General features: G+C 39.8%; 3 protein-coding genes across 4 annotated transcripts; all 3 read right to left on the bottom strand.

The window, feature by feature from the left end:
• Positions 1 to 13,582: 13,582 nt before the first annotated feature.
• On the bottom strand, positions 13,583 to 42,913 carry LOC142109422 (tyrosinase-like). The gene is made up of 5 exons (XM_075193611.1): positions 42,855 to 42,913; positions 17,796 to 18,609; positions 16,106 to 16,319; positions 14,416 to 14,557; positions 13,583 to 13,878 (listed from the first exon to the last, which is right to left on the bottom strand). Exons 2-5 carry the CDS (start codon positions 18,588 to 18,590, stop codon positions 13,698 to 13,700), a joined length of 1,332 nt encoding a protein of 443 aa, XP_075049712.1. The 5' UTR covers positions 18,591 to 18,609; positions 42,855 to 42,913; the 3' UTR covers positions 13,583 to 13,697.
• Positions 34,521 to 42,944, bottom strand: LOC142109423 (tyrosinase-like). 2 transcript variants are annotated; one of them, XM_075193612.1, is made up of 5 exons: positions 42,859 to 42,944; positions 41,590 to 42,403; positions 39,600 to 39,813; positions 36,470 to 36,611; positions 34,521 to 35,929 (listed from the first exon to the last, which is right to left on the bottom strand). In XM_075193612.1, the coding sequence occupies exons 2-5, from the start codon at positions 42,382 to 42,384 to the stop codon at positions 35,749 to 35,751; spliced, it is 1,332 nt and encodes a 443-aa protein (XP_075049713.1). In that variant the 5' UTR covers positions 42,385 to 42,403; positions 42,859 to 42,944; the 3' UTR covers positions 34,521 to 35,748. The 2 variants fall into 2 exon arrangements, with proteins under 2 accessions (XP_075049713.1, XP_075049714.1); XM_075193613.1 differs by having other exon boundaries at positions 42,863 to 42,929.
• Positions 42,945 to 55,119: 12,175 nt separating this feature from the next.
• Positions 55,120 to 65,463, bottom strand: LOC142108723 (tyrosinase-like). The gene is made up of 5 exons (XM_075192561.1): positions 65,389 to 65,463; positions 62,295 to 63,108; positions 60,345 to 60,558; positions 56,148 to 56,289; positions 55,120 to 55,616 (listed from the first exon to the last, which is right to left on the bottom strand). Exons 2-5 carry the CDS (start codon positions 63,087 to 63,089, stop codon positions 55,436 to 55,438), a joined length of 1,332 nt encoding a protein of 443 aa, XP_075048662.1. The 5' UTR covers positions 63,090 to 63,108; positions 65,389 to 65,463; the 3' UTR covers positions 55,120 to 55,435.
• Between the last annotated feature and the right edge of the window lie 6,626 nt (positions 65,464 to 72,089).

The following is a 72,089-nucleotide window of genomic DNA, read 5'->3' as shown; positions in this document are numbered from 1 at the left end:
ATTGTTTCATATAGTCAGCTCTATGCTCAAGCTGCTGTACTCACAGAAGGATTTAAAGTAAGCTGGATGCGAAAAAGCTGAGTTTAAAAAATAATCTGAGAGAGAGCAGGCTGTCCAGCAGTTTAGAGTAATTTCTACCACTGACAAAGATTGACCACAGGGACTTAAACTAGACCCCTGGCAGGTGCATACTATATGCCGGAAACCACACTACTACCTACATTTGTCTGACCCTGACTTGGACGCCACTGAACGGAAACGCCTTATTGACTACGGTACCACGCCCTTTTACCTCCTTGTTCACGCCTCAAATCCGTAGCCCACAGTAAGTGCCCGTTGCATTTACCGTACATACCTAGTGGACATGCGTTTACTAACGGCTGAGTGTCCCTGTTGTGAGCAGGCGCAGACTGGATTTGCATTCGAACGCACAAAAACCGGAGATGCGCGCCTTAAAGACTCAGGTCCAGAGAGTCCAGGAGCAATGGAATCAGATTATCCAAAGTCCAGGGGCAGGCAGCAAACAACACAACCAGGAATGGAATCCATAGTCAAGAAGAAGTCGAGAAATTGATGTAGTCGCAGACCAACGTCAGGTCAGTGCCCAAAGAATAGATAAAACAGGTAAACTGGTGAAATGCTGGAAACACAGACACAAGTAAAGACATTGGCAATGTCTCACTGACAGGCAAAGGTTTATTGTCAAATCTATATACAATCCTGACAACAGGGCTCCTAATTTATAAGCTTACTAAGCAGGTTGTGTCAGCGCATCTAAGCTCACAAAAGGAGCTTGTGTTTAAAGCAGCCCTAAACAAAGAAGAGTGTAGTTTGGCTGAGAAATGAGACCCTAGGGCAAACGTGCATTTGGTGACAGTGCTACAACTATTGCTACACCGCTGGTATCAGGTGACCTGTTGAGTAAGATTTCTTTAATCCTCTCTTTAAGCAATAATAGAGATGAGCAGCTCTCCAATATAATATTTATTTTCTTTATTATAAGATACATGGATACAGCCCTTACTAAGCAAAACAACTTGCTTAGGGTCTCAAATGCCAAATTGAACACATATATTTAGTTTTCACATCTTTTATAGAAACATGATACTCCTTATTGCCAAAAGCATGAATTATCATTGCCAAAACCAATACCGGACTTACGTCAAGTCTGACTTAATTATCATTATTATTGCCAAAATCAAAACCGGACTTACGTCAAGTCTGACTTAATTATCATTATCATTGCCAAAACCAAAACCAGACTTACGTCAAGTCTGACTTAATTATCACTATTATTGCCAAAACCAAAACCAGACTTACGTCAAGTCTGACTTAATTATCATTATCATTGCCAAAACCAAAACCAAAACCGGACTTACGTCAAGTCTGAACTAATTATCATTATCATTGCCAAAACCACAACTAGAACTGGACTTACATCAAGTCTGACTTAATTATCATTATCATTGCCAAAACCAAAACCAAAACCGGACTTACGTCATGTCTGAACTAATTATCATTATCATTGCCAAAACCAAAACTAGAACTGGACTTACATCAAGTCTGACTTAATTATCATTATCATTGCCAAAACCAAAACCAAAACTGGACTTACGTCAAGTCTGACTTAATTATCATTAGAATTGCCAAAACCAAAACCAAAACCGGACTTACGTCAAGTCTGACATTTAAGTCCTTTATCATAAATCTTCATTAAGTTGACATGTTCTTGGCCCTTATTTTTGGATTATTATTTTTTTAGTTGTTATGTCCTTGGACGTTGTCCTGTTATTGTAAAATAAGACATGTCATGGAACATGTGTTCCTTATCTGTGTTATATTACTTGTTTTCTCTCTCTATTGTGTAATATGTTTTTCTCTAAGAATGCCATGTACTCATTTCTCTTAAAAATAAAGGCACATAAGATAATATAGTAATATATGGTAGGTTTTGGTAATGGGTAATATAGATTTTTGTTAATTATTATTTCCACAATTCTGACCCTTTTCATCTACACATAAAAAGGTACTTTTTCAGGTGAGTATACTTAGCTAAATGGGAGTGTATATATCTGTCAGCTTTCGCAAGTCTTTGTATACAACACAAACCACATTTGAAACATGCCTGAAAAACAACATTGCCACAATTTTTACCAGAATAAATTTCATGCAAAAATACAATAGGTTAGATAACTACTTTCCATGTCCATACTATATAACATCATACTTACCAACCTTTGGCAACTTAATTCCGGGAGATCCCAGGCAGGGGGGCATGGTTGGAGGGTGGGAGGGGCGGGGCACGGTAATTTGCGGCATTTTGGCTCTGCCCCTTGCGTTAAAATGCCGTTTTTGTTGCGGGGGGGCGGGGCCAAGATTACGCGATTCACCGCTAATTGCGTCATTTGGAGGAGCTAGATGCCATATGCGGGATATTTGCCTGCTCTCCCGGGAGCCAGGGATACCTACCCGAATTTTGGGAGTCTCCCGGACATTCCGGGAGAGTTGGCAAGTATGTATAACATAATGCTTTACTGTCAGTAGTCTGCAGTTAAATGAGAGCTAGTGCTGGGAGAAGGAGACATTTATGGATTTCAACTGCAATATGACATTTCCTTTTCTTTTAACGTCTTTTTAACACTAGACTTATCACATCTTTTGGAGATGTGCAAACTTGTTCATTGACCCGAACAGGTAAGAAGCTCCCACTCCAAAGCCATGACAAATCTACCTTTCCTTCCACTGTCTGTACATGTCTGTCTCTGCTGCTCTTTACACTGAGGAACTCGTTTCCAAATTAAATAAAAAATTACTTTATTTTTTTTTGCATTTGCCATGTCACCGTCAGTGGGTTTGTTTTCCTACTCCTAATGAGATCTTCTCTTCACGATGCTGAAAGCTCCTGTAACTCTTCGAAGATTAAATGCAGTGATTTCAGTCCGCTGTGATGACTGGCTTTCTGCTGCCCTTAGAACATAAAAAAATATGAGAGCGGAATTTTTCAGCCTTCCCACAGGATTGAAGTGCAGGAGCAGAGACGTCTGTTTAAAAGCCTGTGGCAGAGCGTGAAGCGCACAGCCCGTCCGCAGGGAACTTAATTCTGTACTACTCTGATTTATTAGGCACTGAAGCTCGGAAGAAAATAGAAGACAATTCTTCTAGTGAACAATAAAAAGTAAAAAAAAAAACAATACATTGATTATATAAAATATGGGAGCTGAATGCTGCACTGTGGCTGCAACAATATCTAAAACACAGAGGACCTTAAATACTAATTGATCTAATATAAAAAGGCAAATAGTAACATTTAAAATACATAAGCAAATATTGCAAAAATTAAAAACATTTAGATTTAGATACTCTTGTTAAGCAGCAATTTCATTTTGTTTTCTTCCAAATGTGAAGTGTTGCAGAGTTTTTCATATATAATTTATTTTGGGGGTCTTTTTTATACGACATATCATTTATTTCCTGGGATACAAGATGTGTTCTAGGGAACCGGGGTGTGAATTGGTGGTTCAGATTGTGTATTGGAGAATCAGTTGTGGCCTAATGTTCTCAGTTTAAAGACTGAGAATGTTGGGGAGATATAAAAGACTTTATATAAAATCTTCCTGTTGTGTTCTTTTTTTTTGAAACGATATCATGTGTTTGCGCTTTTGAATTGCACCTCGTTATTAAACCGCTATCTGTGAAATGTTTAAATTGTTGGCGTATATATCAATAGAAAAATAATGCTGATTAGATAACCTTAATTGTTAGTTGAAGGTTGAAAAGAGACAAACGTTCTTCAAGTTTAAAAATTCTAGAAGGTAAAATTATCAAGCTGCGGGTTTGAAAAAGTGGAGCTGTTGCCTATAGCAACCAGTCAGATTCTAGATATCATTTATTTAGTACATTCTACAAAATGACAACTAGAATCTGATTGGACGCTATAGGCAACATCTCCACTTTTTCAAACCCACAGCTTGAGAAATTTTCCCCCTAGATATGTTGATCCAGAGGAAAGAGAAACATATTTCTCTGAAGCATCTGTCAATTTCAAATGGGGAGAATTTAATTCCTGGACCCAAACATGGCAAATTATGGGTGTGGTCGATTGCTGCAATTATACAAACAGTGTTTGAAATTACTCTAAAATACCTTGTTGAGTATCAGTCATTAGTTTATTTTCAATAATATATTTCTGAATGTTCTAGAATTCTGTTAAACATTTGACCCACCACTAATTTCAGACTCACTGAGCTGTAATTCCCTGTGTATGATTTAGCTCCATTTTCAATATTGCCTTCCACCAGTCTTAAGGTACTTTTTCTGTTATGGCCATAAGAAATAAGGATTAATCTATAACTGAACAAAGCTTTTTTAGCACGTGTGGGTGGATACATCTGTGTCAGGTGATTAATCAAACCTTCTAAACAGCAAAAATGAAGGTGTTGCCCATAGCAGCTAATCAGATCCTAGCTGTCATTTATCTAGTACATTCTAGAACATGATAGCTAGTTTCTGATTGGTCGCTATGGGCAACACCTCCACTTTTCCCTTTTAGAAGTCTTGATAAATCTATCCCTAGCTTTTGCTTAGATGTAAATGTACTTTCTCCTGGGTTAGACCAATAATATCTAATAGTTTGCAGAGTTTATTGCGGAACAGCATGCGAGTTTAAAAAAAGAGGTAATTTCCAATTTATAATTACCAGATGCCAGTCAAACCATCACAGGAGATCAACATAAACAATCTGAGGCAATTGATATCATTAAAATATGAAAAGTGCAATCAGATAGCATTGTCTTAACTCCCTTATCTAAATATTTAATCAAAATATTCTGTATTTTAGACCAGTGTTTCTCAAACCCAGTCCTCAGGGACCCCTAACAGTGCAGGTTTGCCAGGTCACAAGTGAAATAATTGCACCACCTGTGGATCTGTTACAATGTGTCAGTCAGTAATGATTACACCTGTGCTAAAGCAGGGAGATATGGAAAACATGCTACCAACAGGTCATGTTTTCAGGATTCCTTTACTCATACACAGGTGAGTTAATCTATTTGGCTGCGTCAGTAATTATCCCACCTCTTTCTACAGACAGAAATCCTGAAAACATGTCTTGTTGGTAGCCCTTCAGGACTGAACTTGGACACCTCTGCCCTAAATAAATCTGGTCTGCAGAAAGAAAGATCCAAACTTCGGAAGAGTGTAAGACCTACCTCCCGCAGTATCATTCAGCTACTTCATATACAGTAATCCATAGCAATTAATAACATGTTTGTTTTTATTGTCTAACTTGTACAAGAACAAGGCTAAATGCTGACAGGTTACTACAGGTGTAGCATTTATTCTTATATTGCCCATTATTAGTGAATAATCCTCAATAACATTTGCAAAGTTGAACTAAAGGGTTAAAATCGCTTGTACTTTTGCTGTATTCTAAGTATTTGCTGCGGTTTCCCTTTGCAGTTTTTTCCCTGCTTAGTACTGCCCCAAAATCATTGAATTAGGGAAATAGAAATCAAATCAGTAACAAACTATTTAAAACCACATTATCACAAACCCCAGCATAACAAAATAATCAGGAATTAAACAACCAAACAGCTCAGAAGAACTCCCAGCTCAGGAAAATAAGAATTCAGAGATAGTCTGAGTAAATAAAAGAGACATCAAAATTATCATCCCCTGGGGAATTCATAGATTTAATATAATCACAGATTTTAATATCATTCTGGCTTTTGCAATGTCATATTGGTTTTAATTCTGATCAGTGCCTTATTAAGAAAAATAGGAAGTCATGTTAAAATTATAGTTATCCCTATTTAGGAAACCTAAAACACAAATAGTTTTCACAAGTATATCTGTAAACTTTTTGGGAACTTGTCAGAACTAAAGACTGTTGAGCTACAGTTGTCATCACAGGGAAGATTTCTTTCTCTCTATGGGTGTCAGACACGACTAAACCTTGGGGTATATTTACTAAACTATGGGTTTGAAAAAGTGGAGATGTTACCTATAACAACCAATCAGATTCCAGTTATCATTTATTTAGTGCATTCTACAAAATGACAGCTAGAATCTGATTGGATACACTCTTTACTAGAGAATATCCACTAACGGACTACAATAGGGGCCAGAGCCGTAACTAGGGTGGTGCGGGCGGTGCCGTCGCCCAGGGCGCAAGCCCATGGGGACGCAGCAGCCGCCCGCTACCTTCCCCTCCCCGCCGGCATACTAAAAAAAAAATTGCGGCAGTGTTAATAAAGAAAGAAGAAAAAAAAAAAAGAAAAAAAAAAAGGTCACCTGATCTCACGCGGCTCCCGGCAGTCACCTCGCTCCCACGGAATGTTGGGCGTGACGTCATCACGCCTGACGTCATTTTCAGCGAGGAACACTGCTGGGGCAGATAGGTCCTGCTCAATTCAACAGATGTTCTGAAGCCAGTTGAAATGTTTCCTCCCTCATTAGATATCTCTCAAATCCATGTGAAATATTAATTTCCTTTTCTCGTTGGGTTCAGGTAAGATGACAGTTTCTATGTTTCATTACCCATTCAAGGGTGAAAGTTCAGCTCCTCTCAAGGGGAGGATGTGAAGTCACTAGATAAAAAGCACCTACACCAATTAGGTCAGCTGGCACTGATTTAATTCCTGGCACTGTTAATTGTTCTCATCTTTATTAGGTGCCTAATCAGGCATTAAGCAGTACTAAAAGAAAAACAAAAACCTTAAGACAAGTAAAGAAATTACACGGAAGAGCATTACAATATGATGACAGGTATGAAGTGAATAAATAACTTTAGCAACTAAGGAAGTATTTAGAATGTGTTGAGGCTAAGTGCTGCATGTGTTTCTTGCAGCACCAACTTGGAATGGAATTAGACAAACATTTCATATGCAGAAATCTTTCAGACCAGTCAGATGGTGTCGAAATCTTGGGGATTTTCTGGACGCATTGAACAACGATTCCCGGCATGCAGTTTCCTAAAGACCGCTAACTTGCAGACATTTACTTGGGTTTAGGCTTAAAATTGTCCTTACAAGGCAACACAGCAATAGATAGTCCTTCTGTCATAGCAACCTACCTGGAGAAACCCAAGAAATGACAATAAAAAGAACACCGTACTAATGGGGCAGATAGTTTTGGTCAATAGATGCACATAGTCCCTGGTACCTTAAAAAGTTCATGCTGGTTCCTGGATTTTAGTGACATGCTCCGGAATTCTATGTTGTGTCCAGAGCCATAGCAAGGGGGCGCAGCAGCCGCCCGCTACCTTCCCCTCCCCGCTGGCATAGTAAAAAAAAAAAATTGCGGCAGTGTTAATAAAGAAAAAAAAAAAGTCACCTGATATCGCACGGCTCCCGGCAGTCTCCTCACTCCCACTGAATGTCAGGCGTGACGTCTCATGCCCGACGTAATTTTCAGTGAGGATTCAGCGAGGAGCACTGCTGGGGCAGATAGGAGCACCGGCAGCGCAACATAGAAGAAAGAAGAACAGAAGAGATAAAGGCGATGGAAAGATAAGTAAAATTGTATTTATATTATGTGTGTGTGGGCAGGCATTGTATTATGTGTGTGGGCAGGCTTTATATTATGTGCTATGTATTTGTAGTGTGTGTGGGTGCAGGCATTGTATTGTATTGTGTGTGTGTGTGTGTGTGAGGGGCCAGCGTATTTGTATTGTGGGTGTGTGGGTAACACAGGCAGACAGAGAGGTAAACCTGTGGTTTGTATTATATAGCATACAATGATTGGTGGTTTTGAAAGACCCAAAACACGTGCTGTTTTGAGCAATGCGCATTTCAATTGGCTCATTAAAAAGCGAGATTGTGCCTTAAGATCATATGTAAATAAATGGTACTTTTTCAATATCGTTGACAGGGGCCAGAAAAGAATTGACATAGAAGAGGAGCGTTAAAGCAAGAACCAGGTAGTAAGTAGTTTAAAAATAGTGATTTCTGAGAGTTGTTTGTATTTCATTTTATAATATGGGATATACTGAGCACAGGCTTAATTCTTCTCTGTTTTTGCCTCAAAGTATTGTCTTATGTTGTCTTAGCAGCTGTTAAATTAACCGGTTGTTAATTTATTTGCATCCCACCACTGTGTGTGTATATTTATGTATATATATATATATATATATATATATATATATATATATATATATATATATGAGAGAGAGAGAGGGCTATATATATATCATGCATTTGCAAATATGTGTAGCAGAATTCTTTCAGTAAAGTGCTAGCCACACCCCCACATTAGGTTGACCACACCCACTTGGCAAATGTCACTCCCACTTAGATGGGGGGCGCCGGTGCCCTGGCTCGCCCAGGGCACTGAAATGTCTAGTTACAGCACTGATAGGGGCCTAAGGGGGTGAGAGTCTCAGCGGTGAGAGCTGCTTTGAAGAAGTCCAGAGACCTATAGTGGACAGCAGGTAGGAACTTGGGGGAGGTGGGCAAAAGGGGCTTGGGGACATATCTGAAATGAGGAGAATGGTGCGGGAGCATATGTGAAAAGGAAGATTGGGGATTGTATATGTCGTATACTTTCCCCCAACAATCTCCACTTGCTAGATATGACCCCCACCCTCCCTCCCATTGTATGTTATGTGACAATGGGAAGGTGGGGGCTATGCGTGAGCATGGGAGTTAAGCTGGGGGCTGTATGTTACAATAGGACAGTGTGGTTGTCATAAGCAGGGCCGCTAAGAGGAATTTCGGGCCCCGGTACAGCAACCTCTTGGGGCTCATTGCATAGCCGCCAAATAGGGCATGGCCGCACCAGATTGGTGGCTCCTCCCACTGTGCAGGCTGGCTTGGGCCCCATTACTTTGTACCTGCCCCCCACCCAGCCTTGGTGTCCCTGGTCTTAAGTAACATTGGGTGATCAAGTACATATGTGACATAGGGAGGGGGTATTGGGGGCCTAATGTGTGACACAGAACAAGAACAGAATTCCGTGTGGCACGACCAAGTGAGATAAGGGTGTCATGCCACATGATGTTTCTTTTACATGTAATTGGGACCGGCATGTTGGGTAGGGACCCATGGGGCCCATCCAAGGGTCTTATTCCACCACTGTGTTTATCTAACAGAATATGCTGATATTTAAGAACCTACTGCCTTCAGGTGGTTCCCTATACTCTTGGGCAATCTTCTCTCCAATAACATGGTGCCAGCACCCACATTGCAGTGAGATATGAATGTGATCACTGGGTTACTGGCTCCAGGCACCTTGTCCTTCACACAAAATAAGGTGTCAGTTATTCACCCCGGGGTCATTTACGAGCCACAAAATCAGCCGACCACCATGTTTCTTTATGTGTACAAATTTACCGGATTGTCAGCCAAACGCATTTCATGGATCGCGCACATACAACAGTCTTTGGAAAATTCCCCCGGGAAAATCGATCTATGTCTCATTTTGCAGGTTGACGGCGAATGGTGGTAACAGGAAAAACGCCACATCAAGTTCTGACCTACAACCTACTAGACCCTCTTTATTTATTTTAACCTTTCTGTTTTTCTCCAGCAGCAAAACCTTTGTTTAAAAAGAAAACATTGACATATTTCACCTTTATGCAATCATTTGTATCTCCTGCGTATCTGTGTGTATTCTGTCTTGAAGTGGGAGGCGACAGATCAGCCTGTAGCCAATCAGGTCATTGGGAGTACAACATATTTCCATCGATGAGTGTGCTGGCCTTTCGTAAACATTAATATTATTATTACCATCATTATTTATTTATAGGTCCCCACAGATTCTGTAGCGCTGGATACAGTGAGCAAATCACAAATAAATGAGGTAATACATGTTGGTAGCACAGATGAGTGTGAGTAATGCCATGGGGACTCACACAGAGTGCAGCAGAAGACATGACAGGACGTACGAGGGAGACGGACGGAAGACAGAAATGAGACAACAGGTAAACGGGGCCCTGCCCACGAGAGCTTACATTCTAGAGGGAGGGGTGGTGAGAGACAGTAGGACTAACTGGAATAAAATAGAGATGGTGGGCTAATGAAGGGGAGGTGATGGATAAGATGGTCGGGAGGTGGTAGGATAGGTGAGCATGAAAAGGTGAGTTTAGAGTGAGCTTTTGAAGGACTGAAGGTTGGGGGAGACTCGAGTCAGACGGGGTTAGGGAGTTCCAAAAAATGGGGGCAGCACGGCAGAAGTCTTGGAGGAGAGCATGGGAGGAGGTATTGAGAGGTGAATTGAGGTGGAGATCAGAGGCGGAGCGGAGTGGTCAGGTAGGTATGTACCTCGAGACAAGATCAGAGATGTTAGGGGGAGAAGTGCTGGTAAGGGCTTTGTAAGTGAGGGTAAGGAGCTTGAACTGAATTCTGAAATGGATAGGGAGCCAATGAAGGGATGTACGCAGAGGAGAAGTGGAAGAGGAGCGACGGGAGAGGAAGATGAGCTTAGCCGCCGCATTCTGGATGGATTGACATATCCACTTGTGTGATTATATTAGAGAGGACAGGGCTGCATGTGACAGGAACATTGTCATGATATCAGGAGGGGGATGCAGGCAAACAGGAGCCCATAGACTGAGAGTGAGTTAGTAGAAGGAACAGGGTACCCTAAAAGCACAGAGGTTTCTGTCCTACTGATGCAGGGAACTTGTAGCCTCAAATACACCTCTATATAAAATTATTTGTCCAACTTTTAAAAATGGGTGGAGGGAAATCACAGTTTATATATGAGGCACAGTTATAATTTTCATAACTTGTGTTCTTTAAACAGCAATCATTACACAGGGTACATTTGGGTGGTACCAGACGACAACATAATGATTCTCTGTGAAATAATAACAGACAAACGATATTCTTATCACTTTAATGAGTAGAATGTAGAACACACGTACAAGTTATCTAACAACAATAAGATACATTAAATATGAATACATTTAGGATTTTGTTTTTACAACATAATTACAGTACTGAATCAGGACATATATAATTCTAGAAAGAAAACGAGCACTATATTATCAAGTACATCAGTAATATCATGTTTTTTTTTCATTAAGACAGGTTGATTAAGGATAACATTGGTTGTTCTATGTCTATCTTCAGAAGATAATATGCTGCATATTTAGAAATTGTTAAACAAGGAACAATACATTTCCATCAGAACTTCCCAGGTTCCACTTAAATCAAAAGAACATTATGCACTAAATATTAACGAGGTTATCCACATTCAGATGAATGAGTCATTGACTTTTACATGCACTCCAGGGGGTAAATGTATCAAGCTGAAAAATTCCCGGCGGGTTTGAAAAGTGGAGATGTTGCCTATAGCAACCAATCAGATTCTAGCTATCATTTAGTAGAATGTACTAAATAAATGATAGCTAGAATCTGATTGGCTTTTCAAACCCGCCGGAAAACTTTCAGCTTGAAACATTTACCCCCAGATGCCTGTGCTAAAGGGCACCTTCTGTGCTTGTCAGGCATGTCTTTATATCATTAGGAGACTCTACTTGTGCCTTATCCCAGGGAAACAAAAAACAACTATGTCTCAAGATTTAAAACATGGCTGAAAAACACAGGAGGCAAATGAAAAAGCTATTTATTTAGTAGAAGTTGCAGGGGGTACATATAAGTCTCTAATTAAAGTCAAATGAAGGTGAAAATCTCCTTACTAACATGTTTTTGAAATGTTAATGTAAAAAATAATGATACTGTACTTAAACTGTCTAATATATTATACTGGAGAAAACACAGTTTTTATTACTGTTTTGTTGGCATGCTCAAACTATTTTATATTATGGTTCCACTTGTTTTGTTTTTTATTAATAACCTGTGGGTGTCACTGTTACTACCTCCTGACAAGGTTTAGCCTGGGACTGGCTCTCTACACAAAGTATCAAACTAACTATATTAGATAAGGTTAATTAATTTAAAAAACAGTATGTGCACCTACAATTAACTTTTAATTATAGTCTGCTTTTTAAAATGTAAATCGTTATCATTTGCAAATTTAAAAAATAAAATGTTAGGGAATTGGAATTGTCTGCACCAGGCAAAAACAAAACCAGTATTTTATTATAACTTGTAAGCAAATGCAACTAAAATTACGATTGTAATCTCTGATGTATGCACTGGATATTAAACAAACAAAAAGAAATGTTTCTGCAAGTTAATTTCTGAAATGATTACAATTAATACCACTGTACTCGATCTGTTTAATCTACCTTCTAAAGCTAAGTGCACTTGTGTGAGAGTAGAAGGTTGGATAAAATGGATTATTACGGCCATCTGTGGCCTGAACGGAGAGTCATTGTCACAGTAAGAGTTAGTGAGTCAGTGTAGACTCATTACCTTTCCGTGCAAGCCAAATCAGTTTACTGATTCTCTGCACAATCCATTAATGCATTTTAAATTCTCTTTTCTTTGCATTGTTTACATGGGGAAGTATCACTTTTGAATTCTTCTTTGTAATATTTATCTAAAAAAAACATATTTGTTTCAAAACACATCTGCTCTCTGGTCACTGAGTTGTGGTAGCAAGAAAAATAAATGGTTCAAATGCATGATTATTATTATTATTATCGTTTATTTGTTAGGCGCCACAAGATTTCCACGGCGCCGTACACAGTACAAACAGTAGACTATACAGGGTGAAACAGTACAGAACAATCAACAAAAAATACCAATACTTCAGAAACTCCGGGCAGGCTAATGCAGTAAAGACGGAGCAGACAAACAGGTGTGGAGACAAGAGGGAAGAGGGCCCTGCTCATACGAGCTTACATCCTAAGGGAGGGTGAACAAACAGGCACAAAGGGAGCCAGTTGAAGCATGGGGGAGAGAAGAGGGGGGCAGGGAGGAGAGAGGGGAGAACGAGCAGAGGAGATGAGGGGTTAGGTGGATGGTTGATAGGCTTTAAGGAACAGGTGAGTTTTAAGTGCCACAGAGCACAGATTAGGAGAGCGACGGATGAAGCGAGGGAGGTTATTCCAGTGAAGGGGGGCAGCACGGGAGAAGTCTTAGGTACATGATGGAAAGAAAGATAAAAAATTTAGTTTTCATTTAAATTGACTCTGATGGGAGTGCCCCCACAAGCTCGATAAAGGCTAGGTTACACACCAGAGGCAAGTATGTAGGATAGATTTTCTAAGCTTATAATTATATCAGGGGCCAGTCCATGTCTCACTAAAAACAACACAAAAGTAACAATCTGATTTAAAAGTACATCTACGTTTATAATACAAGTTGTTATATGTAAAATAACTAATAATAACATCCACAAATCAACATGTGACAGATTTAGGAAGCATGCTAGGGTGTGTCCATGGGAGAGGCATGTTCACCTGTGTCAGAGGTGTCTGCAAGTGAATTTAAGGACAATTTAGGAAACATTTAAAAGCCCAAAACACTTGACATCACAGAAGAAACACTTGCCGTGAGCTACATAAAAGCCCTTAAAGAGGTTCTTAATATCACTCAGGCACAGTTGTTTGTTTTCGCTGTCTTTGGAGATGACCTAGATTAGCTGTGCTCCAGGCATTGGCTAGAATTTGTATACACAGAGATATTTTGTCCTCGGTACAAGGCCATAGAAAATAAACAGTTGTGCCTGGTTGATATAAAGGTATTGATGAAACAGTAAGTTGATAAAGATAAAGCATTACATTCACTGAAGCGGGATGTACAAACCAAAAATATTTAAGTCGTGTGAAATTAGAAGAAGTGCCTTTACATTCCCTTATATTTTGAGTATGTGTACCCAAGGGTACTGGAGCTTGATATGAAGTCTTTGTTTCTGTAACAGGGGAAGTAGGGTGTTGCACACTCATCGGGTCCTTGTCCTGGTTCATCGTTGTCAGGGTATACATCTGTTGTTGCGTTATGTCTGAGCATCCAGACTTCAAATATCCTGCAAATAAACATATAGGGACGATATATATTATTCTGTCTTCAAATATCGTTCTGACATTACTAAGCTGCAATTGTATATGATCCCCACTTCATAATATCCTTAACTTAATTAAAGTTCCACTGCATATTGGCCTCGTTGCAAAGATTTGCTTGTTTAAGGATTTTTTCCAGCCCTACCTCAACCACACCACAAAGCAGAATTGAATTCATTCTTCAAAGTACGAATTTACAATGACTGCATGGAATGGCATTTCACGTAAAGGAGAACAATGGAACAAAATTGTAAGGACGGAACTTCAGAACTCTGCAGAACAGACTTTCCCACTCAATACACGCGACATTTCCCAGCAGATAAGATCATCTCTAGACTGGTGCAAACCAGAATTGTAAAAGCCGATATCTGTGGTGCCTGATACAATTCAATATTTGCTTTATGTTACTAAACAGATTGCAAGTGGAATTTTGCGGATAGTGATATTTATTTCATGGAACGATGCAGCTGAAACATAAGTGGCCCTTGGTTCGGTCAACTTACTTGTCGACAAATCCGTGGTGCAACGTGAACATTGGGTCATTGCTGGAGATGGCAACTTGGGACATCGTTCCCCCAAAGTAAATATGGATCAAATTATGCATGTTCCGTTCCAATGTTATCCCATCCGATGGTCTCAGGAAACCTGCAAAAATAGGGAACAGAATAGGAATCACCTATATATGTAAGGTTCCTGCAATGCGTGAAAGCATTGGCTCTACAGTTCCTAATTTGCATAACAAGAGAACTTATGACCACAAAATAATTATATTAAAGATCTTGTTTCCCAGCATTAAGTATCATCATCATCACCATTTATTTATATAGCGCCACTGATTCCGCAGCGCTGTACAGAGAACTCACTCACATCAGTCCCTGCCCCATTAGAGCTTACAGTCTAAATTGCCTAACATACACACATACACACAGACTAGAGTCAAATTTGATAGCAGCCAATTAACCTACCAGTATGTTTTTGGAGTGTGGGAGGAAACCGGAGCACCCGGAGGAAACCCACGTAAACACGGGGAGAACATACAGACACCACACAGATAAGGCCATGGTCGGGAATTGAACTCATGACCCCAGTGCTGTGAGCCAGAAGTGCTAACCACTAAGCCACCGTGCTGCCCATTACTATTGTCACAATATGTTAGGTAATCAGTTTGTATAGTAGTTTGTTGAAATATACATTTTATATTGGAATATGTTCTTCCTGCAGTTCCCATAACAGCTGCTTCTTGCTGCTGTTTCCTCACTTCTTTGTTAGATAAACAGATAAGCCTGTCGATCATCTTTTGGGGGTTATTTGAAATCATCAGGACAGTTAACTGAATGGAGTAGAAAAATCTACAGGGAAAAGGTTCAAGCATCTGTTGCTTTGCATTAAAAGGTTTGCAGAGTAACAAAACTGAAAAAAACTCAGCAGCCATTGCAGTGTTTTCAGAGAAGTGAGAATTGAATTTTAGCCCTTTTTCCTATCTTTACTGCAGTTTAGTGACTTGCTGATTTGTGGGACAATGAGAACAGTAGATGTCCTTATCTTTACTGTGATGGTAAATCAAGGAAACAAGGAAGGGGGGACAGTGTGTCGTTTCAATATCTCTTAGAATCCTGCTATTGCATGTACTATATAAACAGATATACATATTTTGGCATTGAATGAATGATGTCTGTGACTGACATTTCAGTTATAGCCAACAGAAAAATATGGTAGGGAATTTGTATAATCTCCTATTTCGGATGGGTCACTGTTATGAAAATATATTTTTTAATCATTCAGTTTATATTACTTGCTGTTTTGTCCTATGCTCACAGTATGTACGTGAGTATGTTTTATTTTCTTGCTTCCAACCTTATTATTTTATAGTTTATATTTATCTAGTCGTGATTAGCCAAAGAAATCTAGTTTGAAAGCCGTCACATTAAATCTACAACAGGTATGGGATGTCTTAATATTCAATATATAGAAAGTTCTAAAAACCAAAAAGATACAAAAAGTAAATTAATGTTCCTGCTCGATAATAATGTCATACACAAAATTATTATAAACTGCCTCCTGTTGTTGTCACTGCGAGGAGCACTGCTAAACAATTTAAAGAGGAGAATATCAATGGGGCATATAGAGGAAACACTTTGAATATTGAATCAGTTAGTTATTATAGTGATAAGATAATAGGAAAAATCCGCCCACCTTCCAAGGCATTCCGGAAGTTTCTCTGTGACTTTCTGTTGTATGGAGGATTGTCAAAGTCTTTCCATTGGAGTGTGTCTTCCACGTCTTGGAAGGAGGGGAGCCAGTTGGCGGTGGGATTGGTGCCGGGCTTCCTGTGCAATGTCTCCATCTGACAATGATCGTCCGCAGCCGGGCAATAGACATCTATGTAATTATACCCACTGCAAATAGACTGAAGAAGAAAAGCAAATGAGACTCTTTCCTTACTGAAGATGGAGACATTTAACGCATCACTATATTAATTGGTTGGGGGACACAAAAGCAGAGGAGGTGATTGGTTGAAGACAGTGACCCATGATTGCATATAAGCATCACATACTCAGCTGGCAGCCTATCACAGACCACTGTCAGACCTGGCCAATGACAGCTGTATCTAAAATCTGGCCGTTCTCCCATACACCCTTGCAGTTTAGAACTTGCAAATACTGAGCATCCTGTTCATATCCCCAAATCATGTTAGGAAAAATACCCTGCTACTTATTTTATCAATGCATTGCATTATGTTGTACATTTTTTCTGTTCTTTATAGTCATCCATTTATGTTATCAGAAAGTATAGTTTATTTTACTTGCAAATAGATACAACACAAAGTTTCTCTCTGGATACAATCGTAGCCAATGTAAAGACTACAGATTTGTGTTCTATCTCAAGTGATGACAGCAGATTCTGCTTAATGATATAAATGGATGTAATAAACATACATAGAATCGGTGAGGAAACTAAGTGGGGGGGGGGGTGCATCGGAGGTGTTGGTGAGCACAAGTGCTGGGTTGCCCCTTGTTCTTTACTGAGCTGAAACAGGCAAAGTGGGCACAAGAGCTGAGACTCCGCAGTGCCCTTTGACAGCAGAGTAGGGGGCCCTGGGGGGTTAGAGCGCATTGCCAGGTCTCTACCTAATTCTGCTAAAGTGCCCGTTGGTGCCTGTTCCGCACCTGCTTAGAATGTTTGAAACATAAATCAATGTATGTACAAAAAGTTACAGGATCATGCTCAAGCCATTAAATGCAAGTATACTGATGGTAGGAAACCCTTTAACCCTGCTAATAAATGTTCCATAGTAATAATGAATTTTTAGCAAATATAATTATATTTACCCGCACATATAATTCTACTTACCCAGGAATATAATTTTATTTTATCTTTTTTATGCTCCCAAACTGCTTTTGGCCCCTCTGGGCAAATAATGAGGAAACATAGTAGACAATTCAGCAAATCATACACATACACTTTTAAAAGTAATATTTCAGTTACATATTTCTATATATGGGTTATCCACCTGCAGTCACCATTAATATATAGGCTCCTACATGCCATTGTTAAACATTTAGTAAATACAGTGCTTTGTATTCTTTCTGTGTGTCTCAGCAAGGCCTTCATTGCATCTACTCAATGTTGATTATCTTTGTTGGACATGTCTGAAAGCAGCTCTGTGAATACAGCACATGCAGTGGACAGAGCAGAGCTGATCTGTGTCCTATCCAAGGGCAATGAACATAAACCATGGTGCCTGGTTGAGCTACAAAGCTTGAAAAACACAGAAGGAAGATAGAAATCTATGGCAAAGTAAAGTTAGAGGAGGGCAGGAAAAAGCCAACAATATTTACATTTTCAAAGGCTGACTAAGCCCATTTAAAAAGAAGATACTCACTTTCCAAGAAGCGAAGTGAGAGAATTTATCTAGAATTCCCTGGATGTCGTTGTCACCAAGAAAATCTTTAGTACAGATTGAACAGTTCTTCTCTCCTCGCCAGTCGTAATAAGGGATAGCAAAGTCTTCATCTCCCGTCAAGAGCTGAATTTGTCTCTCCAAGAACAGCAGCCCCAGTCGATGCCAACCGGGAAAAGCTGGTCCCGCATGAGCGTAGTTTTTAGAATCGTCAAAAGTACCATTTTCCATAATGGGCTTCATAGCGTAGTAATGGATCCAAGCAAAAACATCATAGACTGAGGCATCCACAAAACGGTACGTGTCTCGGTGGTGCCTATCTCCAGTGGACAGGACAACAAAGTCTCTGCTTTTCGTGGTTTTGGCCAAAGACAAATAGCTAAAGAATCGTTTCCTTTCAGGAAGCGTAAGCTGCCGAATCTCTTTCCGAACGTTAAACTTTTGACGATAACATTTGTCTCCGAAGTAGCCAAACTTGCACTCACCGCAGTTATAGCCTCTATAGTTTCCAAAGCACTCGCATGTTTTGTTGTAATAATGCCTTGGCCAGTCCAAGCGATCGTCATCGTGTTGGGGAACTTGTCCAGCCGCCAGGGGAGTAAACACTACCAAGTCGCGGCACTGGCCACGACCGGAGAGCGAGCCGCAGGAGCTGCCATCTTTCCAAAGTGGGCAGCAAGTTTTAGTATTAAATGCTGCTTTCGTGGCGCAGGTCCTGGGAAACTGGCTATGAACCACGCCGAGACAAAGAGCGAGGATGGCACAGGGTACAAGCATGGCTTCTAGCGGCAACAAGCTGAAAAATATTGAAAAATACCATAAAACTAGGGGTGTGCACCGGGCACTTTTCGTGTTTTGGGTTCTGATTAGTTTCAGGTTTTGGGTTCTGATTGGTTTTGCCAAAACACCCCACTCAAGGTTCTGGTTCTGATTTAAGGTTTTGGGTTCTGATTTTTTTTTTAAAAAAAGCATAAAAAGTGCTAAAATCCATATTTATTTATTTTTTTTACTCCTACACTATTATTAACCTCAATAACATTCATTTCCACTCATTTCCAGTCTATTCTGAACACCTCACACCTCACAATATTATTTTTAGGCCAAAAGGTTGCACCGAGGTAGCTGGATGACTAAGCTAAGCGACACAAGTGGGCGGCACTCTAGTTATGCCCGAGGATGCGTGATATGCCTTCTCCAAGCATCATCATCATTTATATAGCGCCACTAATTCCGCAGCACTGTACAGAGAACTCATTCACATCAGTCCCTGCCCCATTGGAGCTTACAGTCTCAATTCCCTTCTATAGACACACACACACAGACAGACAGAGAGGGAGACAGACAGACAAAGAGAGAGAGACTAGGGTCAATTTCTGATTGCAGCCAATTAACGTACAATATGTTTTTGGAGTGTGGGAGGAAACCGGAGCACCTGGAGGAAACCCACACAAACACGGGGAGAACATACAAACTCCACACAGATAAGGCCATGGTCGGGAATTGAACTCATGACCCCAGTGCTGTGAGGCAGACGTGCTAACCACTAGGCCACTGTGCTGCAGAATCCTCTCAAAGGTCACTGCTTTTGCTCTGCACATTATAATTTCAAAATTTCAATATAATTTATAATTTCATTTTATTTAAAAGGAAACTGTTCTATTTCTCTGTTAGTAGTATATTCCAAGTTTAGCTGTACTGCAAACAATAATTGCTATTGTTATATTTAAGCAGTCTGATGTTATTTTTTTAAACGACCATTTACTTGCAACCACCAATTTTTGCTATGGAGCCACAGGGACAAGGGGAGTCCAAAAACTGGAATTAAAAAGGGTTCTCCAGTCGAATCATAACGTAAATAATACTAAAACCACATTTTATGACTCCTAGACTTACAATAATTCGTAATGCTCATATTTGATTTGCACTCACCTTTCTGGGGATTTCTATACTGACTGATTGGTGTGCAGTCAATGTACATTGATAATTTGTCTGCTTCCAGACATAATGGAGGAATTTGATGAGTGCAGACCCATACTTCCATGCAGCGCTCCTGTCTGTTGAGCACATTATAGCGGGGAATATAAAAAATCCGAATCTCGCGAGATCCGACGGTGGGATTATGACGAAATGCCTCGCTTTGAGTTTTGAGATCGGCGGGAATACCCGAACAGTGCTCGGATCGGGCTCTGATCCGCACTGTTCGGGGCTGTTCGTATTTAGCAAATCCGAGCCCGCTCAACCTTACATAAAACGTCTTCAAAATTACAGTCCTAGTGGTAACATCGTAGCAAGCATTTGAATCAAATCTGCAGGGATATGTTGTAGCTGGGCAAATGAGGAGTTGTGTCTGATAATATCACGCATGGTCCAGTATAGAAATTACAGAAGCTCAATAATCTCCCAAGATGACATGGTAATAGTGTTATTAAAATAAGTGAATAAATACCTTACTGAGCATATAGAATAAAAACAAGCACTGACAATTACCCACGCAGGGATTTGTTATATATATTAATACATTAATATAATACAATTCAGAGTAATTGGTGGTATTAAAGTAATTTCATTGTTTTCCAATAAGCATTGTCTATGCGATTCGTGGTTCCAAAGCACAAGCAATTTATTTAGCAAAAGCAAAAATTTAGCAGTTCAATAAATAAATAGGTAAAGTACAGCCAATATATTATACATACATACATACACTTGCGCCCGCTGCGCTCCACTGGTACCAGCTACAGTCCTTCAGTCCAGAAGACTTTAGTCAGAGAGTGACTCTTTTAGCTGATCCCAGGGAGCTGTGTATATATCATCATCATCATCACCATTTATTTATATAGCGCCACTGATTCCGCAGCGCTGTACAGAGAACTCACTCACATCAGTCCCTGCCCCATTGGAGCTTACAGTCTAAATTCCCTAACACACACACACACACACACACACACACACACACACACACAGAGACAGAGACAGAGACAGAGAGACTAGGGTCAATTTTGATAGCAGCCAGTTAACCTACCAGTATGCTTTTGGAGTGTGGGAGGAAACCGGAGCACCCGGAGGAAACCCACGCAAACACGGGGAGAACATACAAACTCCACACAGATAAGGCCATGGTCGGGAATTGAACTCATGACCCCAGCGCTGTGAGGCAGAAGTGCTACCCACTTAGCCACCGTGCTGCCCACATATATATATATATATATATATATATATACTTAGTGATATAGTGAAAACAATACAGATGATGTGGCTTGCTTCTATAGGTCCAGGCTTCAGGAGGATCCAGTTTAAAGCAGTCCAGAGGTCAGTTCAAACCACCCCCTCCAAGGGTGGGGATCTGCATTCCAAGGGTGGGGGTCTGCTCTTCAGGTGATGCATATTTAGTTTTTCCAGTGGTTCAAACTGGTCTATTAGCACTACACAGACAATATCATTCTAATGAATTATTCCCTATCATCGATAACTAGCGCACGCAATGTGCAATCCTTTTGGCGAATGAATCGGACAACTGCGGATAAATAGGGGATTAGAATGTTACTAAACATGACATGCTTCCCGTGACCTAACTTAAAATATCACTAAAGAGTACATATAACCTTATAATATATAAATATAAACCAAATAACATCTGCTCATAAACGACTGTGGAATGGAACCATTATAAATATGAAATATATAAATAAATGAATGTGAAAGTGCGAGTGTATGCGTGCGTGTATTATCGTGCGATCGCGCCATGACATGTAACACGTGGCCAGGGGCGGATCTAGAAAAGCCCCCTTTTTTACTTCAAGGCTGCCGGCGGCTGCACAATATGTGCAGGTCCGCTCGGCAGTGACAATGTGCTGCCCAGCTGCTCTGATTGTGTTTTAAACACAATCAGAGCAGCCGGGCAGCACACTGTCATTGCCGAGCGGACCTGCACATATTGTGCAGCCGCCGGCAGCAAGCCTCGCAATTGCACGGTAAAACAATATTAATCAATATACTTTCTGTTATCCAATTATACGACTTTGACAGTGGAGATGTGAAACATTTTGCTATAAGAAGGTCCTTTTCAATGCTTATATATGTTTTTTACTTTATTTTAACCATAACTTGTCATTTCCATGAAATTATAAAGTGTTGCTTGTTTACAAGGGCATTTTCCACTATAGTGACATCCTTGCCAATTCGCTAATACACATGGAACAAAAACACAGAGGACTGCATGTCATGAAAATTTGTCTCTATGGAAGGTCTCTGTTATCACATATATTTGGGAAATATAAGCCATGGGGGTATATTTACTAAACTGCAGGTTTGAAAAAGTGGAGATGTTGCCTATAGCAACCAATCAGATTCTAGTTATCATTTATTTAGTACATTCTACAAAATGACAGCTAGAATCTAATTGCTTGCTATAGGCAACATCTCCACTTTTTCAAACCCACAGTTTATTAAATATACCCTATGGTGTAAATGACACCTGTCTGTGTAAATACATACCTTAGATCTGTATCTTCTTTTATTGTATTGTGGCTGAAATATACCAATTAAACTTATTATCTTCTCTACAGGACTTATGGTAACTGTTTTGTAAAGTTCAGCAACATTGTTGCAACAAAGTAAAACATTACCATGGCTGCATTCCGAGCTCTTCTGTAGGGATCAGGGAAATACAGAGGTGAGTGCTCAGACTACTAGTTTTTCAAAATGATCTGACACATGTGAGTCAGTGTAGACTCATTAACTTGCTGTGTAAGCCTAGTCAGTTTACTGATTCTCCGCACAATCCATTAATGCATTTTAAATTCTCTCTTCTTTGCATTATTTACATGGGGAAGTATCACTTTTGAATTATTTTTTTTACAATATTTTCCTAAAAAAAATGTTTGTTTCAAAACACATTTGCTCTTTGGTCATTGAGTTGTGGTAGCAAGAAAAATAAATAGTTCAAATGCATGATTATTATTGGTATTATCGTTTATTTATTAGGCGCCACAAGATTTCCGCAGCGCCGCACACAGTACAAACAGCAGACTATACAGGGTGAGACAGTTCAGAACAATCAACAAAAATAGCAATACTTCAGAAACTCCAGGCAGGCTAATGCAATAAAGACGGAGCAGAAGAACTGGTATGGAGACAGGATGGAAGAGGGCCCTGCTCATATGAGCTTAAATACTAAGGGAGGGTGAACAAACAGGCACAAGAGGTGGCAGTTGAAGCATGGGGGAGAGAAGAGGGGGGCCGGAAGGAGAGAGGGGAGAACGAGTGGAGGAGATGAGGGGGTTAAGTGGATGATTAGTAGGCTTTAAGGAAGAGGGGGGTTTTAAGTGCCCATTTGAAGGAGCACAGATTAGGAGAGCGACGGATGGAGTGAGGGAGGTTATTCCAGTGGAGGGGGGCTGCACGGGAGAAGTCTTGGATTCATGATGGACAGAAAGGAAAAAAAACTTAAAACTTAAAAACTAAAGGCTAGGTTACACATGCATTAGGGCAGTGCAATTGTGTCGGATTGCACCAGAGTATGTATGAAAGATTTTCTAAGCTTATAATTATATCAGGGGCCAGTCCGTGTCTCACTACAACACAACACATAAGTAACAATCTGATTTAATATCCTAATATTAAAATTCCAAACTAAAGGACGCAGGACCTAGCCAAACTGCTAGTCTGGAAAGTGGAAAGGGAGTTCTGAAAATATTTTAAAATGCGATATATCATTTAAAGATACAGTACATCATACAGCAAAGTATAATAATAAGGATAATGATAATTACTATTGCATAAATAATTACTGAATAAATTAAAAGTACATCTACGTTTATAATACAAGTTGTTATATGTAAAATAACTAATAATAACACCCACAAATCAACATGTGACAGATTTAGGAAGTATGCTAGGGTGTGTCCATGGGAGAGGCATGTTCACCTGTGTCAGAGGTGTCTGCAAGTGAATTTAAGGACAATTTAGGAAACATTTAAATGCCCAAAACACTTGACATGACCAAGGAAACACTTGCCGTGAGCTACATAAAAGCCCTTAAAGAGGTTTTTGACATTTAGACAAGAATATTTTTTTATTTTGTACACGGTTTTGTGCATCTTCTATTATTAAATACTTCGCATTATGTTTCTGGCTTCCATCTGGGTTTTTCAACAATGCTTTGATATCACTCAGGCACAGTTGTTTGTTTTTCGGCTGTCTTTGGAGATGACCCAGATCAGCTGTGCTCTAGGCATTGGCTAGAATTTGTATACACAGAGATGTTCTGCCCTCTGTACAAGGCCAAAGAAAATAAACAGTTCTGCCTAGTTGATATAAAGGTATTGATGAAAGAGAAAGTTGATAAAGATAAAGCAATACATTCACTGAAGCGGGATGTACAAACCAAAAATATTTAAGTCGTTTACATTCCCTGATATTTTGAGTATGTGTACCCCAGGGTACTGGAGCTGGATATGAAGTCTTTGTTTCTGTAACAGGGGAAGTAGGGTGTTGCACACTCATTGGGGCCTTGTCCTGGTTCAACGTTGTCAGGGTATGCATCTGTTGTTTGCATTATGTCTTTTTATCCACTCTTCATATATCCTGCAAATAAACATATAGGGACGATATATATTATTCTGTCTTGCAATATAGTTCTAACATTACTAAGCTGCAATTGTATATGATCCCCACTCCATAATATCCTTAATTTAAATAAAATTCCGCTGCATATTAGTACATGATACTCCTTATTGCCAAAAGCATGAATTATCATTGCCAAGTCTGATATTTAAGTTCTTTATCATCATCATTATCATTTATTTATATAGCGCCAATAATTCCGCAGCGCTGTACAGAGAACTCACTCACATCAATGCATGCCCCATTGGAGCTTACAGTCTAAATTCCCTAATATAGACACACACTCACACAGAGAGGTAGACAGACAGGCTTTTGATAGCAGCCAATCAACCTACCAGTATGTTTTTGGAGTCTGGGAGGAAACTGGAGCATCCGGAGGAAACCCACGCAAACACGGGGGGAACATTATTAGAGTAATTCTATCGTTTTCAAATAAGCATTGCATAGGCGATTGTATTGTGTTTCCAACGCACAAAGTGATTTATTTTAGCAGATGTAAAAAGTTAACAGTTCAATACAATATTATAATATAATACATTACAGTACAGCCATAACCAAAAATACATACATACCGCTGCGCTACCACGGGCACCAGTGAACAGTAGTTCACCCTTGAACACTGTGGTCAGAGTAGACTGAGGACTGGGAGCGCAGCTATGATCATAAATACATTCAGTGTTACAGAGAGAACAATGTAGATGACGTGGCTTGCTTCTATAGGTCCAGACTTAGGGTGGGTCCAGGGTAAACAGAACATAGGCTAGTTCAAACAACCCCCTCAAAGGCTGAGGTCAACGTTCCAGATGAATCTCCCGCCCAGAAACCAGTTACAACTAGTCCATTAGCATTTTACAGTCTGATATCAATCTGACAAGATATTGCCTAACATCAATAACTAGAGTATGCAATATGCGATCTCTTCGGCGATGGAACCGGACAGCTGCTGATGAATGGGGGAATAAAATGATATCAGACATGACACGTTTCCTATATCCTGAACCTTAAATAACACTGAAGTGTACATATAATCATAATATATAAACTAATAATAAACTAAATACTATCTGCTCATAAATTACTGTATAACGGAACCAATATGAATGTTGTAATGCGAGTGTGTACGTGCGTATTTCACCGTGCGATCGCCGTATGCCACGTGTATGTTATGTGCGTATTGTCGCTAACCAATAACGATTGTCGAACCTCGATTTGTGTTTCCAACGCACAAAGATTTATTCGCAATAAGTAGAATAACATGCTCAAGCGAAGTAATAGTAAATACAGCCGTTACTTATCGCAGGCGCTCTGGATCCAGTGCAGTCATTCAATCCTGAAGTCTGGGGACAAGATGTCTGCACTCTGGATCACAAGCTGCTGCTTATATACACAATCAAATACAGTAATACAATGAAGATGGTATAGCTTGCATCTATTGGTCCAGGTCTCAGGAATGTCCAAGGGGTTGTCAATCATTGGCTGGTTCATCCTAAGGAATCCAAAGGAGGGGGTCATCTCTGCAGGGGGTACTTAGTCTTAAGTAGTTCATAATTCCCTATCATTCATAACTTGTGTATGCACTCTGCGATTCCCTCGCAGAGTGAACCAAACAGTAGGATATGTAACGAGGTTCATTATGATACCACTCATGATGTGATTCCTTCAACCCGTTCCGTGTATTTCACTAATATGCATGTAACTCTGATATAACATATAAATACTACTATATTTCGACATAACTGACTATGTGTTGCAACTACCATTAATGTGTACTATTTTATAAGTATGCGTGTTTGTGCGAATGTATGGTAAAAGATCAATTACTGTTGCTGCCACGTGTAGTGGATGCGTACGCCCTTTCACGCCGTAGCGTGCCCTTGTACGTCGTAGCGTACCGTACGCATCTTTTCAGACAAAGACAACCAAGTTTGCTAGACTTTAATTGAAATGACCTCATCCAATTTGCTGACTTCGACATGTAGCATGGTATACTGAGTGCAATCGACCAATAAAACAATATTAGCCAATATACTTTCGTTCATCCAATTATACGACTTCGACAACATATAAACTCTACACAGATAAGGCCATGGTCGGGAATTGAACTTGTTATGTCCTTGGAAATTGTCCTGTTATTGTGAAATAAGAAATGCCATGGAAAATGTGTTCCTTATCTGTGTTTTATTACTTCTTTTCTCTCTTTATTGTTTAATATGTTTTTCTCTGCAAATGCCATGCACTCATTTCTCTTAATAATAAAGGCACGTAAGATTAGTTCACTAGTAGTAATATAGGGTTTGGTAATTAGTAACATAGATTTTTGTTAATTATTACTTCCTTTTCATATACACATAAAAAGGTACTTTTTCAGGTGAGTATACTTAGCTAAATGGGAGTGTATATATCTCTGTCAGCTTTCACAAGTCTTTGTACACAACACAAACCACATTTTAAACATGCCTAAAAAAACAATATTGCCACAATTTTTACCATAATAAATTTCATGCAAAAATACAATAGGCTAGAGAACTACTTTCCAAGCCCATACTATATAAGATAATGCTTTACTGTCAGCAGTCTGCAGGTAAATGAGAGCTAGTGCTGGGAGAAGGAGACATTTATGGATTTCAGCTGCAATATGACATTTCCTTTTCTTTTAACATCTTTTTAACACTAAACTTATCAATTTTTTTGGAGATGTGCAAATTTGTTCATTGACCCGAACAGGTAAGAAGCTCCCACTCCCAAGCTATGACAAATCTACCTTCCCTTCCACTGTCTGTACATGTCTGTCTCTGCTCCTCTTTACTCTGGGGAGCTCGTTTCCAAATAAAATTAAAAATTACTTTATTCTTTTTTGCATTTGCCATGTCACCGTCAGTGGGTTTGTTTTCCTACTCCTAATGAGATCTTCTCTTCGCGATGCTGAAAGCTCCTGTAACTCTTCGAAGATTAAATGCGGTGATTTCAGTCCGCTGTGATGACTGGCTTTCTGCTGCCCTTAGAACATAAAAAAATATGAGAGCGGAATTTTTCACCCTTCCCACAGGATTGAAGTGCAGGAGCAGAGACGTCTGTTTAAAAGCCTGTGGAAGAGCGTGAAGCGCACAGCATCGTCCGCAGGAAACTTAATTCTGTACTACTCTGATTTATTAGGCACTGAAGCTCGGAAGAAAATAGAAGACAATTCTTCTAGTGAACAATAAAAAGTAAAAAAAAAACAACCCCCATCTCCTCCCTTTGCTCGTCCTCCCTTCTCTCCTCTTGCCTCAACTGGCTCCTCTTGTGCCTGGTCTGTTTACCCTCCCTTAGGATGTAAGCTCGTATGAGCAGGGCCCCCTTCCCTCCTGTCTCCATACCTGTTCTTCCGCTCCGTTTTTACTGCATATGACTAGCCGGAGTTTCTGAAGTATTGGTACTTTTTGTTCATTGTTCTGTATGGTTTCGCCCTGTATAGTCTACTGTTAGTACTGTGTGCGGCGCTGCGGATACCTTGTGGCGCCTAACAAATAAATGATAATAATTATAATAATACATTGATTATATAAAATATGGGAGCTGAATGCTGCACTGTGGCTGCAATGATAGCTAAAATTGGGGAATCAGTTGTGGCCTAATGTTCTCAGTTTACAAACTGAGAATGTTGGTGAGATATTAAAGACTTTATATAAAATCTTCCTGTTGTATTCTTGGTTCTTTAAACGATATCATGTGTTTTTGCTTTTTTGAATTGCATCTCATTATTAAACCGCTATCTGTGAAATGTTTAAATGTTTGGTGAATATATCAATAGCAAATAATGCTGATTAGATTACCTACATTGTTAGTTGTAGGTTGAAAAGAAACAAACTTTCTTCAAGTTTATAAATTCTAGAAGGTAAATTTCAAATTTCAGGATTTAAAAAGTGGAGCTGTTGCCTATAGCAATCAATCAGATTCTAGTTATCATTTATTTAGTACATTCTACAAAATGACAACTAGAATCTGATTGGACGCTATAGGCAACATCTCCACTTTTTCAAACCCACAGCTTTTCCCCCTAGATATGTTGATCCAGAGGAAAGAAACATATTTGTCTGAAGCATCTGCCAATTAAACTTCAAATGGGGAGAATTTAATTCCTGGACCCAAAACATGGCTAATTATGGGTGTGATCGATTGCTGCAATCATACAAGCAGAATAGATTAGTTTTAAATGACTCTAAAATATCTTGTTGAGTATTTGTTATTAGTTTATTTTCAATAATATATTTCTGAATGTTCTAGAACTCCTTCGAACATTTGACCCAGCACCAATTTCAGACTCACTGAGCTGTAATTTCCTGTGTATGATTTAGCTCCATTTTCAATATTGCCTTCCACCAGTCTTAAGGTACTTTTCTGTTATGTAGGAGCCCATGAGAAATAAGCATTAATCTATAACTGAACAAAGCTTTTTTAGCACGTGTGGGTGGATACATCTGTGTCAGGTGATTTATCAAACCTTCCAAACAGTAAAAGTGGAGGTGTTGCCCATAGCAACCAATCAGATCCTAGCTGTCATTTATCTAGTACATTGTAGAACATGATAGCTAGTTTCTGATTGGTCGCTATGGGCAACACCTCCACTTTTCCCTCTTAGAAGTTTTGATAAATCTATCCCTAGTTTTAATTTAGTTGTAAATTTACTTTCTCCTGGGTTAGACCAATAATATCTAATAGTTTGCAGAGTTTATTGCGGAACAGCATGTGAGTTTAAAAAAAAGTGGTAATTTCCAATTTATAATTACCAGATGCCAGTCAAACCATCACAGAAGATCAACATAAACAATCTGAGGCAAGTGATATCATTAAAATAAGAAAAGTGCAATCAGATAGCATTGTCTTATCTGAATATTTAATCAAAATATTCTGTATTTTAGACCAGTGTTTCTCAAACCCAGTCCTCAGGGACCCCTAACAGTGCAGGTTTTCCAGGTCACAAGTGAAATAATTAGCACCACCTGTGGATCTGTTACAATGTGTCAGTCAGTAATGATTACACCTGTGCTAAAGCAGGGAGATATGGAAAACATGCACTGTTAGGGGTCCTGAGGACTAGGTTTGAGAAACACTGTTTTGGACCATATACTCTATATATAACTAGATATTAAAACATCTACATTTTATCACTCTTCCATGTTTTCCCCGTAGTGGATTTAACATACCTCTTCTGGGACCCCTGTCTTCTGTAATGGTGGGTACCCCTAAATGAGAGATGTGATGTCCAAGTTCAGTCCTCAAGGGCTACCAGCAGTTCATGTTTTCAGAATTTCTTTACTCATGCACAAGTCAGTTAATCTATTTGGCTCCGTCTTGAAAAAGCACACAAGCGAAACGCGCGTCGGCGTTCGCTGTGTTTCTCATGCCCTGCTGATTATACAATCCATTGTTATTTAGCCAGATAGTCCTATTGCTATTAGACTCAGCTAGAATAGGTAGATCTGCAGTTGTATCACGCTAGTTACTATCGATCCTCAGATACCATTCAGATACCTCTCACAGACACCTGTGGATAGCTACCTGACAGCATCGTCAATTTATCTGTATTATAATGACACAGCTTCACTACGCTGACATTAAGATACTATACAAATACCATCAACCCGTTATAGATATCACTATCAGATAATGGTCAGCCGCCTGATGGCATTATTATATGCTATCTAATCACGCTATCTGTATTTCAGCGATACAGTGATATTAGAGGATCCTAGATAGGATCAATATTACAACCAACTATCTGGCAATACTATACTTTAGTTTAGACTCATTAGCCATAGGAGTGGTATAGACATGTCTCAATAATATAAGACATATAATACCAATTGGCATAGTTCCAGTTCTATCTCTGCCTGGATATCTTAGACAGAGACACTGAGATACACCTTCTATACTGATTTTCCTACTACATATATATGTTGTCAGGCACTAGTATACTTTAATATTATTGGCAAATAAGTCAACTACATGTATTGTAATCAGCATAATAATTAAAATATCAACACACAAATAATAATATTATGCTAACCAAATTTTGTATTATGGCATGAGAACACAGCGATTTTGCAGTTAAAATCTGCATTTTATTTTTCACTCAGCACTGGTTTTATATTTTCGCAAGTTGTACCAATATCTTTTAATGTATATCAATAAAAATAAGTTATTTTAATCAAATACCCCGGAGTGCCTCTACATATACTCTCTTTTCCTTGGCTCTTATCCTAATATATAAGTATAAGGGAGCACCCTCCAGCTATAATATTTTAAGAAATAATCTAGAATAAGGATAGTGGGGTTAAGTATAAATTCTATTATTACCTCATTTAGTGCGGTTACCTCCATCTCTATTACCCCTGTCTTCTGTAATGGTGGGTACCCCTAAATGAGAGATGTGATGTCCAGTTCAGTCCTCAAGGGCTACCAGCAGTTCATGTTTTCAGGATTTCTTTACTCATGCACAAGTCAGTTAATCTATTTGGCTCCGTCAGTAATTATCCCACCTCTTTCTACAAACAGAAATCCTGAAAACATGTCTTGTTGGTAGCCCTTCAGGACTGAACTTGGACACCTCTGCCCTAAATAAATCTGGTCTGCAGAAAGAAAGATCCAAACTTCGGAGGAGTGTAAGACCTACCTCCCGCAGCATCATTCAGCTACTTCATATACAGTAATCCATAGCAATTAATAACATGTTTGTTTTTATTGTCTAACTTGTACAAGAACAAGGCTAAATGCTGACAGGTTGCTACAGTTGTAGCATTTATTCTTATATTGCCCATTATTAGTGAATAATCCTCAAAAACATTTGCATAGTTCAACTAAAGGGTTAAAATCTCTTGTACTTTTGCTGTATTTTAAGTGTTTCTCACGGTTTCCCTTTGCAGTTTTTTCCCTGCTTAGTACTGCCCCAAATCATTGAATTAGGGAAATAGAAATCAAATCAGTAACAAACTATTTAAAACCACATTATCACAAACCCCAGCATAACAAAATAATCAGGAATTAAACAACCAAACAGCTCAGAAGAACTCCCAGCTCAGGGAAATAGGAATTCAGAGCTAGGCTGAGTAAATAAAAGAGACATCAAAATTATCATCCCCTGGGGAATTCATAGATTTAATAAATAATAAACAGATTTTAATATCATTCTGGCTTTTGTAATGGCATGTTGGTTTTAATTCTGATCAGTGCATTATTAAGAAAAGTAAGAAGTCATGTTAAAATTATAGTTATCCATATTTAGGAAACTTAAAACACAAATAGTTTTCACAAGTATATCTGTAAACGTTTTGGGAACTTGTCAGAACTAAAGACTGTTGAGCTACAGTTGTCCTCACAGGGAAGATTTTTTTCTCCCTATGGGTGTCAGACACGACTAAACCTTGGGGAATATTTACTAAACTGCAAGTTTGTAAAATTGGAGATGTTGCCTATAGCAACCAATCAGATTCCAGTTATCATTTATTCAGTGCATTCTACAAAATGACAGCTAGAAACTGATTGGTTGCTCTAGGCAACATCTGTACCTTTTCAAACCCACATTTTAGTAAATATACCCCCTTTGTTTCCTAGAGCAGTCTCTTCTTTTTCCCAGAACACTCCCCAACTGTATTCCATACAACTTTCACCTTTATCGCCAATCAGAAATGCTTGCTTCAAGCTAGGCATTATCTACACAAGGGAAGACATCCCTCTGGTTCTTAAGTAAGATGAACGGTATTTACCCAAATAATTTAACTGTAATAACAATATTTGTTGCATCTATGAGAGAGAGAAAGAGAGAGGAAGAGAGAGAGAGAGTGATTCTTAATCCTTTTACGTCCGCAATAACAAGAAGTTCGGCATTTGGAACGCACATGCGTTCCACTGCAGAAGTAAAAGCCTGTAGATACAGAGCCAGGTAGCGGGCAGTGCCGTTGCCCAGGGCGCAAGCTGAAGGGGGCACAGCCGCGCTTGCCCAGTTGCGACTCTGCTTGTGTGATTATATTAGGGAGGACAGACAAGGTTCCATGTGACAAGGGCAGTGTCATGATATAACGAGGGGGGTGCAGGCAATCAGGAGCCCATAGACTTAGAGTGAGTTAGTAGAAGGAACAGGGTACCCTAAAAGCACAGAGGTTTCTGTCCTACTGATGCAGGGAACTTGTAGCCTCAAATACACCTCTATATAAAATTATTTGTCCAACTTTTTAAAGATGGAGGGAAATCACAGTTTATATATGATGCACAGTTTTAATTTTCATAACTTGTGTTTTTTAAACAGCAATCCTTACACAGGGTACATTTGGGTGGTACCGGACGACAACATAACGATTCTCTATGAAATAGCAGACAAACGATAATCTTATCACTTTAATAAGTAGACCTTAGAACACATGTACAAGTTATCTAACAACAATAAGATACATTAAATATGAATACATTCAGGATTTTGTTTTTAAAACATAATTACAGTACTGAATTAGGACATAACTAAGTCTAGAAAGAAAACGAGCACTATATTATAAAGTACATCAGTAATATCATGTTTTTTTTCCATTAAGACAGGTTGATTAAGGATAACATTGGTTGCTCTATGTGTATCTTCGGAAGATAATATGCTGCATATTGAGAAATTGTTAAACAAGGAACATTACGTTCCTATCAGAAATTCCCAGGTTCCACTTAAATCAATAGAACATTATGCACTAAATATTAACGAGGTTATCCACATTGACTTTTACATGCACTCAAGATGCCTGTGCTAAAGGGCACCTTCTGTGCTTGTCAGGCATGTCTTTATATCATTAGGCGACTCTACTTTGTGCCTTATTACAGGGAAACAAAAAAACAACTATGTCTGAAGGTTTAAAATATGGCTGAAAAACACAGAAGGCAAAAGAAAAAGCTATTTATTTAGTAGAAGTTGCAGGGGGTACATATAAGTCTCTTATTTAAGTCACATGAAGGTGAAAATCTCCTTAAAGGGAGACCATTACTAACATGTTTTTGAAATGTTAATGTAAAAAAAAAAAAAAAAAGATACTGTACTTAAACTGTCTAATATATTATACTGGAGAAAACACAGTTTTTATTACTGTTTTGTTGGCATGCTCAAAGTATTTTATATTATGATTCCACTTGTTTTGTTTTTTATTAATAACCAGTAGGTGTCACTGTTACTACCTCCTGACAAGGTTTAGCCTGGGACTGGCTCTCTACACAAAGTATCAAACTAACTATATTAGATAAGGTTAATTCATTTTTTTAAAAGTATGTGCACCTACAATTAACTTTTAATTATAGTCTGCTTTTTAAAATGTAAATCGTTATCATTTGCAAGTTAAAAAATAAAATGTTAGGGAATTGGAATTGGCTGTACGAGGCAAAAACAAAACCAGTATTTGATAACAACATGTAAGCAAATGCAACTAAAATTAAGAATGTGATCTCTGATGTCTGGACTGGATATTAAACAAACAAAAAGAAATGTTATTTTCTGAAATGATTACAATTAATACCACTGTACTCGATCTGTTTAATCTACCTTCTAAAGCTAAGTGCACTCGTGTGAGAGTAGAAGGTTGGATAAAATGGATTATTACGGCCATCTGTGGCCTGAACGGAGAGTCATTGTCACAGTAAGAGTTAGTGAGTCAGTGTAGACTCATTAACTTGCTGTGTAAGCCGAGTCAGTTTACTGATTCTCTGCACAATCCATTAATGCATTTTAAATTCTCTTTTCTTTGCATTGTTTACATGGGGAAGTATCACTTTTGAATTATTTTGTTATAATATTTTCCTAAAAAAAATGTTTGTTTCAAAACACATCTACTTTCTGGTCATTGAGTTGTGGTAGAAAGAAAAATAAATTGTTCAAGTGCATGATTATTATTATTATCATTTATTTGTTAGGCGCCACAAGATTTCCGCAGCGCAGCAAACAGTAGACTATACAGGGTGAAACCGTACAGAACAATCAACAAAAAATGCAAATACTTCAGAAACTCCAGGCAGGCTAATGCAATAAACACGGAGCAGAAGAACAGGTGAGGAGACAGGAGGGAATAGGGCCCTGCTCATACGATCTTACATCCTAAGGGAAGGTGAACAAACAAGCACAAGGGGAGCCAGTTGAAGGATGGGGGGAGAGAAGAAGGGGGCCGGGAGGAAAGAGGGGAGAATGAGCAGAGGAGATGAGGGGGTTAAGTGGATGGTTGATAGGCTTTAAGGAACAGGTGAGTTTTAAATGCCCGTTTGAAGGAGCACAGATTAGGAGAGCGACGGATGGAGCGAGGGAGGTTATTCCAGTGAAGGGGGGCAGCACTGGAGAAGTTTTGGATTCATGATGGAAAGAAAGGTAAAAAATTTAGTTTTCATTTAAATAGACTCTGATGGGAGTGCCCCCACAAGCTCGATAAAGGCTAGGTTACACACCAGAGGCAAGTATGTATGAAAGATCTTCTAAGCATATAATTATAGCAGGGGCCAGTCCATGTCTCACTACAACACAACACATAAGTAACAATCTGATTTAATATCCTAATATTAAAATTCCAAACTAAAGGAAGCATGACCTAGCCGAACTGCTAGTCTGGAAAGTGGAAAGGGAGTTCTGAAAACATTTAAAAATGCGAAATATCTTTTAAAGATACAGTACATCATACAGCAAAGTATAATAATAATGATAATGATAATTATTATTGCATAAATAATTACTGAATAAATTAAAAGTACCTCTACGTTGATAATACAAGTTGTTATATGTAAAATAACTAATAATAACATCCACAAATTAACATGTGACAGATTTAGGATGTATGATAGGATGTGTCCATGGGAGAGGCATGTTCACCTGTGTCAGAGGTGTCTGCAAGTAAATTTAAGGACAATTTAGGAAACATTTAAAAGCTCAAAACATCACAGAAGAAGCACTTTCCGCGAGCTACATAAAAGCCCTTAAAGAGGTTTTTGACATTTAGACAAGAATAATTTCTTCTTTTATTCTTAAATACTTTGCATTATGTTTCTGGCTTCTTTCTGTATTTTTCAACAATGCTTTGATATCACTCAGGAACAGTTGTTTTTGCAGTCCTTGGAGATGACACAGATCAGCTGTGCTCTAAGCATTGGCTAGAATTTGTATACACAGAGATGTTCTGCCCTCTGTACAAGGGCAAAGAAAATAAACAGTTCTGCCTGGATGATATAAAGGTATTGATGAAACGGAAAGTGATAAAAATAATGCAATACATTCACTGAAGCGGGATGTAGAAATCGAAAATATTTTAGTCGTGTGAAGTTAGAAGAAGTGCCTTTACATTCCCTGATATTTTGAGTATGTGTACCCAAGGGTACTGGAGCTTGATATAAAGTCTTTGTTTCTGTAACAGGGGAAGTAAGGTGTTGAACACTCATTGGGGCCTTGTCCTGGTTCATCATTGTCAGGGTATACATCTGTTGTTGCGCTATTTCTTTTTATCCACTCTTCATATATCCTGCAAATAAACATATAGGGAAGATATGTATTATTCTGTCTTGCAATATCGTTCTGACATTACTAAGCTGCAATTGTATATGATCCCCACTCCATAATATCCTTAATTGAAATAAAATTCCGCTGCATATTGGCCTTGTTTTAAAGTTTTGCTTGTTTAAGCTTAAGCTTTTACAGTCCTACCCCAACCACACCACAAAGCAGAATTTGATTCATTCGTCAAAGTACGAATTTACAATGACTGCATGGAATGGCATTCCACGTAAAGGAGAAGAGTGGAACAAAATTGTAAGGACGGAACTTCAGAACTCTGCAGAACAGACTTTCCCACTCAATACACGCGACATTTCCCAGCAGATAAGCTCATCTCTAGACTGGGACAAACCAGAATTGTAAATGCCCATATCTGTGGTGCGTGATACAATTCAATATTTGCTTTATGTTACTAAACAGATTGCAAGTGGAATTTTGCGGATAGTGATATTCATTTCACGGAACAATGCAGCTGAAACATAAGTGGCCCTTGGTTCGGTCAACTTACTTGTCAACAAATCCGTGGTGCAACGTGAACATTGGGTCATTGCTGGAGATGGCAACTTGGGACATCGTTCCCCCAAAGTACAAATGAATCAAATTATGCATGTTCCGTTCCAATGTTATCCCATCCGATGGTCTCAGGAAACCTGCAAAAATAGTGAACAGGATAGGAATCACCTATGTATGTAATGTTCCTGCAATGCGTGAAAGCATTGGCTCTACAGTTCCTAATTTGCATAACGAGAGAACCCATGACCACACAATAATTATATTAAAGAGCTTGTTTCCCACTTGCTGCCCAGCATTAAGTATCATCATTTATTTATATAGCACCACTGATTCCGCAGCGCTGTACAGAGAACTCTCACATATGCAGCGTCGGACTGGCCCAGCGGGATACCGGTAAAATTACCGGTAGGCCCGGCTACCTTACGGCCACACCCCCTTTTACAGGTGGGCGGAGCTTGCCTGGAGGCCCGCTCTTACGTGTAAAAGCACAACAAACAATTAATCACGACAGGCGTTTTTACGACCCTGGTAAGAGTGTGATGTCCTTTGTGAGATAAGGCGGGACATCGTGTCGGCAGATCTATGGTGCAGCCCCAGGCAGTGTGAGAACACACAGATCAACAGCACTTTCTGTCCTCAGGAACAATAGGAAAAAGGTGTAAGTGCAGCTGCATTGATCTCTCTGTTGTGTCTGTGTTGTAGGAGCCTGCACTGCATTGTTTTGCTTCACGGTGTTTGTTTTAGAGGCAAGTGTGAAGTTTCTCCCCTCCTCCTCCCCCCCAGATCCGATGTAGCTGGAAACTAACTGTGCTGGGAGCTTTTCTCCCAGCAGGAACCATATGATTCTGTGTAGCCATCTCTATGAAGCACTAGTGACATGTTGTCTATTATGGTTGCACCAACTACTAGCATGAACGCCTAATTAATTAGTTAGGTTTTTTTTTAGTACGTACATGTGATTGTATCATTGCACTGTTGCCCAGGTATTTTTATGGGTTGATATATATGTGTACTAATAAAGTATTTTTATACATTTTTCCACGAATTTATAATCTGAGTGTTTGTCAGTTCCAGCGCTGTATATATCTCTTATAGTTGTACTTTTTAGGATCTTACCAATCCTTTACAGCTGCGGTCCTGACCTTCACTATAACCTTTTAATCCTATCTTTCAGCGCCACTATTTTCTGATTTTTTTGCGCTGGGAGCTTTGCTTGTTTACCGTTTTGCGCTGTCGCGACTTGCACGCCGTGATTTACCTGGAGGCCAGAGAGGTTCTCACCAGGGTCCTCTCCGGCGTAACCGCTGCTGCAGATGACTGGCTGTCATCTTTCAATTGCGATCGCAGCTGCAGGCTTGGCTAACCTGTGTTACTCCAGGTGTTGTGAAACTACAAGTCCCAGCATACCCTTACAGCAATAAGCTGCTATATATTGGCAAAGCATGCTGGGGCTTGTAGTTTCACAACACCTGGATTGCCACAAGTTAGCCAAGCCTGGTATAGTGGGACAATCCTGATTTTTGGTGACTGTTCTGCCCAATCTAAGGGGCACATTCAAGACTATGTATTCTTTATACACACACTGCATTCTTTATATACTGCATTAAGGTGCTAGCTGTCCTTCGTGGACTGACCACTCCCCCTCTAGTGTCAGGTCCCGCCTCTATGATGGCTGACCACACCCCCTCTGGTGGGCCCCTAGTGTTGCAATCCCCCGGTGGGCCCTTCATGCCCCAGTCCGACACTGCACATCAGTCCCTGCCCCATTGGAGCTTACAGTCTAAATTCCCTAATACACACACACACACACACACACACACACACACATATATCTTCTTCCTGCAGTTCCCATAACAGCTGCTTCTTGCTGCTGTTTCCTCACTTCTTTGTTAACTAAACAAAAAAGCCAGGCGATCATCTTTTGGGGTTATTTGAAATATTCAGGACAGTTTACTGGTTGGAGTAGAAAAATATACAGGGAAAAGTTTCAAGCATCTGTTGCTTTGCATTACAATTTGTGCAGAGCTGCTCACAAAGCTGAAAAAAACTCAGCAGCCATTGCAGTGTTTTCAGAGAAGTGAGAATTGAATTTTAGCCCTTTTTCCTAACTTTACTGCAGTTCAGTGACTTGCTGATTTGTGGGACAATGAGAACAGTAGATGTCCTTATCTTTACTGTGTCGGTAAATCAAGGAAACAAGGAAGGGGGGACAGTGTGTCGTTTCAATATCTCTTAGAATCCTGCTACTGCATGTACTATATAAACAGATATACATATTTGGCATTGAATGAATGATGTCTGTGACTGACATTCCAGTTATAGCCAACAGAAAAATATGGTAGGGAATTTGTATAATCTCCGATTTCGGATGGGTCACTGTTATGAAAATATATTTTTTAATCATTCAGTTTATATTACTTGCTGTTTTGTCCTATGCTCACAGTATGTACGTGAGTATGTTTTATTTTCTAGCTTCCAACCATATTATGTTATAATTTATATTTATCTAGTCGTGATTAGCAAAAGAAATCTAGTTTGAAAGCTGTCACATTAAATCTACAACAGGTATGGGATGTCTTATTATTCCATGTATAGAAAGTTCTAAAAACCAAAAAGGTACAAAAAGTAAATTAATGTTCCTGCTCGATAATAATGTCATACACAAAATTATTATAAACTGCATCCTGCTGTTGTCACTGCGAGGAGCACTTCTAAACAATTTAAAGAGGAGAATATCAATACCTCATATAGAGGAACATAGGCAAATCGAGAGGGGTTTCCTAGTGCCTGGAAACCCCCTCTGAGCATGGGGCACTGTATAATTGAGGTGGCTGGACCCTGCCCCTGCCTTACACGGCTCTGCTTGAAAAGGAAGAGCTGCCTGTACCTACCAGTAGTGCACGCAGCATTGCCCATGTATATGATGGGGATAGGAAGAGTTGGAGAGCAGCCAAGCACTGTCTAAAATTATAGCCACACCCCCCATGCATGCTGGTCACGCCCACTGGCGGCGTGGTATGGAAACCCCCCTCTACAAATCCTGCTTCTGCCCCTGAGGAAACACTTTGAATTTTGAATCAGTTAAAGTTAATATAGTGATAAGATAATAAGAAAAATCCGCCCACCTTCCAAGGCATTCCGGAAGTTTCTCTGTGACGTTCTGTCGTATGGAGGATTATCAAAGTCTTTCCATTTGAGTGTGTCTTCCACGTCTTGGAAGGAGGGGAGCCAGTTGGCGGTGGGATTGGTGCCGGGCTTCCTGTGCAATGTCTCCATCTGACAATGATCGTCCGCAGCCGGGCAATAGGCATCAACATAATTAAACCCACTGCAAATAGACTGGAGAAGAAAAGCAAATGAGACTCTTTCCTTACTGAGACATGAAACGCATCACTATATTAATTGGTCGGGGGACACAAAAGCAGAAGATGTGATTGGTTGAAGAGAGTGACCTAAGATTGCATATAAGCGTCACATACTCAGCTGGCAGCCTATCACAGACCACTGTCAGACCTGGCCAATGACAGCTGTATCCAAAATCTTGCCCTTCTCCCATACACCCTTGCAGTTTAAGACTTGCAAATACTGAGCATCCTGTTCATATCCCCAAATCATGTTAGGAAAACTTCCTTTTCCTCTTCCTTTAATTACTCCTTTGTTTGGAAAGGAAGGATTATATTGCTCTCTGAGTATGAGCTAGTCAGTATTTCCAAGTCCTACAAAGGACCATGAGAGAAGGAAAGAATTTCAGCCATAGTCCTACATGCCCGGATCAGAGAGTTTTGCTCTTTTGCCCTTTGGAATATAAGCTGATAATCTGAAAATAGACTCTACAATACAATATATAGAACACAAGATCACATTTATTTGCAGGGAGTAGAAGTGAGAGTAACCGTCATGATGGAAACCAGGAAATTAAATTGTATATACCCTGCTACATATTTTATCAATGTATTGCATTATGTTGTACATTTTTTTCTGTACTTTATAGTCATCCATTTATGTTATCAGAAAGTACAGTTTATTTTGTTTGCAAATAGATACAACACAAAGTGTCTCTCTGGATACAATCGTAGCCAATGTTGAGGCTACAGATTTGTGTTCTATCTCAGGTGAGGACAGCAGGTTCTGCTTAATGATATAAATGGATGTAATAAACATACATAGAATCGGTGAGGAAACTAAGTGGGGGGGGGGGTGCATCGGAGGTGATGGTTGGTACAAGTGCTGGGTTGCCCCTTGTTCTTTACTGAGCTGAAACAGGCAACGTGGGCACAAGAGATGGACACTCCACAGTGCCATTTGAGAGCAGAGTAGGGGGCCCTGGGGGGCTAGAGCGCATTTCCAGGTCTCTACCTAATTCTGCTAAAGTGCCCGTTGGTGTCTGTTCTGCACCTGCTTAGAATGTTTGAAACATAAATCAATGTGTGTAGAAAAAGTTGCAGGATCATGCTCAAGCCATTAAAAGCAAGTATATTGACGGTAGGAAACCCTTTAACCCTGCTAATAAATGTTCCATATTGATAGTGAATTTTTAGCAAATATAATCATATTTACCTGCGAATATAATTCTACTTACCCATGAATATAATTTTATATATTCCCAAATTGCTTTTGGCCCCTCTGGGCAAATTATGAGGAAAAATAGTAGACTTTTTGCATGTTTTTACAATTTAGCAAATCATACACATAAACTTTTAAAAGCAATATTTCAGTTACGTATTTCTTTATATGGGTTATCCACCTGCAGTCACCATTAATGTATAGGCTCCTACATGCCATTATTAAACATTTAGTAAATACATTGCTTTGTCTTCTTTCTGTGTGTCTCAGCACGGCCTTCATAGCATCTACTTAATGTTGATTATCTTTGTTGGACATGTCTGAAAGCAGCTCTGTGGATACAGCAGATGCAGGGACAGAGCAGAGCTGATCTGTGTCCTATCCAAGGGCAATGAACATAAACAAAGGGGCCTGGTTGAGCTACAAAGCTTGAAAAACACAGAAGGAAGATAGAAATCTAACGCAATGTAAAGTTAGAGGAGGGCATGAAAAAGCCAAAATCATTTACATTTTTGAAACCTTGCTAAGTCCATTTAAAAAGAAGATACTTACTTTCCAAGAAGCGAAGTGAGAGAATTTATCTAGAATTCCCTGGATGTCATTGTCACCAAGAAAATCTTTAGTACAGATTGAACAGTTCTTCTCTCCTCGCCAGTCGTAATAAGGGATAGCAAAGTCTTCATCTCCCGTCAAGAGCTGAATTTGTCTCTCCAAGAACAGCAGCCCCAGTCGATGCCAACCGGGAAAAGCTGGTCCTGCATGAGCGTAGTTTTTAGAATCGTCAAAAGTACCATTTTCCATAATGGCCTTCATAGAGTAGTAATGGATCCAAGCAAAAACGTCATAGACTGAGGCATCCACAAAACGGTACGTGTCTCGGTGGTGCCTATCTCCAGTGGACAGGACAACAAAGTCTCTGCTTTTCGTGGTTTTGGCCAAAGCCAAATAGCTAAAGAATCGTTTCCTTTCAGGAAGCGTAAGCTGCCGAATCTCTTTCCGAACGTTAATCTTTTGACGATCACATTTGTCTCCGAAGTAGCCAAACTTGCACTCACCGCAGTTATAGCCGCTATAGTTTCCAAAGCACTCGCATGTGTTGTCGTAATAATGCCTTGGCCAGTCCAAGCGATCGTCATCGTGTTGGGGAACTTGTCCAGCCGCCAGGGGAGTAAACACTACCCAGTCGAGGCACTGGCCACGACCGGAGAGCGAGCCGCAGGAGCTGCCATCTTTCCAAAGTGGGCAGCAAGTTTTAGTATTAAATGCTGCTTGCGTGGTGCAGCTCCTGGGAAACTGGCTATGAACCACGCCGAGACAAAGAGCGAGAATGGCACAGGGTACAAGCATGGCTTCTAGCGGCAACAAGCTGAAAAATATTGAGAAATAACATAAAACGTCTTCAAAAGTACAATCCTAGTGGTAACATTGTAGCAAACATCTCTACAGGGATATGTTGCTGCTGGGCAAGTGAGGAGTTGTGTCTGATAATATCACGCATGGCCCAGTATAGAAATTACAGAAGCTCAATAATCCCCCAAGATGACATGGTAATAGTGTTATTAAAATAGGTGAATAAATATCTTACTGAGCATACAGAATAAAAACAAGCACTGACAATTACCACGCAGGGATTTGTTATATATATTAATATATTAATACAATACAATTCAGAGTAATTGGTGGTATTAAAGTAATTTCCAATCAGCATTGTCTATGCGATTCGTGGTTCCAAAGCACAAGCAATTTATTTAGCAAAAGCAAAAGTTTAGCAGTTCAATAAATAAATAGGTAAAGTACAGTCGATATATTATACATACATACATACACCGTGCCCGCTGCGCTCCACTGGTACCAGCTACAGTTCTTCAGTCCAGAAGACTTTGGTCAGAAAGTGACTGTTTTAGCTGATCCCAGGGAGCTGTATATATATACTTAGTGATATAGTGAAAACAATACAGATGATGTGGCTTGCTTCTATAGGTCCAGGCTTCAGGAGGGTCCAGTGAAAAGCAGTCCAGAGGTCAGTTCAATCAACCCCCTCCAAGGGAGGGGGTCTGTATTCCAAGGGTGGGGGTCTGCTCTCCAGATGATGCACACTTAGTTTTTCCAGTGGTTCAAACTGGTCTATTAGCACTACACAGACAATATCATTCTAATGAATTATTCCCTATCATCGATAACTAGCGCACGCAATGTGCAATCCTTTCGGCGAATGAATCGGACAACTGCGGATAAATAGGGGATTAGAATGATACTAAACATGGCCCGTGACCTAACTTAAAATATCACTAAAGTCGACATATAACCTTATAATATATAAATATGAACCAAATAACATCTGCTCATAAACGACGGTGGATGAGAACCATTATAAATATAAATAAATGAATGTGAAAGTGCGAGTGTATGCGTGCGTGTATTATCGTGCGATCGCGCCATGACACGTAACACGTGGTGTACTGATCGCAATCGCATGGTTAAACAATATTAATCAATATACTTTCTTTTATCCAATTATACGACTTTGACAGTGGAGATATGAAACATTTTGCTATAAGAAGGTCCTTTTCAATGCTTATATATGTTCTTTACTTTTTTTTAACCATAACTTGTCATTTCCATGAAATTATAAAGTGTTGCTTGTTTACAAGGGCATTTTCCACTATAATGACATCCTTGCCAATTCGCTAATACACATGGAACAAAAACACAGAGGAATGCATGTCATGAAAATTTGTCTCTATGGAAGGTCTCTGTTATCACAGATATTTGGGAAATATAAGCCATGGGGGTATATTTACTAAACTGCAGGTTTGAAAAAGTGGAGATGTTGCCTATAGCAACCAATCAGATTCTGGGGCCCTATTCATCAAGGTACACAAACGCATACGCATCTGCGTTGCATACTTTGAGTAACGCAAACACTTACGCGAGTGAAATAAGCACCTCATACAGCAAAAACACACCCTCCTGTGGTCCTCTACACTTAAGGGACGGAAATAAGCAGCGCAAACGCAATAAAACACACCCACCTGTGGATCTTTAAACAAGGCACAAGCACAAGCGACGGATTGACGGGAAGTGATTGACGGGAAGCTTAGCAATGCATACGTCACGCCCAATGTGGGAGGGAAGATAAGAATAGCTTGTTTACATACGTAACTAAACATAATTGCCAGTGGCTTATTTTCACGGGATAACCCTGTATTCATTAATCAGTGGCAACTAACAATGATGTGGTACACTCTGAAAGATGTTTCTGGTTTGCTAATATTTTTCAGGCTACACATTTTAAACAAACACATTGCTGAAGATCTTTCTGTGTTTAGGATTTTAAGTCGCCGTATAGTACGCCAAATGAATGGACATGGCTACATTACAATCACATACATCATGAATATAACAAAATGTATATGTTTATATGTTGTGTAAACCCATATCTGTCTTTTCAGTAAAATGCCTAGCATACTCTTCCATAAAGGAAGTTTACAAAATCCACACAGATAAAGGATTTCTGTCGGGATTAGAACACATGACTGTCTTTATGGAAAGTGGGAGAGCTACCTACTAGGTCAACCTGAATGTGGTAAAACACAGAGAACACTAACAATACAGCATGCGTGCTGCACAGGCAACTCACACTTAATAGTACTCTTCATTATTCACACAAATTACACCCAAAATATCCATCTCACAGGTAGCTCGCTGGTTAGCACTTTGTTCTCACAGTAGTGGGGTCAGGAGTTCAAGTCCTGACCATGGACACGCAAACTGTGTGGAGTTTGCTATCCATATTTACATGTGTTGACTCCAACACTCCAAAAACATACTTCTGGCAATTTTTTGGCCACATTAATCAAAATGCCAGTAGTCTGTGTGGATATGTTTGGAAATGTAAGTATCTAAGCTCCAATGGGGCACGTACTGATGTGAATGACTTCTCTCTGTACAGCGCCACTGATTTAATGGATGGATATCAAATACTGAGGTTGATGACAATACTTTTGAAATCGCCCTTTGTTGGGACTCCCTCACATTGCAAATAGGCAGTTAATTAATGACTGATTAGGTATATATAGTACAGTAGGTAATAAGTGGGCACCTTATGGGACCTTCAACTGTCTGGCACAGAAGCTAATGACTTGCTTTTATAAGCTGCCTTTCAAATGTTTTGCCCATAATATAAACACATCGGCCAATATAAACTTCAAATGGTTTTTAATGTAAGGTCAGCAAGTTACAGCACTGGGGTCAGGATTTTGAGAGCTTGTGTCAAAAACCTCCGTTAATGTTCTGAGGCCTCACAATAAATCATGTTGGCAAGTCAATGTTCTGCAGCCACATTTAGGAGACAGAAGCCAAAGCAGGTTGGGTGTAGTGGAAAGGGAATGACCTTTCCAGTGTGGCGAAAGATTGTTATGTAGTGTAATGGCAGGACATGTCAGGTGATTTGGGTGAACATATTTGGATACATATACCAAAAATATATGTTTACACAAGTTTTGGGCGATTAATAGAGAACTCACTTCTTCTAATCTCCTGGCGGAGTTCCTCAAGGAGTTGGGGCTGACGGCGCCGGAGCTCGCTCCAGCGCCGCTGGAGCTGGACGATTGTCCTTCTTTTATTGTAGGAGGTGTCTGCGGACCCTTTGATAGGCCCGCAGCTTGATCTCATTTGATGTATAACGGCCAGAGGGCACGTTATCCATGCTCTCTGTTAGAGCCCTCAAGTCACGCCTGCTGAAAATTGCTGCCCTCATCTTTCAGCTTCTCCTCTCATACAAAATGGAAGTATGCTGTGCTGTGATTGGTTCTCTCAGCACGTAGGGGCGCGCTCACGTCACACGCGGATCTTTCTGACACCTGTGTGTGTAATGGTTGCCTCTCCCACCAAACCCATGGTGGCCGTCCCGGATGAGACAAGTACTCTGTGCTTTGCAGTGAGGAAACATTAACGTACACCTGGCTTCTCAATTAAATCAGTTATTTAATCCCACTTGTCCCTTTTCTTTCCTGCAAATTTGAAATTGCACTGAGCAGACTCTGACATACTGTGGACACAACAGTTTTTTGGACCAGATATTTGGCGAACATGTGTAAACATTGTTAATGCAAAATGGCCCTACCTGGAAATGCATACTACTGATGTGTTTTATTAAGAATACACATACAATTACCCATTAGGCATAAGTGAACAATAGGAAGTCTCATACTAACATAAATAAATAACATACAGTGTATCTGACTAATTGTAAGCATCAAATCCAACCCCAGTGTGGAACTGAGCTCAGAGATGCTATGGGAATGAGTACCAACAGAATTAATTACTAGTGTTAGTGTGTGCTAAGCCAGACACTCTAGGGGGACATGGGGATAGTAAGTAAATCTTACACCATAAAGTGTCAGTTTGGCCCTGGTGTTAGCTTGGATTTGATGCTGTCATCAAAAGGTGTTTGAAATGGAGTATACATTTGTAGTAGGGTAATGGCTTTTCAAAGTCGAACTGAACAAATGTTTGGGGAGTGCTTTGCCTACCTGTCATTTGGATTGGAATATGTGTATTTGATTTGGTGCATGCAATTTTTGGACTCTACATCAAGTTGTGTCATGGTTGTGCACAGTTGACATTAGCCCTCTTGGTAGTGCTTTCATTTAAAAATCACAGTGGCTGTTGGTCACAGGATGGCTATGCAGACATGGCATATTCCTAGCCTATTAGCTACTTCACCACACCAAACTCTGCTTATTGACTGGAGTTAATTCAAAACGCACCTTTGTGTAAACCATTATGTTTGGGGTTGGGTTTTTGAATCTCATTACAGATTGTGTGCCAGTGTTCTGTACTTACTGCTTACCAATCTGGAGTATGGTCACTCTGCTGGGTGAGGAGAATTAAATTGTGGCCTCAAAATGCTATTATATGTCACACTTTGAAAGTATTTCAGCCACCTTACATGTAGACACATGTTCAAGCAGGCATTGACACACACACACACACACACACACACACACACACACACACACACTTGTGTTTTAAGGCCAAGGTTAGCTTTTTGCAAGCCCATTAGCAATGTGAATGCTAGTGCAAAATAATTAACTAATTCTTACACCCCAATCCAATATGAACATTTGTGTTCACATCCATAATACTTGTACCCCTGAATTTGAAGGCCCCAAAATATATATTATGACAGGTGTGTGCAAACTAAAAACCTGAGATTTCACACACATTTTACTAGGCTTCAAAATGTGTAGATGTGCTGCTGCAAAGGAACATTGCATGACTGCACCAATACACAATATAGTGAAAGTGTAACATATGACTAATAGCGTATGAGGGCGGTCAACAGTGCTGTCCAAAAGGGATATTCAAAAATATGTTGAGACCAACTCCAACAGATACCTAACTTGCATCTGACCCAAATACCTTATCCTTGAATATGTGGACTTTGTGTGCAGTATTTGTCTGTGGCCACGATTCCAAACAAAGCTTTGTTTGATTTGCAAGTGTTTTTGGCCCTGTTGGCTGGAACAGGTCCTAGCCTAGGAAGTGTGCCAGTCAATGTCATCAACATTTAAGAAACACTTGGACAAAGGTGTTTTGCTAAACTCTATATGTGAACAGAACATGTTGAACGTGCACAATATCACATTGTAAAATGCACCACAACCATCGAGACTATACTAAATACACAATATCTCTAATATTAGAGGGAAAAAAACACTACATATAGTGTGAATTCAGGGGACGACCAGTATGTGGCAAAGGGGCCAAAAACCAAACATGCCCTCAATATATTTACAAGTAGACATGTCCCTAAACATGCCCCAAAGGACTATGTATGGATTCTTGAGTATGACAATTGTCGAAGTCAGCAAATTGGATAAAGTCATTTCAATTGATATTGAGCAAACTTGATCGTCTTTGTCTGAAATTATGCATAGAGCACGCTACGGCGTGGAAGGGCGTATCCAGCCACAACACGTGGCAATAACAGTTTTTACACTTTAGTATACATTCGCACCAACACACACATTTGTAAATAGTACACATTAATCGTAGTTGCAACACATAGTTATTTATGTCGAAATATAGTAGTGTTTATGTGTAATATTATAAGTTATATGCATATAAGTGATACATATGGTTCAGGTTAAAAGAAATGTGTCATGTCTAATATCATATTAATCCCCTTTACATCAGCAGCTGTTCGGTGCATTCGGCGAAGAGATCGCACATTGCATACTCTAGTTATTGATGTTAGGGAATAAAACTTTAATATGATATTAACTGTCAAATGCTAATGGACTGATTGTAATTGGAGTTTGGCGGGAAGAACAGAGCAGTTTGGCGGGAAGAACAAAGCTCATCCACTGGAGAGACCCCCACCTTTGGATTCCTTAGATTGAATCAGCCTATGATGTGTAACCCCCTGGACCTTCCTGATGCCTGGACCAATAGAAGCAAGCTATACCACCTGCATTGTTTCACTGTATCTCTGTTTGCATATAAGCAGTAGCTCTCATGTAGTGTTCAGTCACCTTGACCACAGACTTCAGGACTGAATGACTGTTAACTGGATCCAGAGCGCCTGCGATAAGTAACGGCTGTACTTATTATTATTTTGCTTGAATTATTCTGCTACTTCTTGAGAATAAATATTTGTGCGTTGGAAACACAAATCGAGATTCGACAATCGTTATTGGATAGCGACAAAACGCTCATAACACAATACAAAGAACAGCAGTATAGTAGTCAGCAGATACTTGATTGGGACTATTGGATGACACTAATGCATGGTCACATTTATTGTTAACAAACATGAATCTATAGTTGCAGCACAATACATAGCAAATAAGACAGTGGTCTGTGTGCCGAAGTTACTTGCATAAAGCGTAGACATACTGGGCAAAGTCAAGAAACATAAGCAGCCTAGGAGCATTGGAGAAATACTTCAACGTGTAGTGACACACGAACTGCTGAACTCCAAAAGGCACACCAGCTTGGCTTGTTGAATTTAAAAACAAAACATTACTTCAGCAAGATTAGCTCACATACAACATTAAAGAATGTACTTAGTACATGCCTTAGTGCTCATGAAGGTGTCCCCTGTAATGTAACCTGGATTTAGCTGTGTGTTTTGCATCATTTGTGCCTTGAAAGTTCCCCCCACAAAATATAGTTACAAAATGCCTATTGTCCACAAGCCATAGCACCAAATGAACCTCACAAATGTACTGTTTTTGTGACACTAAAATTTCTACCAGCAACAACACTTTACTCTTACATATTATTCAAAACACTACTTTCATTCCTCCACTGCATACTCCATGGGCACATCCTGGCAAACATTGGGAACAGCTGGTGTTCCATATTAATCTATATTATCTGTACAAAAAATATTTCTTGTCAGACCTCAATAGAGCGAGATTGGAAGGGAGATTTTGCAACAGGTGCCTATAGTACAGGAGCAGTTATCTAGGTAGCAAGTGACCCAGAAGAGACCTGTGTCTAGATGGACAATGTGGTGAAGGATGTATAGGGTGTTAATCAGTGTCCAAAGCAGCAGAGAGTTACAATTGAATGAGTATCTCCAAAACCTTCTACATCATAATTTGGGATAACACATTTACAGTAAGCAACTGAAACATTTAAAAAATAATATAACAACTCCTTTCTAACCATTGCTTAGAAGTGTGGCAAGGCAGCTCATGCAGGAACCCATAATGTCCGTCTTCTATGTTTCAAATATCAGATAGAAAGCCAACAAACTTTGGCCAATTTAAAGTAACACATTCTTTGCCTGTGTTCTTTGTACACACCTGTACTTTCAAGCATTCAAATCTACAATATGTTATCTTAACTGTAACACAAGTCCACAAATAACATAATAGGACCATAACTATATACTAACAAGCTGAAAAAATGCTACAAGACCATGTCAGTTTCCTTCTGGATGCAATGGACATTTGCAATCCACCTTGAATAATTATTCTTTCCAGGTGAGCCAGGCATGTCCCAGCTAAGGCCTGTTCGTACACAAAGGAAAGCCTTTAGTTTTACAATAAACACAGCAATCTCTACCAAACAATCTACATTATTGTTCAAACTGATAAGCTCCATAACTCCAGACACAAGCCTTCCAGCAGCATTTCTATTTTGCAGAAATCAAAGGTACACTTTGGATTCCCTCCCAAGTATCCGGTCCCAACATTTGTATTTGTTTATTAAAAAGAAAAAGGCATTTTCTTTCCTCCCAATACAATAGTTTGTGTGGACTGACAGATATTACCCCAAGTGTGACAAATCATATTTGATTGTTTTTTTACCTTGCAAATCAATGTTGAAGGTTAGGTATCCAGGCTCCACATTTTCCGGAGGGCTGGTGATCTGGTTGAGTAAACATGCACCATGTGGCTATACCACATAAAAGTTTAAATAATAGGTATAACATTGAAAAGCTTCACAACACCACACCCTTAAATAAAGGTTACAAATCAATAGTCAAATAACACACATTAAAATGCTCATTACATCTGGACTAAAAAATGCACTGTTATTGTGTAACATCAAACATCTTGAAAACATTTAAAGTGCCTATAACACAGTAACTTTAAATAACACTCAATAAAAATAAAATTCAATTACAGCAATCACCAGCAGCAAAACACAGTACTACCTATTGATTTCTTACAAACTTTTAGTGTGCATGAGGGTGTATTTTATAGGTGATTGTAATGAGACAAGTATATGCAGGTGTATAGGCCAGGTATCAGCTGACAAGATCTGATGCCGGGTCTATGCAACGGTGGTTATGAGTAACTCTCTTTTATTTTATACTGATTAAAACAAGCTTATGTTTAGTTCTTATAGTAAAATTATCTGATATTCATTAGACTACACATTGCTTTATTGATTTGGAAAGCACCAAACATGATCCTTTCTGTCTGTTACTAAGAAGGTGTGTTCAAGTGTTCAATTAATTCTGTTGAAGAACATTTCTGTGTGCAAATAGTTAATGTGCAGTTTGGTGTGGGTGTTTCAATCTGAAGTATACCTTAGTGGATAAAGAAATGAGCTTGCAAGGACAAGGTAATGAGTTTGGACTCCGAATGATGCGTGTATGGGGCTTACCTTTGTATATTTCCATGTTTGAGTGTATGTATTCCACTCTGTGACTTATCTAAGAGGGCTTTAGTTTCTGTTTTGGTGTGTAATCTGGCTATATGTCTTGTTGAACAGTGTGAGCAGCTACAACACAGCAAAGCAGTTGTTGCAAAAGACTTGATTGCAAAGACATAGGAAATCTCTACTGGAAAAAGTGAAAAAACCTAAGTGTTCACCAAAATCAAAAAGTAGAAATGGGAGCAATATTAATATACTTTTGGTTTGTATTGGGCAGCACGGTGGTGAAGTGGCAGCACTTCTGCCTCACAGCACTGGGGTCATGAGTTCAATTCCCGACCATGGCCTTATCTGTGTGGAGTTTGTATGTTCTCCCTGTGTTTGCGTGGGTTTCCTCCAGGTGCTCCAGTTTCCTCCCACACTCCAAAAACATACTAGTAGGTTAATTGGTTGCTATCAAAATTGACCTTAGTCCCTACCTGAATGTGTGTGTCTATATTAGGGAATTTAGACTGTAAGCTCCAATGGGGCAGGGACAGATGTGAATGAGTTCTCTGTACAGCGCTGCAGAATCAGTGGCACTATATAAATAAATGATGATGATGATATTAATCAACATGGATATATTTCAATATGCAGACATTTTGACTCTGACCAATTCATTATGTGTATAATATTTATAATTATTGACATTTTTCTCCATGTTTTAAGGAAACCAACTTATGATAGAAGTTGCCACTCAGCTTTCATTTGTATTCTGTTCCCTTGTCATCACCACTTGTACAGTGGCGTAGCAGTTAGGCAATCCACCTTACAAGCTTGCAAACGTGTGTTCGACTCCTCACCAATTCTCTTGTCTCTGAGGGATCATTAATATCCTTACAATGTTTGTGTTGCTGGTAAAAGTGTCCCTGGGGTAATAGTATGCTTAGCATAAATCAGGAGTGTAAATTGCAAAAATATAGTGGAGAGTTATTATATGTCTATTATTAGTAGTTTTTAGTGCAAACGCACCATCAACAACTGTCAAATCAGCCATGTAACATTGAGACTAATGATAATGGTAGTTGTTGAGAATCAAAAGAGATTTTAAAGGAATATTTAAGGCAAAGTAGATTGTAGTACATTTCTGAAATAAAAAAAAAAACCATGCACTGTGCACTCCATTCCAGCAGCCGGAATGAATGGGAAATGCACTCAGCCAACCATTCCAGCAGCCGGAATGAATGGGGAATGCACTCAGCCAACCATTCCGGCAGTGGAATGCAGTGTGCACTACATTCCGGCAACTGGAATGAATGTGGAATGCAGTGTGCACTAAATTCCGGCAGCCATAATGAATGGGGAATGCAGTGTGCACTCCATTCTGGCAGCCGGAATGAATGGGGAATTCACTGAGAAAGCCATTCCTGCATATATGATGTGTGTTTTAACATATACCTGTAATGTCTCGGAGTAATGTCCAATATATATATATATGGAAGTATGTATTGATCCCCATAATGCAGAGAAGATATCTGCCTAGCATACCAAAGTGCAGTGTACAGGCCTATAAAAGCCAGGCCTCTTTACTGAAGAGCCAGTAAGCAGCAGAGGGCGCTATATTAAGCTAATTAGTTCCGGCATTCCGGAATGAGGCCAAAGGGCCAAAATAACATCAAACTTCTTGCACTTGCCAATGGCATTTATTAGAAAGGTGTCTGTAAAGAAAAAAAGGCTTATTTTACACAAACATACTAATGGAACATTTGTAATATATATAAATCCAAATAATTTTTATTAAAAAAAAAATTAAAAAAAATTGTACAAACTGTCTGTATTGATATGTATGTATGTTGTGCATATTTCGTTTTGCTTTTTAAACGCAAAATATGCTTTTAAAGGCGTTTAATAGTTGTTTTAGCTACCTGTTTTGGACTTAAACATGACCCTGGCCTTCCTTAACTTTTCTCAAGGATTTGAGACAGGAGTAACGTCAGTTTCACTTAACTGCACAGAGGGAACGCCTACTGTTCTCAAGTGAAAAAGCATAACGCCTACTTTACTCAAATGATGTCTCATTTCCGCCCAGTCCGCGCCTACGCTCCTCCCATTCCCACCCCTTTCCTCTCAAGTGCTCAGCCGCCATCTCAAATATATTTGCGTTGGACTTTGAGATTGAGTTGACTTTAGTGCCGTATCTGCTGTGATTGCGTAGCGTATGTGATGTTTTAAGCAGCTCAAGTCTCGTTTCGCGCATGCGCAGAGTCGACTAGCAGATGCGTATGCGTTTGTGTACCTTGATGAATCGGGCCCCTAGTTATCATTAATTTAGTACATGCTACAAAATGACAGCTAGAATGTGATTGGTTGCTATAGGCAACATCTCCACTTTTTTCAAACCAACAGTTTAGTAAATATACCCTATGGTGTAATTAACACCTGTCTGTGTAAATACATACCTTAGATCTGTATCTTCTTTTATTGTATTGTGGCTAAAATATACCATTTATACTTATTATCTTCTCTACAGGACTTATGGTAACTGTTTTGTAAAGTTCAGCAACATTGTTGCAACTAAGTAAAACATTCCCATGGCTGCATTCCGAGCTCTTCTGTAGGGATCAGGGAAATACAGAGATTCTCTGCACAATCCATTAATGCATTTTAAATTCTCTCTTCTTTGCATTATTTACATGGGAAGGTATCATTTTTGAATTATTTTTTTATAATATTTTCCTAAAAAAAATGTTTGTTTCAAAACACATCTACTTTCTGGTCATTGAGTTGTGGTAGCAAGAAAAATAAATTGTTCAAATGCATGATTATTATTATTATTATTATCGTTTATTTGTTAGGCGCCACAAGATTTCCGCAGCGCCGCACACAGTACAAACAGTAGACTATACAGGGTGAGACAGTACAGAGCAATCAACAAAAATAGCAATACTTCAGAAACTCCAGGCAGGCTAATGCAATAAAGACGGAGCAGAAGAACAGGTGAGGAGACAGGAGGGAAGAGGGCCCTGCTCATACGAGCTTACATCCTAAGGGAGGGTGAACAAACAGGCACAAGGGGAGCCAGTTAAAGCATGGGGGGAGAGAAGAAGGGGGCCGGGAGGAAAGAGGGGAGAATGAGCAGAGGAGATGAGGGGGTTAAGTGGATGGTTGATAAGCTTTAAGGAACAGGTGAGTTTTAAATGCACGTTTGATGGAGCACAGATTAGGAGAGCGACGGATGGAGCGAGGGAGGTTATTCCAGTGAAGGGGGGCCGCACAGGAGAAGTCTTGGATTCATGATGGAAAGAAAGGTAAACAATTTAGTTTTCATTTAAATTGACTCTGATGGGAGTGCCCCCACAAGCTCGATAAAGGCTAGGTTACACACCAGAGGCAAGTATGTATGAAAGATTTTCTAAGCTTATAATTATATCAGGGGCCAGTCCGTGTCTCACTACAACACAACACATAAGTAACAATCTGATTTTCTATCCTAATATTAAAATTCCAAACTAAAGGAAGCATGACCTAGCCGAACTGCTAGTCTGGAAAGTGGAAAGGGAGTTCTGAAAACATTTAAAAATGCGAAATATCTTTTAAAGATACAGTACATCATACAGCAAAGTATAATAATAATAATGATAATTACTATTGCATAAATAATTAATGAATAAATTAAAAGTACATCTACGTTTATAATACAAGTTGTTATATGTAAAATAACTAATAATAACATCCACAAATCTACATGTGACAGATTTAGGAAGTATGCTAGGGTGTGTCCATGGAAGAGGCATGTTCACCTGTGTCAGAGGTGTCTGCAAGTGAATTTAAGGACAATTTAGGAAACATTTAAAAGCTCAAAACATCACAGAAGAAGCACTTGTTGTGAGCTACATAAAAGCCCTTAAAAAGGTTTTTGACATTTAGACAATAATAATTTCTTATTTTGTACATGGTTTGTGTGCATCTTCTATTCTTAAATACTTTGCATTATGTTTTTGGCTTCCTTCTGGGTTTTTCAACAATGCTTTGATATCACTCAGGCACAGTTGTTTGTTTTCGCTGTCTTTGGAGATGACCCAGATCAGCTGTGCTCTAGGCATTGGCTATAATTTGTATACACAGAGATGTTCTGTCCTCTGTACAAGGCCAAAGAAAATAAACAGTTGTGCCTGGTTGATATAAAGGTATTGATGAAACAGAAAGTTGATAAAGATAAAGCAATACATTCACTGAAGCGGGATGTACAAATCGAAAATATTTACGTCGTGTGAAATTAAAAGAAGTGCCTTTACATTCCCTGATATTTTGAGTATGTGTACCCAAGGGTACTGGAGCTTGATATGAAGTCTTTGTTTCTGTAACAGGGGAAGTAGGGTGTTGCACACTCATCGGGGCCTTGTCCTGGCTCATTGTTAGCAGGGTATACATCTGTTGTTGCGTTATGTCTGAGCATCCAGACTTCAAATATCCTGCAAATAAACATATAGGGAAGATATATATTATTCTGTCTTGCAATATCGCTCTTACTAAGCTGCAATTGTATATGATCCCCACTCCATAATATCCTTAATTTAAATAAAATTGCACTGCATATTGGCCTTGTTGCAAAGAGTTGCTTGTTTCAACTTAAGTTTTTCCAGTCCTGCCCCAAACACACCACAAAGCAGAATTGAATTAATTCTTTAAAGCATTTACAATGTCTGCGACAAATGGCATTCCACGTAAAGGAGAAGAGCGGAACAAAATTGTAAGGACGGAACTTCAGAACTCTGCAGAACAGACTTTCCCACTCAATACACGCAACATTTCCCAGCAGATAAGCTCATCTCTAGACTGGGACAAACCAGAATTGTAAAAGCCGATATCTGTGGTGCCTGATACAATTCAATATTTGCTTTATGTTATTAAACAGATTGCAAGTGGAATTTTGCGGATAGTTATATTCATTTCATGGAACGATGCAGCTGAAACATAAGTGGCCCTTGGTTCGGTCAACTTACTTGTCGACAAATCCGTGGTGCAACGTGAATATTGGGTCATTGCTGGAGATGGCAACTTGGGACATCGTTCCCCCAAAGTACATATGGATCAAATTATGCATGTTCCGTTCCAATGTTATCCCATCCGATGGTCTCAGGAAACCTGGAAAAATAGTGAACAGGATAGGAATCACCTATATATGTAAGGTTCCTGCAATGCGTGAAAGCATTGCCTCTACAGTTCCTAATTTGCATAACGAGAGAACCCATGACCACACAATAATTATATTGAAGAGCTTGTTTCCCACTTGCTGCCCATTATTAAGTATCACCATCATTTATTTATATAGCGCCACTGATTCTGCAACGCTGTACAGAGAACTCACTCACATCAGTCCCTGCCCCATTGGAGCTTACAGTCTAAATTCCCTAATATACACACACACACACAGACACACATACAGACAAGGGTCAAATTTGATAGCAGCCAATTAACCTACCAGTATGCTTTTGAGTGTGGGAGGAAACCGGAGCACCTGGAGGAAACCCACGCAAACACAGGAAGAACATACAAACTCCACACAGATAAGGCCATGGTCGGAAATTGAACTCATGACCCCAGTGCTGTAAGGCAGAAGTGCTAACCACTGAGCCACCGTGCTACCCATTACTATTGTCGCAATATGTTAGGTAATCAGTTTGTATAGTAGTTTGTTGAATATACATTTTATATTGGAATATATTCTTCCTGCAGATCCCATAACATCTGCTTCTTGCTGCTGTTTCCTCACTTCTTTGTTAGATAAACAGATAAGCCTGTCGATCATCTTTTGGGGGTTATTTGAAATCTTCAGGACAGTTAACTGAATGGAGTAGAAAAATCTACAGGGAAAGGTTCAAGCATCTACTGTTTTGCATTACAATGTCTGCATAGCTGCTCACAAAGCTGAATTAACTCTAACTGACACATCACAGTCAAGTACTCTTGAAGGACTGACAGCAGCCATTGCAGTGTTTTCAGAGAGGTGAGAAGTGAATTTTAGCCCTTTTTCCTATATTTACTGCAGTTAGTGACTTGCTGATTTGTGGGACAACGAGAACACTGGATGTCCTTATCTTTACTGTGTCAGTAAATCAAGGAAACAGTGTGTTGTTTCAATATCTCTTATAATTCTGCTACTGCATGTACTATGCAAACAGATATACATATTTGGCATTGAATGAATGATGTCTGTGACTGACATTCCTGTTATAGCCAACAGAAAATTATGGTAGGGAATTTGTATAATCTCCTATTTCGGATGGGTCACCGTTACAAAAATATATTTTTTAATCATTTAGTTATATTACTTGCTTTTATGTCCTATGCTCACAGTATGTACGTGAGTATGTTTTATTTTCTAGCTTCCAACCATATTATTTTATAATTTATACTTATCTAGTCTTGATTAACAAAAGAAATCTAGTTTGAAAGCCGTCATACTAAATCTACAACAGGTATGGGATGTCTTAATATTCCATATATAGAAAGTTCCAAAAACCAGAAAGATACAAAAATCAGATTAACTCTTGGACAGATAGTGAAAGGGATGGTAGAAATCAGCGAGAAGAAGGCCAAGGCTTAAGAAAACAGGGAAAACAGGGCTAGCAAAGCAGGCCAGGAGGTACAGAGGGTGAAGGAACAGTAGAAGGAGCACACAAGGAAAGAGGGCCCTGCTCCTGAGAGCTTACATCCTAAAGGGAAGGGGGAGACACAAATAGGGTGGTACTAACTGGGGGAGAGAGCCAGGACAAGGAAGTTAGGAGAAGGACTGATAGATTTGAATAAAGAAATGAGTCTTAAGGACACGCTTGAAGCCTTTGAGAGTAGATGCTAACCTGATGGAACGTGGAAGATCGTTCCACAGCAGGGGAGTAGCCCGGGCAAAGTCCTGAAGACGAGAGTGAGAGGAGGTGATCAGTGAAGTAGTGAGGCGGCAGTCACAGGCAGAGCGGAGGGGGCGGGTAGGAATGTGGGTAGAGATGAGATTGGAGATGTAGGGAGGGGAAGATTGACTAAGAGCTTTAAAGGTGAGGGTGAGGAGTTTAAATTTAATTCTGTAGGGTATGGGGAGCCAATGTAGTGACTGTTGGAGTGAGACAGCAGATACAGAGCGGCGGGAGAGAAAAATGAGGCGGGCAGCAGCATTGAGGATAGACTTAAGAGGGTCAAGGCGAGAATCAGGTAGGCCAGAGAGAAGGAGGTTACAGTAGTCAAGGCGAGAGATAACATGTGTGGGAACAAGGGTTTTCCTGGCTTCCGCGGTGGGAAAGGGACGTATCTTAGATATATTCCGAAGGTGGAAGTAGCAGGATTTTGAGAGGGACAGAATGTGAGGCTTGAATGAGAGGGAGGAATCAAGGATGACCCCAAGGCATGGGACTTGGGGGACAGAAACGAGGGTAGTGTTATTAACAGAAATAGAGAGGGGGAGTGGTAGGAGAGTCCTGGCAGGGGAAAAGACTATGAGCTCGGTCTTGGAAATATTGAGTTTAAGGAAGCGCTGGGACATCCAAGATGAGATGGCCGAGAGACAGGAGGAGACACGAGACAGATGGGAAGGGGAGAGGTCAGGGGATGAAAGATAAATTTGGGTATCATCAGCATAGAGGTGGTACTGGAGGCCAAAGGAGCGGATGAGGACACCAAGGGAAGAGGTGTAGAGGGAGAAAAGCAGGGGGCCAAGAACGGAGCCTTGAGGAACGCCAACAGGTAGGGGAAGAGAGGGTGATGTAGAGTCATGAGTAGAGACTGAGAAGGAGCGGTTGGTGAGGTAAGAGGAAAACCAGGAGAGGACAGTGTTACAAAGGCCTATAGATTTGAGAGTTTGCAAAAGGAGTGCGTGGTCAACGGTATCGAAGGCAACAGAGAGGTCAAGAAGGATAAGAAGGGAGTAGTGTCTATTAGATTTAGCGAGGAGAAGGTCATTAGTGACCTTAGTGAGGGCAGTTTCAGTGGAGTGAAGGGGGCAAAAATCAGATTGGAGCGGGTCAAGGAGTGAGTGAGAGGAGAGAAAGAAAGTGAGACGGTTGTACACAACCCGTTCAAGGAGTTTGGAGGCAAAAGCAAGAAGCAAAATAGGGCAATAATTAGAGAGGAGGCGGGATCAAGGGACAGTTTCTTGAGTATGGGGGAGACAAGAGCATGTTTAAATGAGGAGCGGAAGATTCCAGAGGAGAGGGAGAGGTTGAGGAGGTGAGCAAGGTGGGAGCAGGCTTTAAGGGTCCTGAGTGCAAGTGGAGGGGGGGAGAGGAAGAGAGAAGGGCATGGACTTCATCTGCAGATACCGGCGTGAAGGAAGAGAAGAAGGGTGAGCTAGCAGGAGGAGAGGGGAGAAAGGAGATAGCAGCAGAGGAGGGTGAGAAGGGGGACAGAATGTGCATGGAGGGGGGAGAGGGTGGGGTAAGAAGAGACTGCTGGGAGATGTCATGACGTATAGACTCAATCTTGGAGGTGTGGGTGGCAAAGTCAACAGCAGAAAGCGTGGGGGGGAGTGGGAGAGGGGGAGAGGGGGAGGGGAGAGGAGGGAGTTGAAGGTGGCAAAAAGCCGACCGGGGTTGGAGGATTGGGAAGAAATGAGAGCTATAAAGAAAGATTGTTTAGAGAGGGATAGAGCCGAACTGTAGGAGGCAAGCATGAACTTGAAGTGGAGGAAGTCAGCATGAGTGCGTGACTTTCTCCAAAGCGGTTCTGCACTGTGGGAGCATTTTTGAAGATAGCGGGTAAGTTTAGTGTGCCACGGGACCGACGAAGCTTGACGGTGACAGCCGGGGCGACAGAGTCAAGAGCAGCGGTAAGAGTGCGATTGTAAAAGGAGACAGCCTTATCAGGGCAAGAAAGAGTGGTGATGGGGGAGAGGAGTGAGCCCAGGGAGGAGGAGAAACTGGTAGGATCAACTGTGTCAAGATTACGCCTGGTGAGAGTAACCTTGGGGGATGGGGAAGATGAGAGGGGTGGAGAGATGCTAAAAGAGAGGAGATGGTGGTCCGAGAGAGGAAAAGGAGAATTAATGAGGTCAGAGACAGTATTATAAACTGCCTCCTGTTGTTGTCACTGCGAGGAGCACTGCTAAACAATTTAAAGAGGAGAATATCAACGGTTCATATAGAGGAAACACTTTTAATATTTAATCAGTTAAAGTTATTATAGTGATAAGATAATAAGAAAAATCCGCCCACCTTCCAAGGCATTCCGGAAGTTTCTCTGTGACGTTCTGTTGTATGGAGGATTATCAAAGTCTTTCCATTTGAGTGTGTCTTCCACGTCTTGGAAGGAGGGGAGCCAGTTGGCGGTGGGATTGGTGCCGGGCTTCCTGTGCAATGTCTCCATCTGACAATGGTCATCCGCAGCCGGGCAATAGGCATCAACATAATTAAACCCACTGCAAATAGACTGGAGAAGAAAAGCAAATGAGACTCTTTCTTAACTGAAGATGGAGACTTTAAATGCATCACTGTATTACTTGGTCGGGGGACACAAAAGCAGAGGAGGTGCCTGGCTGAAGAGAGTGACCCAAGATTGTATATAAGTATCACATAATCAGCTCGCAGCCCAGACCACTGTCAGATCAGGCCAATGACAGCTGTATCTAAAATCTTGCCCTTCTTCCATGTACCCTTGCAGTTTAGGACTTGCAAATACTGAGCATCCTGTTCATATCCCACTTCCTTTTCATCTCCCTTTAATTACTCCTGTGTTTGGAAAGGAAGGATTATATTGTTCTCTGTGTATGAGATACTCAGTATTTCCAAGTCCTACAAAGGAAAGAATTTTAGCCATAGTCCTAAATGCCCGGATCAGAGAGTTTTGCTCTTCTGCCCCTTGGAATATAAGATGATAATGTGAAAATAGACTCTACAATACAATATACAGAATACAAGATCACATTTATTTGCAGGGAGTAGAAGTGAGGGTCACCGTCATAATGTAAAGCAGGAAATTAAAGCAGTTTATGGCTTGTAAATACCCTGCTAGATATTTTATCAATGCATTGCATTATGTTGTACATTTTTTCTGTACTTTAAAGTCATCCATTTATGTTATCAGACAGTACAGTGTATTTTGTTTGCAAATAGATACAACACAAATCTTCTCTCTGGATACAATTGTAGCCAATGTAGAGGCTACAGATTTGTGTTCTATCTCAGGCGATGACAGCAGGTTCTGCTTAATGATATAAATGGATGTAATTAACATACATAGGTGAGGAAACTAAGTGGGGGGGGGGGGGGTACATCGGAGGTGATGGTGGGTACAAGTGCTGTGTTGCCTCTTGTTCTTTATTGAGCTGACACAGGCATAGTGGGCACAAGAGCTGGACACTCCGCAGAGCCCTTTGAGAGCAGAGTGGGGATCCTTGGAGGCTAGAGCACATTGCGGGGTCTCTACCGTATTCTGCTAAAGTGCCCGTTGGTGTCTGTTCCACACCTGCATAGAATGTTTGAAACATAAATCAATGTATGTAGAAAAAGTTGCAGGATCATGTTCAAGCCATTAAATGCAAGTATATTGACGGTAGGAAACCCTTTAACCCTGCCAATAAATCTTTCATATAAATAGTGAATTTTTGGCAAATATAATCATATTTACCTGCGAATATAATTTTATTTTATCTTTTTTATGCTCCCAAACTGCTTTTGGACCCACTGGGCAAATTATGAGGAAAAATAGTACACGTTTTGCATTTTGCAAAATCATACACATGCACTTTTAAAAGTAATATTTCAGTTACATATTTCTTTATATGGGTTATCCACCTGCAGTCACCATTAATGTATAGGCTCCTACATGCCATTATTAAACATTTAGTAAATACATTGCTTTGTCTTCTTTCTGAGTGTCTCAGCAAGGCCTTCACAGCATCTACTCAATGTTGATTATCTTTGTTGGACATGTCTGAAAGCAGCTCTGTGGATACAGCAGATGCAGTGGACAAAGCAGAGCTGATCTGTGTCCTATCCAAGGGCAATGAACATAAACAAAGGGGCCTGGTTGAGCTACAAAGCTTGAAAAACACAGAAGGAAGATAGAAATCTAACGCAATGTTAAGCTAGAGGAGGGCATGAAAAAGCCAAAATCATTTACATTTTCAAAGGCTGACTAAGCCCATTTAAAAAGAAGATACTTACTTTCCAAGAAGCGAAGTGAGAAAATTTATCTAGAATTCCCTGGATGTCGTTGTCACCAAGAAAATCTTCAGTACAGATTGAGCAGTTCTTCTCTCCTCGCCAGTCGTAATAAGGGATAGCAAAGTCTTCATCTCCCGTCAAGAGCTGAATTTGTCTCTCCAAGAACAGCAGCCCCAGTCGATGCCAACCGGGAAAAGCTGGTCCTGCATGAGCGTAGTTTTTAGAATCGTCAAAAGTACTATTTTCCATAATGGCCTTCATAGAGTAGTAATGGATCCAAGCAAAAACGTCATAGACTGAGGCATCCACAAAACGGTACGTGTCTCGGTGGTGCCTATCTCCAGTGGACAGGACAACAAAGTCTCTGCTTTTCGTGGTTTTGGCCAAAGCCAAATAGCTAAAGAATCGTTTCCTTTCAGGAAGCGAAAGCTGCCGAATCTCTTTCCGAACGTTAATCTTTTGACGATCACATTTGTCTCCGAAGTAGCCAAACTTGCACTCACCGCAGTTATAGCCGCTATAGTTTCCAAAGCACTCGCATGTGTTGTCGTAATAATGCCTTGGCCAGTCCAAGCGATCGTCATCGTGTTGGGGAACTCGTCCAGCCGCCAGGGGAGTAAACACTACCAAGTCGCGGCACTGTCCACGACCGGAGAGCGAGCCGCAGGAGCTGCCATCTTTCCAAAGTGGGCAGCAAGTTTTAGTATTAAATGCTGCTTGCGTGGTGCAGCTCCTGGGAAACTGGCTATGAACCACACCGAGACAAAGAGCGAGGATGGCACAGGGTACAAGCATGGCTTCTAGCGGCAACAAGCTGAAAAATATGGAGAAATAACATAAAACGTCTTCAAAATTACAGTCCTAGTGGTAACATTGTAGCAAACATCTGAATCCAACTTACAGGGATATGGGGCTGCTGGGCAAGTGAGGAATTGTGTCTGATAATATCACGCATGGACCAGTATAGAAATTACAGAAGCTCAATAATCCCCCAAGATGACATGGGAAAAGTGGGCCTGATTCATTAAGGATCTTAACTTAAGAAACTTCTTATTTCAGTCTCCTGGACAAAACCATGTTACAATGCAAGGGGTGCGAATTAGTGTTGTGTTTTGCACATAAGTTAAATACTGACTGTTTTTTCATGTAGCACACAAACACTTGATAGCTTATTTGTGCACTGAAATTTAAAGTTGATATTTGTGTGCTACATTAAAAAACAGTCAGTATTTAACTTATGTGCAAAACAGAATACTAATTTGCACCCCTTGCATTGTAATATGGTTTTGTCCAGGAGACTTAAGATAAGATCCTTAATGAAGGCCCAGAGTTATTAAAATAACTGAATAAATACCTCACTGAGCATACAGAATAAAAAGAAGCACTGACAATTACCACACTGGTATTTGTCATATATATTAATATATTGATACAATACAATTCAGAGCAATTGGTGGAGATATGAAACATACTATAAGAAGGTCATTGTCAATGCTTATATATGTTCCTTACTTTTTTTTTAAACCATAACTTGTCCTTTCGATCAAATTATAAAGTGTTGCTTGTTTACATGGGCAAAACACAGAGGACTGCATGTCATGAAAATTGATCTCTATGGAAGGACTCTGTTATCACAGACATTTGGGAAATATAAGCCATGGGGGTATATTTACTAAACTGCGGGTTTGAAAAAGTGGAGATGTTGCCTATAGCAACCAATCAGATTCTAGATATTATTCTACATTCTACAAAATGACAGCTAAAATGTGATTGGTTGCTACAGGCAACATCTCCACTTTTTCAAACCCGCAGTTTAGTAAATATACCCTATGGTGTAATTGACACCTGGCTGTGTTAAAACAGACCTTAGATCTGTATCTACTTTTATTGTATTGTGGCTAAAATATACCATTTAAACTTATTATCTTCTCTACAGGACTTATGGTAACTGTTTTGTAAAGTTCAGCAACATTGTTGCAACAAAGTAAAACATTCCCATGGCTGCATTCCGAGCTCTTCTGTAGGGATCAGGGAAAGACAGAGGTGAGTGCTCAGACTACTAGCTTTTCAAAATGATCTGACACATGTCTGCTGAAATTTCCAGGTCAGAAGCAGATTTAGTTCATTCCTATTTCCCACCAAGAGGCAGCAAAAACATTTCTAGCAATAGCTTACAAATCATCTTATCACTTGAGGGATATGAGTTTTTAGTTTTTTTTTTAAATAGGAAACAAAATGCGAAATTCCTCTCATTTTCCGGTGGCTCAGTGGTTAGCACTTCTGTCTCACAGCACTGGGGTCATGAGTTCAATTCCCGACCATGGCCTTATCTGTGTGGAGTTTGTATGTTCTCCCCGTGTTTGCGTGGGTTTCCTCCGGGTGCTTCGGTTTCCTCCCACACTCCAAAAACATACTGGTAGGTTAATTGGCTGCTATCAAATTGACCCTAGTCTGTCTGTCTGTGTGTGTGTATGTTAGGGAATTTAGATTGTAAGCCCTGGGGCAGGGACTGATGTGAGTGAGTTCTCTGTACAGCGCTGCGGAATTAGTGGCGCTATATAAATAGATGATGATGATGATGATTTTCCTCTTCTAGTAACAGAATATTAAATGGTTGCAGAACAGATTAACTTGATAGGTGCTGCTGATATTAAGGTAGCTATCCATTACATTCCGGTAAAGACAGTGCATGAGTGGACTATATCCAGAATAATTTATATTTTGGAAAATGTGACGTGCGAGAAGCTCAGGCATCAGGTTAAAATTGATTATTTTCCTAAAACAGTAGCCAATGCCTAGTAGACTCTTCTTGCAGGTGTAGGTGGAAAATACAACAGTAAATACATTAAACATTCTTCGAATAAACACAAGTCTGTCCTGAAAATAAACTAGTAATAAGTGACGGGGGCCAATCAGATGCATTAGTTGGTCCTTATGTAGTGTCAACATTTTACACCTCTGTTACAAAACAGAGGAAGGAGATGTAGAACTACAAGTCCCAGCATACCCTGACTGTTTGGACTTGTAGTTTCACAGCAGCTGAAGAGTCAACGCCTCATTTTAATACGCCAGGAATATTGTGAGATAAAGTTACCTTCTGGTTGAAGTCCACGTTAGATGGACTGGTGGCTGAATCTCAGGTTTGCCAGCCTCTGATACCCATAATGAGAGTCAGGGTTCACTCCTATTTATATAGGAAGAAGTTGTGTCACACGTGGAACAGGGAAGTACGGTTAGTGTTAGCAAACAATAACGTCTTCTATATGGATTTTCCTGATATTACTTAACACTGAGTGACTTCATGATAATCATCCACTGCAAATTAATTCACCAGAAATGCAGCGTAACAACATCATTATTAAGTGATTAATGCAGGGAGAATGTTACCTTCATACAGCCCTAAAGGCATTAGGACACGTTGGGTTACATGGCATTTAGATGCTAAATTTGCAATAAAACAGCAGAAACCAGACATTTGTTTTTATTGCTTTAATCGTCTATCTGTGCAATAAAATGCAATGTCAGTAACTGAGCCCTAATCCAAATAAAAGTCTGCTTGGTTGCATTGGTTTAGTGGGAATTTTAACTTAAATGTAATGTTAGTAAATAACCATCAGTAACTGTAATTCAATATAGTGGCCTAAGATAAGTTAACTATTTGCTCATAAGTGAAGTGATTTTGCGATGTCTGGCAATATTTTGGGCAGCACAGTGGCCTAGTGGTTAGCACTTCTGCCTCACAGCACTGAGGTCATGAGTTTGATTCCTGACCATGGCCTTATCTGTGTGGAGTTTGTATGTTCTTCCCTTTTTTGCGTGGGTTTCCTCCTGGTGCTCCGGTTTCCTTCCACACCCCAAAAACATACTGGTAGGTTAATTGGCTGCTATCAAAATTGACCCTAGTCTCTCTCTCTCTATCTGTGTCTGTGTGTGTCTATATTAGGGAAATTAGACTGTAAGCCCCAATGGGGCAGGGACTGATGTGAATGAGTTCTCTGTACAGCGCTGCAGAATTAGTGGCACTATATAAATGATGATGATGATGATATTTTGGGGGGAGGTTTGGTTTCCTGTAACTCAATACAAAAAGCAATTTGTATTACTATTTCAGCAAATCAACTTTTAGTAAATCCCCTTTTTTTTAGCTTGCTAAAATCTATCTGGACATTAATAAAATAAAGAACTCCACATTTCTTAAATCTTATCTCCAGTAATAAAAGCACGATGATTAGCAAATTATTGCTATTAGCAGTTCTGCTTCTAAAAATAAGTATATATTAAAAATTATTTCTAACAAATCTACTTGTGTGTTGGATATTTCAGATGGCACATATTAATTCAGTTTGAAAAGATGGTTGTCTGAGCTTTTACGACCCCTCCCTTCTCTTTTAACTGCCAATGAAGATTGTCGTTACTTTATTTACATTGTTGCAACTCTCTGCAAAACAGGGAAACAACATCAGTTCAACCATACGATAAAAAGAGTAGAATGTTTGCAAATGAACGTATTATAAATTGGGGGTTTATTACTGAAAAGAAGTTAGTGGACATCTCATTTAAAGGTAAACTCCACCTTTAATTAAAATGTCATTAATTAAATATTCCCCCCACCAACACATATAATGAGTTTCCCTACATGAACCTCTAAGAGCTCTGCAAAACCACCTATAGCTCTCAATAGTTGGGATTGATCCTAAGTCAACTGGGACTAACAGAGAATCTAATTGTCGTATTCTGTGATCCCAATATCTTTGTCTGTGGTCATTGGCCGACCACGATAACTGCACCCAATGTGATATGCCACTCGTTCTTGGTGCTTAGTACCAAATCTATACAGTCTGTTCACCCAGGTTGCTAATTTGGACAAAGTTGTGGGGACTTACCCTGCAGCTCAATGAGCAGATCTGCTTCTCGGTAGTTTTGGACCATAAATCTAACAACAAAGACGTTTGGTGGAGCCAATACCAACTGTTATGGACTTTTAATAAGAAACTCGTAAGAATGTCAAAATATATTAACAATATCTGTCGCAAGAGAGGCAATTCAACCAATTCTTACCATGTATTTATTGCGTGTCTGTAAATTAATATTTATTTAAGGGAGAAGATGGTTTACTATATCAACGCCTGATAAAGGCTTCATTTAAAAATTATTGCTATGGAATATAGGCAAGTGAGTTTCCCATTGTTTGTTCTGTGAATTATTATTAGATATTGGCGCAATAGTTCTATTTTTCAATAATTTGGAGATATATTTTTTTGTTTTGTATCACTTTCTTTTCCTGTGTTCCAGAAAGGATAAGATGACCCTCTCCATTCCCTCGTCTGAATTGCAGCCTGTATGGTTTCTTTGCCCATGAATATATACAGTTAGCTTTGTACTGATTGTGTACTTAGTTGTTTTTTTTGTTTTTGTTTTACTTTTGAATATGACCATGGAATTCAATCCTAGCTCCTGACTCTGCTGGACAAAGGCTTGTGATCTAGACCTGTGCTTTAACTGGAGATCTGGTACAATATTAATCTGAACTGGTTTTGGACCCATAACTATGTCCTCTAATTGTCCTTTGTACTGCTACCTTACACCTGGGGTTTCACACGTGGAATCTGGTGGCATCTGAGTATCACTAAGTATAATCTGTTCAAAGGGAAAAGTAACGGGTATAAGATGAGACCAAATTAGGTCTGATGCCAGGTCTACCAGAAGGATTTGTCAGACCTGGAATTCGCAGATGTACTTCCCGCATTCTTCCCAAAAACCTCATTATCAGAGAACTTCCAACTAACCAGCATGTAGCAATTCATGAGGAAATGGATGTAGTCACCTTCATTATCATTAGAAAAATAGTTCAATGAGGTCTTACATAGCCATGATATTGTTACACACATTTTCTGTGCCTCTGGCACGGGCTAATTGCATTGCAAAATTAAACAGTTGCACAATTTTTACAAAATCTCACTCCACCAGTTCTTCAAATAATTTCAAATCTGGCCAACTATAAACTGCAATAATCTGTTACAGCCGCCAATAGTTACAAACGAAACTGACGCAATCCGACTAATTACTTCACCTCTCTATTTGAAATTATAGCTTTAGTAAACTTGTGTTTTGAATATGATTTTCAGATCTGATGACATCACTTCTTCTTCAAACTCCTCGTTTCCTGTTCCATATTATAGATAGAGGTTGCGTGATTTCCAAATAGTCTTACAGTCAAATTATTGAATTAAATTACGGCACTTTACTGATTTATTTTTAGATACTGTTATCTCCATTTACTAACTGGAGAGGAATTAACTAGCATACAAAATCAATAGGATTTGATAGCAGTTATGTGACTATAGTGTACCCGTCACACACAGTAGAGGCAGCCATTTTGTAGGATGTAAAAATGGTCAAGAGAGTGTAGCCTATGAATTCACCAGAGACTAGCGGTTACTATGGAGGCTCTTTATAATTAACTAATTGTGTTTTGAAAGGAGTTGTTTGAATAAATTTGGAAGTTATTTATTCAATCAATAATTCATACATGCATTCATTCATTAAAAAAAGAAAGACAGGACTGTTGTCGACTAATCGTTTATAGTTTCTCATATATCATTTCAATGTCTTTAGATTCTAATCCTGTTATTTTTTTGTCATAATGTATGGATTCTAACTGAAAGCTATGGTGAACACACGACTTGATCCAATATGCCATCATCATCATTTATTTGTATACTGCCACCAATCCCAGAGGATATTTGCCATTCGCACCAGTCCCAGCCCCAGTCTAAATTCTCTAATAACACACTCCAGAATTAATTTTATCAGCGTCCGATATGTTTTTGGAGTGTAAGCGGAAATAAGAGCACCCTTAGGAAACCCGCGCAAACACGGAGAGAACATACAAGCTCCACACAGATAAGACCATGGTCGGGAATCAAACTCATGACCCCAGCGGTGTGAGGCAGAAGTGCTAACCACTGAGCCACCGTGCTGTGAAATGCCTCCTCTCCCTGAATGTCCAGGAGGCTCACGAATTTCTGGGAATTGTCAGAGACTGCCGGGAAACTAGGCCACCCTCCTGAATCGCGATTCCTGCAGTTCACAGTGTCATCTTTCCACCCACTCCTCTGAGCAGTGACACGAACCGCTGCCTTGTGCAATGGACGCACAGCAGAAATGACATGAATTGCGCCATCACGCCCCTTGCACTTGCCCTCCTGTATTATGTGAAACTCACAGATCTATTTAATTAGGAACACCTAAAGTGGAACTGAACACCCCAAAAACTGAACACTCTATGCAAAAGTCACCTATTAATTAGAGATGCTCAGGCTCGGTTCCTCGAGAACCGAACACACCCGAACTTAGGAGATCCGAGTACCGAGCCGAGACGGCTTGGTACTGTTGCGCACCCTCGGAATTGAAAACGAGGTAAAACGTCACCCTGATGTCGTCGGATCTTGGATCTCGTGAGTTTTGAATTCGTTTTTAAGATCCAACATAGCGGGCCGGACCCCCATTTGTCTTTTCTGCCACTGCTGTGTGCCAATGTGTCCTAGATGTGCTAGGAACTGCCGTGTGTTTGTGTCATTGCTCTGTCGCTTACCATCCAGCCAGGTCGCTGCAGTATTTGTCCGAAAGTGTATGAACATAATATTGTGACCTGTGAGGTGGTCTAAATTGACTGCAAATTACTTGAAATTAATGTCATTGAGGTTAATAATAATGTAGGAACAAAAAAAGAGCAAAATTATCTGATTTTAGCATATTTTAGGATTTTTTCTAAAAAATCCAAAACCAAAACACACGAGGGCGGTTTTGCCAAAACAAAACACGAAGCTAATCCAGATCCAAAACCAAAACCAGTTCACGGGGGTCAGTGAGCATCTCTACTATTAATACATGTACAATCTTAGCATTTGATGACGGAAGGTGACATGGTTTTTTATATATATAATTGTCCAGGTTCTTTCATTGCTTCAGGATATGACACAAAGCTGCTGCCACGATACAATACAGAGAACTGTGAAGAGCTGGAATGTACAGATGCGATTAGATTACAAACACTTGTTAATTAATTCTCCTAACTACAAAACACTTATGTGGTTGTTGACTGATTTGATGGTAACTACGATGGGTCATTTTTGTTTGTGGCACGTACAATGTTAAGGATATAAATCCTCTTAAGTGCATTTAGCCCTGGGGACCGTAGTGACGGCTGTTTACAGACCTGGCTCATAATTGTACCCATGTGCCATGTTTTATAGGTGCCGTATGTTCCCGTGAGAAGTCCGCAAGGCATACAAATGACTGGTGCCGACTTTCATCAAAAGATTAGAAAGATAAAGCGTTCTAGCAACACGTGTTACCTTTATATGTAAATACCTCTCCTCAATAAATTTTGTTACCGCGTGCAATTGTCAACTAATGTGTTAAAATGTGAACTCAACGTCATTTATGTAAGGCCAAAAAGCCACTCTACAAAAAGATGTTTGTGCCAATTTTGTAGAGTGGTCTTTTTTTTTCTCTGTCCGTCAAAGAAAAGGCTTTAGCGGACAGATCAGAGGCCCACCCTTCTTACTATAAATTTGCACTTCATGCCTATTGACACCCTGGAGGCGCTACCAAGCTAGATGTTACTCGAGAAGCGGAAATTTTTATTTTATACTTTTTATTATTGTTTTTAAATGTGAGTGTTACACTGTGTTTTCTGTAAAATAAACCGCTATATAAAGGATATGGGCAGCACAGTGGCCTAGTGGTTAGCACTTCTGCCTCACAGCACTGGGGTCATGAGTTCAATTCCTGACCATGGCCTTATCTGTGTGGAGTTTGTATGTTCTCCCTGTGTTTGCATGGGTTTCCTCCGGGTGCTCCGGTTTCCTCCCACAAAAACATACTGGTAGGTTAATTGGCTGCTATCAAAAATTGACCTCCCCTAAAATTGTCTCTTCCTCGCTGTGTGTCTATATTAGGGAGTTTAGACTGTAAGCTCCAATGGGGCAGGGACTGATGTGAATGAGTTCTCTGTACAGCGCTGCAAAATTAGTGGCGCTATATAAATAAATGATGATGATGATATTACATCATGCTTCTCTTGGCTTAAAAAAAGACAACCATCTGATGATTTTGTGAAAATATTGATAATTTGAGTTGCTGGCAAGTTGTCACGGGAGCATCCATACTACTGTGGACTCATTATGAAATTCTGTAAATGCATCATTTATGGGGGATTTAAATGCCCCTGTTTGGTTTTTTTTATGTAGCTCACATTTAAATTTGAAAGTATTTCTGTACTTCAACGGCTGTGGTTCCATGGTTTTTCCTTTGGGAGAAAAACACTCTTCTTTTCAAATTTTATACACTATTTGGAGATCCTTTTGTGCAAAACGGAATTACACTATTTTGTTCTTCTGATTTTTCTTACCTCAATATCATGCAGCATGGTGGCTCAGTGGTTATCACGTCTGACTCACAGCACTAGGGTCATAAGTTCAATTCCCAACCATGGCTGTGTGGAGTTTGTATGTGCTTCGGTTCCCTCCCACACTCCAAAAACATACCGGTAGGTTAATTGGCTGCTATTAAATTGACCCTAGTTTCTCTTTGTGTGTTAGGGAATTTAGACTGTAAGATCCAATGGGCAGGGACTAATGTGAGTGAGTTCTCTGTACAGCGCTGCGGAATTAGTGGTACTATATAAATACCTGATAATAATATATATAAAATTTGGAGGAATTCCACCTATTCATTGAATTACTAGAAAGACTACTTTAAGACTTGCTACTAAGATAATGTCTCACCACC

This window comes from Mixophyes fleayi, chromosome 12 (genome assembly GCF_038048845.1).
Source record: "Mixophyes fleayi isolate aMixFle1 chromosome 12, aMixFle1.hap1, whole genome shotgun sequence".
In the NCBI taxonomy this organism is placed as follows: Eukaryota; Metazoa; Chordata; class Amphibia; order Anura; family Limnodynastidae; genus Mixophyes; species Mixophyes fleayi.
Note: the sequence above shows the minus strand (reverse complement) of the source record. Positions and strands in the feature narration are given on the sequence as shown.

Coding starts and splice junctions, on each gene's coding strand:
- LOC142109423 (XM_075193612.1), bottom strand. CDS start 42,384: ATGCTTGTACCCTGTGCCATTCTCGCTCTTTGTCTCGGCGTGGTTCAT. Junction 39,814..41,589: donor CTCACTTCGCTTCTTGGAAA/GTAAGTATCTTC, acceptor TTTCTTCTCCAG/TCTATTTGCAGTGGGTTTAA. Junction 35,930..36,469: donor CACCACGGATTTGTTGACAA/GTAAGTTGACCG, acceptor GTTTATTTGCAG/GATATATGAAGAGTGGATAA.
- LOC142108723 (XM_075192561.1), bottom strand. CDS start 63,089: ATGCTTGTACCCTGTGCCATCCTCGCTCTTTGTCTCGGTGTGGTTCAT. Junction 60,559..62,294: donor CTCACTTCGCTTCTTGGAAA/GTAAGTATCTTC, acceptor TTTCTTCTCCAG/TCTATTTGCAGTGGGTTTAA. Junction 55,617..56,147: donor CACCACGGATTTGTCGACAA/GTAAGTTGACCG, acceptor GTTTATTTGCAG/GATATTTGAAGTCTGGATGC.
- LOC142109422 (XM_075193611.1), bottom strand. CDS start 18,590: ATGCTTGTACCCTGTGCCATCCTCGCTCTTTGTCTCGGCGTGGTTCAT. Junction 16,320..17,795: donor CTCACTTCGCTTCTTGGAAA/GTGAGTATCTTC, acceptor TTTCTTCTTCAG/TCTATTTGCAGTGGGTATAA. Junction 13,879..14,415: donor CACCACGGATTTGTCGACAA/GTAAGTTGACCG, acceptor GTTTATTTGCAG/GATATTTGAAGTCTGGATGC.